Source organism: Brachypodium distachyon, chromosome 2 (assembly GCF_000005505.3).
Source record: "Brachypodium distachyon strain Bd21 chromosome 2, Brachypodium_distachyon_v3.0, whole genome shotgun sequence".
In the NCBI taxonomy this organism is placed as follows: Eukaryota; Viridiplantae; Streptophyta; class Magnoliopsida; order Poales; family Poaceae; genus Brachypodium; species Brachypodium distachyon.
Window position 1 is genome coordinate 40,831,925 of NC_016132.3, and position 68,241 is coordinate 40,900,165.

The 68,241-nt window shown below is 43.3% G+C and overlaps 7 protein-coding genes across 16 annotated transcripts; 3 read left to right on the plus strand and 4 right to left on the minus strand.

Moving 5' to 3' along the window:
* The first annotated feature begins 4,607 nt into the window (after positions 1-4,607).
* On the plus strand, positions 4,608-9,565 carry LOC100822322 (DEAD-box ATP-dependent RNA helicase 40). 3 transcript variants are annotated; one of them, XM_003566719.4, is made up of 7 exons: positions 4,608-5,243; positions 5,342-5,410; positions 6,211-6,480; positions 6,558-6,908; positions 7,112-7,389; positions 7,972-8,319; positions 8,582-9,565. In XM_003566719.4, exons 1-7 carry the CDS (start codon positions 4,797-4,799, stop codon positions 9,303-9,305), a joined length of 2,487 nt encoding a protein of 828 aa, XP_003566767.1. In that variant the 5' UTR covers positions 4,608-4,796; the 3' UTR covers positions 9,306-9,565. The 3 variants fall into 3 exon arrangements, with proteins under 3 accessions (XP_003566767.1, XP_024314202.1, XP_014754819.1); XM_024458434.1 differs by having other exon boundaries at positions 5,163-5,243; positions 5,342-5,994; XM_014899333.2 differs by lacking the exon at positions 4,608-5,243 and adding an exon at positions 5,620-5,994 and having other exon boundaries at positions 5,396-5,410.
* A 255-nt stretch (positions 9,566-9,820) lies between these two features.
* On the minus strand, positions 9,821-13,541 carry LOC100824386. Its single transcript, XM_003569132.4, has 5 exons — positions 13,114-13,541; positions 11,396-12,424; positions 11,028-11,253; positions 10,358-10,500; positions 9,821-10,276 (listed from the first exon to the last, which is right to left on the minus strand). Exons 1-5 carry the CDS (start codon positions 13,459-13,461, stop codon positions 9,971-9,973), a joined length of 2,052 nt encoding a protein of 683 aa, XP_003569180.1. The 5' UTR covers positions 13,462-13,541; the 3' UTR covers positions 9,821-9,970.
* Positions 13,542-16,465: 2,924 nt separating this feature from the next.
* On the plus strand, positions 16,466-23,024 carry LOC100824690 (DEAD-box ATP-dependent RNA helicase 15). Of its 4 annotated transcripts, none has more exons than XM_010233600.3 (12): positions 16,466-16,680; positions 16,770-16,896; positions 16,993-17,093; positions 18,020-18,314; positions 18,402-18,633; positions 18,754-18,872; positions 19,506-19,562; positions 19,660-19,844; positions 22,084-22,228; positions 22,302-22,385; positions 22,476-22,539; positions 22,659-23,024. In XM_010233600.3, the coding sequence occupies exons 4-12, from the start codon at positions 18,177-18,179 to the stop codon at positions 22,667-22,669; spliced, it is 1,035 nt and encodes a 344-aa protein (XP_010231902.1). In that variant the 5' UTR covers positions 16,466-16,680; positions 16,770-16,896; positions 16,993-17,093; positions 18,020-18,176; the 3' UTR covers positions 22,670-23,024. The 4 variants fall into 4 exon arrangements, with proteins under 4 accessions (XP_010231902.1, XP_024314392.1, XP_010231899.1 ...); XM_024458624.1 differs by having other exon boundaries at positions 18,142-18,314; XM_010233597.3 differs by having other exon boundaries at positions 16,773-16,896; positions 18,142-18,314.
* A 2,215-nt stretch (positions 23,025-25,239) lies between these two features.
* On the minus strand, positions 25,240-26,502 carry LOC100822632 (probable glutathione S-transferase GSTU6). The gene is made up of 2 exons (XM_014898934.2): positions 25,959-26,502; positions 25,240-25,818 (listed from the first exon to the last, which is right to left on the minus strand). Exons 1-2 carry the CDS (start codon positions 26,292-26,294, stop codon positions 25,432-25,434), a joined length of 723 nt encoding a protein of 240 aa, XP_014754420.1. The 5' UTR covers positions 26,295-26,502; the 3' UTR covers positions 25,240-25,431.
* A 5,953-nt stretch (positions 26,503-32,455) lies between these two features.
* Positions 32,456-37,220, minus strand: LOC100826546 (DEAD-box ATP-dependent RNA helicase 15). 2 transcript variants are annotated; one of them, XM_003569139.4, is made up of 12 exons: positions 37,060-37,220; positions 36,844-36,970; positions 36,642-36,742; positions 35,451-35,623; positions 35,132-35,363; positions 34,895-35,013; positions 34,253-34,309; positions 33,964-34,148; positions 33,191-33,335; positions 33,039-33,122; positions 32,899-32,962; positions 32,456-32,773 (listed from the first exon to the last, which is right to left on the minus strand). In XM_003569139.4, the coding sequence occupies exons 2-12, from the start codon at positions 36,957-36,959 to the stop codon at positions 32,763-32,765; spliced, it is 1,287 nt and encodes a 428-aa protein (XP_003569187.1). In that variant the 5' UTR covers positions 36,960-36,970; positions 37,060-37,220; the 3' UTR covers positions 32,456-32,762. The 2 variants fall into 2 exon arrangements, with proteins under 2 accessions (XP_003569187.1, XP_010231903.1); XM_010233601.3 differs by having other exon boundaries at positions 35,451-35,745; positions 37,060-37,158.
* Positions 37,221-41,727: 4,507 nt separating this feature from the next.
* On the plus strand, positions 41,728-46,411 carry LOC100826234 (DEAD-box ATP-dependent RNA helicase 15). Of its 3 annotated transcripts, none has more exons than XM_010233603.3 (12): positions 41,728-41,990; positions 42,081-42,207; positions 42,300-42,400; positions 43,118-43,412; positions 43,500-43,731; positions 43,840-43,958; positions 44,559-44,615; positions 44,716-44,900; positions 45,572-45,716; positions 45,789-45,872; positions 45,954-46,017; positions 46,136-46,411. In XM_010233603.3, exons 4-12 carry the CDS (start codon positions 43,176-43,178, stop codon positions 46,144-46,146), a joined length of 1,134 nt encoding a protein of 377 aa, XP_010231905.1. In that variant the 5' UTR covers positions 41,728-41,990; positions 42,081-42,207; positions 42,300-42,400; positions 43,118-43,175; the 3' UTR covers positions 46,147-46,411. The 3 variants fall into 3 exon arrangements, with proteins under 3 accessions (XP_010231905.1, XP_010231904.1, XP_003569186.1); XM_010233602.3 differs by having other exon boundaries at positions 42,087-42,207; positions 43,240-43,412; XM_003569138.4 differs by having other exon boundaries at positions 41,729-41,990; positions 43,240-43,412.
* A 7,494-nt stretch (positions 46,412-53,905) lies between these two features.
* Positions 53,906-63,687, minus strand: LOC100824993 (ubiquitin carboxyl-terminal hydrolase 6). 2 transcript variants are annotated; one of them, XM_024458626.1, is made up of 18 exons: positions 62,946-63,687; positions 59,529-59,674; positions 59,366-59,401; positions 59,116-59,223; positions 58,623-58,723; positions 58,397-58,523; positions 57,288-57,347; positions 57,140-57,204; positions 56,880-56,933; positions 55,876-55,984; positions 55,675-55,763; positions 55,529-55,598; positions 55,269-55,349; positions 55,114-55,185; positions 54,887-54,935; positions 54,529-54,648; positions 54,358-54,432; positions 53,906-54,275 (listed from the first exon to the last, which is right to left on the minus strand). In XM_024458626.1, the coding sequence occupies exons 1-18, from the start codon at positions 62,956-62,958 to the stop codon at positions 54,226-54,228; spliced, it is 1,425 nt and encodes a 474-aa protein (XP_024314394.1). In that variant the 5' UTR covers positions 62,959-63,687; the 3' UTR covers positions 53,906-54,225. The 2 variants fall into 2 exon arrangements, with proteins under 2 accessions (XP_024314394.1, XP_010231906.1); XM_010233604.3 differs by lacking the exon at positions 62,946-63,687 and adding an exon at positions 62,107-62,265.
* Positions 63,688-68,241: the final 4,554 nt, after the last annotated feature.

Genomic DNA, 68,241 nt, shown 5'->3' on the forward strand with positions numbered 1-68,241 from the left:
AAACTAGATCCATATTGGTATGTTTCGACAAAAAAAATCCGTCTTAAAAGTTACCGTCCAATGATATAAGAAGTTACCATCCCTGTTGACAACCAGTTACCACATGATAACTTCTCACAAAACAAGATGGTTACTTATGCGTTAAAGTTACCACCGAATAACATACAAAGTTACCATTCCTGTTAGTAAAAAGTTACCACATGACAACTTCATGCAGAACCAAGTGGTTACTTATGAGTTAAAGTTACGACCCAGTAACATATGAAGTTACCATCTCTGTTACTAACGAGTTACCACATGACAATTTCATACAAAATATGATGGTTACTTATGCGTTAAAGTTACCATCTAACAACATATGAAGTTGCCACCTTACTAGTAAGAAGTTGCCGCATGACAACTTCATACAAAATAGATTACGTATGCATTAAAATTACCACCCAACAATCTATGAAGTTGTCATTCTATTAGTGTCGAGTTACTACATGGTAATTTCTTTCCGAGTATGACGGTAACTTATGCATTATTGCTTGCTAACAAGAAAATGTTTATCAAAATATGTCGAAATTTTTCCAGTGAGATCTAGTTTTGAACCTCTCGTTGATACAAAGCTAATGATGAAAACGGATTGTTAATCGGACAAACGGTTTGAACTATAAAATATTTTAAGTCTCAAGATTAGTTAATACAAAAATGCATACATGCAGCCATACATCCAAGCTAAAATCTCAGCAATTGTTAAGTATAAAATGCATGCATGCAACCATGCCTAATTACTATCCCACGTGGTTCTGCGGACAGCCAAGCATCCAAGCGCAGTGCGATGGGCACCGTTCGCGCGGGACCACAAACGCGTGTCGTGTGCAACATTAACTCCACGCTGGAAGTTGCTTGACCAATAAAAAACATCAGCTCTTTATGAATTAGTTACATATATTCCTCCATCCAACAAAAGATGTCTTAAGTTTATCAAAATTTAGATGTATGTAGACATGACTTAGTGTATAGATGCATCCAAATTTGATCAAAGTTGAGACATCCTTTGTTGGACGGAGGGAGTACGTTGCACTAAGAGGCGAGAATATAATTACGCGTGACTCATGTTCTTACGTGGGGTTCTAGTGTTTACCACACGTAGCACTTTCTTGTGCAGAAATGGGCATATTACATGTATTTAGACGTTTTTTAAACATAGATGCATTCATATTTTGATAAATTTGAGAAAAATAATATGGGTCGGAGGGAGTACCAAGTTTCTATTCTCACTCTCATTTTGTTTGTCATCGTCGTCAATATTTCATTATCCTCAATTTTTTTTTGCTCATTTGGACTTCACGACAACGTGTATTCTGTTGCAACGCACGGACACCTTGCTAGTTGTAGTGTACTAGTACTGTTTGTTAATGAAACCTCATTGTAAAGCTGGAATTTGCATTTGGACATACACTGAGATCGAAGTTGTTCCAGTAATGAACTTTTGTTATGTGATATACTGATCAATGAGCTCTGTAATGCCATTTGCAGGATTGTTTTTCTCGATCACCGGTGTCTTCGCTTGCACATGTAGATCTCGGTGATATATCATGTAGCCTTGCATAATCCTGTGCATATGGCAACACTGGAGTAAAATATTAGCATCGAGTACTAAATACTAAGTATTTATAATGTTTATCTAAGAGATTACAGAGCATTCTCTTGGCGAGCATGGTAAGGAAAAGAGCATGGAGATGGGAAGGGGGGTTGTCAATCTAGTGATAACAAGTTTTTTAGTTCTTTTACCGCGGATACGCAAGTTACTTCTGAAATTATTGGAATGCTTGTAGAAATATCAAGTACATCAAAAATTGGTAACTATTATCCTTGCTTCTCCATGAGTTGACATAGATAAGATTCAAAGATTCAAAAAGGTCACATAAAAGCAACGTTAATTGTTAGTGTTAGGCTGTTAGCTAACTACCACACTAGAGAGAAGCAGTGTCATTCAATGTCTTTAGAGAAGAGAAGAGGAAATAACAGTGAAAACTGTTGGGGAACTCTTCCCATATCAGTAGCCTAATGAGCATTATGCTCGGTCTTGTGCGACACTGTAGATTTGGAACACCATGCTATAATGACCGGCGTTTTCACCTTTCTTCCCGTAAAATTATGCTAACCTGCCATTCACGAAGCCCGAGCCATGACAATCTCATGCGGGGATAAACATTAAGTTGCACGTCCTTTCTAGAGGTGAAGGTGACTCCCAACTCCATCAAGCCTGTCACGCGGGAAAGACCCCTACCACCAATCATCCTATCCTAACCTTCCGACCAAGCCCTTTCGATCTCGCGCAGCTGCTGGGTATATAATCTCGGTCCACCCCTTTCCACCCCTAGTTTTCAGCGATGGACCATCCACGATGATGGCTCCCATCACAACAAGCAGTAGCAGTGGCTTAATTTGAGTTTATGCGGCCTGGACTGCATACTCCATGTGTCCTCCCATCTCCTCCTCCAACCTCGGAATGATCATTGAGGCCAGCGTTTAGGTCCACAAGCGATGGCTTTTGATCTTCGTCAACAAAATAGCATCATGTTATTGTTTCGTATCATCCATGTTTTCTTGATTTCTCATGTGTGATTCAAGTATTTTTTTTATAAGACCATAAGTTATTTTCCTATGGGTAATTTTATTCTTGTATTTCATGATCTTATGCCTAATGGGTGATATTCACATCCGTGTTTCCATTAGATTTTCATATCAATGGTATTACTTTTTTCTCCCACACTTCAATGATGAGCTTTTGTTAGATGCTTATAACAATCAGATAGTGATATATATGGAAACCTCCTTTTTTTAATTCATTTGGTGTAAGGTATTAAGAAAACCAAAGCTTTACCCACTGGTGGCCGCGATAGAGATGAATGCGAGCGTGTTGCAAGACAATATAGAGGGCTCGAAGTCGGAAGAACATGTGTGTGGCCTATCTCCGTAGGCGATTGTCCCACGCCTTTAGGACCAGGTCGTTCTGAAAATGGAATGACTAGCATGACATGATAACAATTGCATGTAATAATACATTGTTGATGGGCCTCCATTTCTTTAACATAGTTGACTCAATCTAGCAATGCCATCGGCTGACATTTAGGTGGAGGAAATGTTGGCAAGCTGAGAAAGGAAACCTCGCGAGAGCCATTAGGCTCATGATGTGTAGATTCGGCGATTACATAACCAAAAGAAGAGATCCCACTTGAGCGCGTGAAGGTACTTTTACTTTGGCAATATGGAACAATGTATAAACTTGAATCCTGCTTTTCTAGTTAAATTTTGTTTCATATCCTGGGAATTGACTTGGAACTTAACCCATGGAATTCGCTCGACTGAATGCATGTTGTATTGGAGATATGCCCTAGAGGCAAATGATCACGAGAGGCAAACCAAGACAAAGCCTCGTTAGAGCAGGAGAACGGGCAATTGTGTTGGCATAAAGAAGCAATGGTGAAATAATGACACAATTGAGGGGTCCGCATAGAGGGATGAAGGCATTAGGAAGCAAAAGAAAGAAACGACATTCGTCGAGATACGGATGGCGACGACATATACATTGTTATTTGGTATGCCCTAGCAAAGTCACGAGCACCTAACTATGTTATGATATTCTCGATCTTCATTTTCCTTCGTATCTGGACTTGATGACAACATGTATCTATTTTATAGGGTGTATAAATTTCCTGACAGATTTTTGAAATATAGGGCGCTAGAACCTAATTGTCAACGATGTACAGGAGCTGCCCATGTTTTCTCTCATTTCTGGCTCAACAAACCAAAATATCTCCTCTTCCTTCCATGTCTCTTCTCCCCTCGTCTCCCCTGCACGTGCCCAACCCTTCCTCCTTGCCTCCCCAGCCCGTGCCTGACGCCTACCCCCTAGCCTCCACCTCCAGCCTAACGCGTTGGCTCCGACCCGTCCAGTTCCAGGGAGCGTCGGTGTGGCCCCGTTCAAATCACATGCACCGCGGCTGGGATCCGGCAAGATTCGGGGTGCTTTGTTGGCCCCGATGATGGGATGAGGCAATAGGGTAGGCCCGACCTGATTTTAGTGAGCGATGACGATACCGACTGCTCAAGATCCAGCGGAGCGCTAGAATGCCTAGTGTCGACGTTGTGCTCCTCCTCCTCCTCCTCCTCCTCTTCCTCCTCCTTCCCTTCCTCCCGTGCATCCTCCTAGTCGACACACGCATTCGCCGGTCTCCAAGGACGGTGGTGCGGGGTAATTTCCAGCACCGATGTTAAGCAAGGGCAAAGACATGGTATAAATTACCAACCCTACCTTTTTCATCTTAGCGCCAAAAGTTATTTGCCCTATATATTGAAACGGATGTTCTAACCTAACACACTCGGCTCCTCCGCCTCCGAGCGCGCTTCCAAATAACCTAGCACGTGACCTGGTCACATGTGGCGCTATGGATCCGACGCTGAATCATCTCGCACATTTTCAGGGTGATGAAACTCAGCTAGCAAAGCTGCCTGCCCTAAAAGGGAAGCTGCAAGAGCAAAGCAGGCAAGCAGCTGCAGCAGCCAGGTTAGGTTGGGCCTCTATCTGGGCTGAAGCTCGTTTCAAACTCGACCATCGGCAAGACTCACCATAAAACGCGAGCGACCCGAGAAATTAGGTCAGAGAAGAGGAGAAGCGAAACCCTGCGCCTCCTCTTTCATCCCCTCGTCGCCGCCGCCGTCCGCCACACCTCTTCCCCTGTGCTGGCAAATCCGGCGCATATCCTAGCCGGAGACAAGGTATCGGACCAGATCTGCCGGCAGCAATGGCAGGAACCGCCGCCCCACGGTACGCGCCGGATGACCCGACGCTGCCGAAGCCGTGGCGCGGGCTGGTCGACGGCACCACCGGCTACCTCTACTACTGGAACCCGGACACCAACATCACCCAGTACGAGAAGCCCCTGCTCCCCGAAGATCAGCTGCCGCCGCCGCCGCCGCTTCCTCCTCCGCCTCCGCGCTCCCGCGGCCGCCGGGACCGTTCCCGCTCTCGTTCCCGCGACCGCCGGGACCGTTCCCGATCCCGATCCCGCTCCCGCACCCCGCCTCGCCGCGACCACAGGGACCGCGACCGCGACCGCCGGCGCCACGACGAACACAACTCCTCCAAGCAGGCGTCCTCCTACCACCAACTTCCTCCGGTCGTCCCTACCGCCGCACCCGACGATCCGTCCGCCGAGGCATACCGCCGTCGCCACGAGATCACCGTCATCGTAAGGATCTCCTACCTATCCTCCCGTTACCTCTTGCCCGTGCCCGTAGCATGTTCACTTACCTTGCACCTACTTTTTGGTTGGTCTGCTTGTTGCAGGGGGATAACGTGCCTGCTCCAATAACTGCGTTTGATTCTGGTGTCATCCCGTCCGATATACTCAAGGAGGTATGCATAAGCTTGGTGATGAATCATCACCCCCGGTCTAACACTAACCCAAACGGAGTTGAATGCAAAGGATTGAGGTGTCCCAGCTCGTCAAGCATGCTGGATCATGGAGATGCGCTCCAGCTGCACGCTTCTTTATCTTTATCTGTCTGATTGTGCTAAATCAGGGCCGCCTGCGAGGCAATTACTCATCTACATCTCTGTGGCAGATGCGATATTTGCTCCAAGGTGGAGCTAATGTCGCACCCTGCTTCGTGCGCCCTCTGCCAATCTATTATTTTGGCGGGCTGAGGGCCGGTATCGTTCATGGAGCTGCCAAGGGTGGGTGAACACCTGAGGCCGCTTGCTCCCTTCCAGGGGGGCTGCCCATGGTCTAAATGGCCACTCACGTCGGCTGATGCTGATTCATTGCTCTGCGTCCAATTCTTGGGAAAGGCTCCTCGCTTGGATCGCGGGCCTCTTCTGGGGCCTTCGGAGGTCTCACCCAGGCTGCCAGTGTCCAGATATAGGACCACTTGGCAGCTGCTGGAAGGGGCCCGAGGATGAACGATCCATGGCTGAGCGAGCCTATCTCCAGGGATTCTGTTAGAGCCTTTCTTACTTCACCTTGTGTCCAACACGTCTACGCTCTGTGGATGCATTTCATTTCGTACGACCTTAAATTGACTTCACGCATTTATTGTTTCTTTGTTTTTTACTAGTTAAAGAGGGAAATTTTAGCAGATGTAGGCAGAGCACATTTAACCATATTGCGTGCTTATTTGGTTTACCTTTGCCTTTTGTCTTCCCCTCGTTACCAGATACAACGTGCTGGATTCCCAAGTCCGACACCAATCCAAGCCCAGTCATGGCCAATTGCCCTGCAGAATCAAGATGTTGTAGCTATTGCAAAGACAGGATCTGGAAAAACTCTTGGTTATTTGCTTCCTGGATTTATGCATATTAAGCGTCTGCAGAACAGCACAAGGTCCGGCCCTACAGTGTTAGTTTTGGCGCCTACCAGAGAGCTTGCGACACAGATTTTGGAAGAAGCTGTGAAATTTGGCAGATCATCCAGAATTTCTAGCACGGTATATTTTCTATGCCTTGCTTCTTTCTGTATTATATATGTTTAGTGTCTGATAATTTATTCTTTGTATCCTTTTAGTGCCTTTACGGTGGCGCCCCTAAAGGTCCCCAGTTAAGAGATTTAGAAAGAGGGGTTGATGTTGTTGTTGCAACACCTGGAAGGCTGAACGACATTCTGGAAATGCGGAAGATAAGCCTAAAGCAGGTTTCATACCTTGTTCTAGATGAGGCTGACCGCATGTTGGACATGGGGTTTGAACCACAAATAAGAAAGATAGTGAAAGACATACCTTCTAGTCGGCAAACTCTTATGTACACTGCTACTTGGCCTAAGGAAGTCCGTAGAATAGCGGATGAGCTTCTTGTTCACCCTGTCCAAGTGACCATTGGAAGTGTTGATGAGCTTGTTGCTAATAAAGCTATTACTCAGGTACGTGACCTGCCTTCTACACTGCATTGATGATACTTGAAAGGATCCTTTTTGCCTTTCATGCAGTACACTGTCATTAAGCGGGAATGTTGTTCCGCTAAAACAAGTGTGAATGTTGTTCTGTTTTGTGCTTCTGTACAAATTTCCTAAATAAGGTTATGTCATAGAAGCTGTTCCTATTTTCTTACCCTCTTGTTTGCCAGCATGTGGAGGTGATCACTCCCTCAGAGAAGCTTCGACGTTTGGAGCAAATACTGCGATCCCATGATTCAGGTTCAAAGATACTAATATTCTGTACAACCAAGAGAATGTGTGACCAACTCTCAAGGACACTCAATAGGCATTTTGGAGCTGCTGCCATTCATGGTGACAAGTCCCAAAATGAAAGAGAGAAGGTTCTGAGTCAATTTCGATCTGGACGGTCTCCTATTTTGGTGGCAACAGACGTTGCGGCACGAGGGTTAGACATCAAAGATATCAGGTTATAGTTAATACTGTTTTTCATTCTATGTTGAGTTCTGTTTACTATGTCAGATTTTATGAAGATCTTTTTTTGGAAAGTACACGGCGGTGCTTCATATAATTATTGTACAAACACTCGTCCTAATTCTACCTATGGAGCAATTTGAATTGATCTCACATGGACACACTAAACTAGTTTCTCTCCAAAACCTACCCTTTTCTTCTGAGAGGGGCGTGCCAAATTTTGTCATGACCAAAAGTTTGGTCCTTGTTTGGATAGTTGCCAAACTATTTGTTGGCACGTCCATGCACCTTTGCCACTCTTGTTCATTTTTCTTGACAACTCTTTTGATGGAATAGGCTTGAGTTTAGATCATACATATCCTAAATATGGAAGTACAGTCTATAGTGCCTTGGCTGCTAAATATGTGGAGTGAAATCGTTCTATGTAATGTGCAGAGGCATATAAATGTACACACAACATTGAGAGAGCTGCCATTTGTTCTTTGAAGCTTCAGCATCTTTTTTATGGAAACTATTGACTCTCACAGCTTCAGATATCACATGTAATCTCACAATATCCTCATGTTTCTTGACGCAGGGTTGTGATCAACTATGACTTCCCCACTGGTGTTGAAGATTATGTTCACAGGATTGGCAGGACAGGCAGGGCTGGTGCCACTGGTTTGGCCTATACATTTTTATGTGATCAAGATGCAAAATATGCTGCTGATCTTATTAAAATTCTGGAAGGGGCAGATCAAGATGTTCCTCGTGAACTAATGGACATGGTTTCTCGGGGTGGGCGTGGTAGGAAGCGCAACAAATGGGCAACTCGCTCCGAAAGGGGTGGTGGTTCACGCTCTGAACTGGATTCATCAAGGTATAGTGGGAGATTAGAGAGCAGTCGCAGTGGCCGTGGAAAGGATGATTACAGTGGCCGTGGCAGGTATGTAATATGTTCCTTTCTTTCTGTGCCATATGTGTTATCATTTGCTCAATAACCTATGTTAATTAGCCATTTTCCTGGTTAGGCCTTTTGAAGGTTAAACAATCACAAGTTTTCTGCAATTGCTCGAAAAACCCAGGCCGAGTCTTGTTAGTTTTAAAAGAAGTGATTTAGATTAGGAGTAGTATTTATATCTGATCCATGTTTATTTTTGTTTCTGAGCCAAGTATTTGTCCTTACTGTGTGTCTCTGGTACTTACAGGCATGATTATGGTGGATCGGATGGACGATCGCGCAGGTCTGGTAGAGGTCGCAGCAGAAGCCGTAGCAGGAGTGATAGTGATAGACGCAGCCCAAGTCCTAAGAGGCGCCGCCATGACGGGCTGAAGAGTCGTAGCAGGACTAGAAGTAGGAGCCGAAGCAGGAGCAGAAGCAGAAGCAGGAGTTACACTAGGAACCGCCGTGCTAGCCGCAGCAGGAGTCGTAGCCCTGCTGCTAGACATCGGACTGAAAGAAGAGATGGTTCTGCAACTGCACGTCCTGACTCTGGGCACCGTGTGGAGCACAAAACCTCACCCAGAGTTCATCCCTCAAATGACCATACAAAGCACTCTGGCTCACCCAAAGTTCACCCTTCAAATGACCATACAAACCATTCTGACCAGAAAGATGACTATCACCTGGAGGATGGGAAGATGGGGAAGGTTGATCTTGATCGCTCCCCCAGTCCACAGGATGACAAGTCTGCTCCATATAGTCCTGTGTATAGCAAAGGCAAGGACTCAATGAGCCCTATTGGTCAGCCAGTGGTGGAAGCCAAAGCTGTTGAGGTCTCTCAGAAGCCTGATCCCGCATCACCACCTCATCGCAGCAAGAACAGAGATGATGAAGAGGAAGGCATTATAGATGAAGAGGGAGAGGAAGGTATGATAGCTGATGATGATCCTCGGGCAAGTGCAGCTGTGCAAAACGGTGGTGAGAAGTGATTGTGTTGTCAACTGGATAATCTGTAGCAGCTGGCATCTGCAGTGATGCTTGATGAAGTGCCCTCCCTATGTAGGTGTTGGAATTTGCAATCTACAAACAATCTGGTTTTAAGACTTTTTGTGATTGAATTGTTGTTTTGTTATAATATTGATCATGTCACATTTCAAGGTTGTATGCTGATAGCCATGCCATTTGTAAACCAGGGCCATTTATAAGCAAGGAGTTTCGGATGCAAGTCATGCAATGTTTACATGTCGAAGTAGATCCATGACTGTTTTCATCTAGTTCCTCTGTTGGATGCAGGATATTCATTCTGGCTCTGTGCTTTGTTGTCTTGTGCAGTCTTGTGTTGCTTTTGTGTTTTTATTGCAAAACAATTTGAGCTTCAATCATAAGGTTGAGAAGTCGGCACGGCCTAGTATTTTTTTTTAAATATAATAATCCTCCAGGTCCACACTGATGAATCTCCGAGTATTTCAGGTATTTGCTCCAACAGTTATGTGAGTCTCAAGCATACCAAAACACAAACGAGAATTGCATTTTATTGTAAAATACAGAAAACAATTGTGAGGATCCTCTTCATGGTAGATACAATGTTGTAACAAAGGAATGAAATTGTGGGGGCAAAATTGCGACATCGGTTGTACACAGACAGGAGCTGAGCTCACACAGACGTATCAGGCAATGAGCCCATCAGAATTACAGGATTGCTGTTTCTTGGTTTCCAAATTTTATCCGGCCTTGCTCTTGAAAGAATATCAGAAAAAAATCCTGAAGATGAAGAAAAAGACGGAGGCTGGATCAACTCAGTAGATGGCCTGTTTGAGCTGTCGTGCATAGCTTGTTCTAGTGCCACGATTTTCTTGCCTGTGCTGGTGGCACTCTTACCACAAGGGCAAGCACTAATCTTCCTGAAGCATTGCTTATGGAAGATTGACCCACACGAACCACATCTTGTAGCTTCGTCCTCCTAAAATTATCATAAACTAATTTCCTTAGTAATGAAGATGAAGCTGCTCAGAAATCAGAAATAAAAAACTTGGTAGCACACCTGAAAGGGAAATATAAGGGCTAGGGGGTCATCACAAGCTTGTCGAGCAGCACATGGAACACCAGTATCGTAGCACAGCAGGCATTGCTCGGTGATGTGCACAAGTATCCTATTTGATATGGTCTGCACCTTAACTGGAAGTACTGTTTCAAGCAAATAGATTTTGTATCAGTTAGCCAATGCAAGAAGCGGTTTGAGAGCATGGTTTCGAGTATCATCTACTGGCTTGGGACTAGTCCAATTTTCTAGTCATAAAAAGTCAGTCACAAATGAACAATAGCCACAGGGCCAGCATTCAAACCATATCTATAAGATGTTGTTAACATAAAAAGATATTCACAAATGAACAATAGCAGGTTTATAGAAGCCGAGGCTCCTTAAAACAGGGATTTCAGGATCCTAACTTTGGTAGTTCTAAACAAATTGCAATTTCTACTTTTAGTGGTGCAGTACTTCACTGATTAGTGATTGACAGACAACAAGTATCAAGAGCTGGGAAAGAAATATTAATACGGGACATATATACCATGCTCTTTCTTTCTTAATAGGCATTCTTTCAATGCAAAACAAAATTTAACCTCGATAGAGACAACTTACACACACATATTTTACAGTACCATAGATAAAGGCCTTCGGAATATAAGCATATAAATTTATGAACGGAACATACCTGCAAAAGCTCCCTTCGAGAGGTCCACAAGGTCACGGAGCGCAAAGAAGTCATTCCCATCAAGAAGGTACCTTCGAACTCCTAGCCCTCTAAATATGGAATTCCGGAAAGGACAATGGATACAAGGAATCATGGCTGCTATTTTCTTCCGGATACTCATGATATTAAGCAGAGCTGGCACTTTAGAAAATAGGAAAGGGTTGACAGCACTTACACAGAGCATAGGCTGAAAAATGATATAACCATTTAATAAGGCTGTTGTAAAGTATGCAAGTAAAAACATTATGTACTATGATAAGTTGCAGGTATTGTATGACATAAACAAGAACTAACAACCTGAAGAGAAGCTAGAGTTAAAGTATTACTACCTGGTCATAAATGGAGTCCAAATATGCTTTTGCTAACTGGGAGATTGGATATAAGGAAAAATCCCACTGGTGCAGAACTCTTGCCGGAAGAACTGCAGTATCATTGGTGTGACAAGAAGCACAAAATAACTGGCCAGTGTAAGCACAGAACCGCGGCTTGTTCCATCCAATAGTTTGTACAAGTTCTTGCAGTAATGTTCGTCCAGCATCCAAATGCCTATGGCATCCCGCACAATTGTAGTGCTGTAATTCCAACAACTGTCTAGTTGACTTCTGAGGCCTATTCTCCACAACAAGTGATATTGTCTTGCCCAGCGAGGTAGAATCTTTGTGCAAAGCTTGATTGCAGTCTGAATCTTTGGAATGTAAATCGCTGCTCAGCCTTTGCAAAGATCGCGGAATAAGCGTCTTTACGAAGCTATGTTCATAAGGGAGAGTCCCTGGTGACAAAAAGCTAACCAGAGGGGTGGGTGTTCCAAATGGATAATTAGAGATGAGCAAAGAACATAAGCAGTCTTGAATGAGACTACTTCTTTCATTGACAACATCCGGGGATGCATTCCCAAATATTTTACTGGCCTCTTTTTCAACATTTATCCATGTGGGTGGAAGACTCAATCCTTTCTCAGAAAAAAAGGCCTTAAGTTGTTGGTAAAGTGCATAAAATTCACGGTATCGACGCTCAATTTCCCATTCATTTTCGCCACTCCTCACTTTTAACAAATACACAGTGTACTCTTTGACCCCTACCATCCGCTCGCCAAACGAAACATCCCCTGTTTTTTGCTTCGCCCCCACAACCTCCACTGAATCAAAATTTGAAGGATAGTGAGGGTATGCAAAGGCATCATCTGTACCAGAAGTAGAGGCAGTGGTGCTGCCATCTCTGAAATGCTGATTCTGGTGAACGTTATTGACTCTGTTATCCATAAAAGACCCACTTTCATGGGGTTCCCCTGAATTGAGCAGAATCTGTTCCATCTCTTGAACCATATCATCAAATAAATCACTTCCATCAAGGTTATCCACCTATAGTTAGAATGAGAAATGTCACTCCAAGAATATAGCGAACATGTAGGTGCATGCAACAGTTTGATCAAGCAAGGCAAGAGCTTCTTTTTCATGTACAAGACCACTAAGAGACGATGATCTAGACCTGATACAAACAGTAGATTATCAACTATGAAATGGTGCATGGCTTATTAAGCATCTCCACCACTGTTAGTACTACTAGAGAGTCATCTACTTGTACAAAGTACAAACAAAGGCACACATTTTGGTCAGCTTATTTCAATGTATTACTTTTCAATTAAAGTGTGGTGTCATCCAGTCGAGAAATGGATGAAAATACTCCCGGCCACTGAGAAGACCAAGAACAGTTATCAAAATGGTCCTGGTCGATATATTCTTCATTTCCCTAGAAATAACTGCGTCCACCGGCAAGTGCAATGTTGCAGGAGAGGATAAGCAATACCAGGGATGCAACGCATTCAGTGCGTTCATACTCCCATGATCCCATCTACACAAGCACTTAACTTAGCTAACGCTAGCAAGCTACTCCGTCCTATATATCCCTAGTTCCATAATCCATACTAATCAAGCATGGCTGCATTCGAGAGATTGAAATTTGACCACCGTATAGTTCATATTCACATCCTTCTCAGCTAACTACCCACTCAAGAAAACACTTATTGGATGTCATATGCGAGGGAACCGACCTGGACGGGATCAGTGCGCGGCTGAAGAGACGGCGTACCAGAACCCAACTCCGGCCGCGCGAGAGCGGCGGCGGGAGGATCCAGTCGTAGCAGAGAAGGTGCCTGCGCTTGGTGGAGGCGGTTCAACTGGTGGATCTTGGGGAAGCTGGCGACGGGGTCGTCGAGGAGGAGGAGGTCCATGTGATAGTCCTGATCCCAGAAGTCGGAGGAGGGGCGGAGGGTTGCGAGGGAGCTGGGCGTCCCGAGCGCAGAGCTTGCGCTGCAGTATCTGTCATCCTCGGCGTCCGATCCGGCCGCCGAGGAGCCGCCCGACGAGGCGCCGCCGGTGGATCCCCGGGATGGCTCCATGCTGGATCCCACCGTAGTTGTCCTACTTAGGGATTGGTGGCGATTTTGTGGCGTCGTTCTCGGTGGAAGACAAGTAAGATTTGCACTAGGGTCCCTATGGTCGTGTCTATTTTCTTAATTAAATCAGCCTGACAGGTCGGGTTTTTTTTACAGCAGCCTACGACTGCAAATTATTCCGTAGATCGCAGTGTCCCCTTTGCACTACTGGAAGTCTGGAATAGAGGATAAATTCAACCGGCTGTTCGAGTGCAAGCTTGCTCAGGAGGTCTGGGACCGGCTTGATATGTCTGCATAGATTGCCGATGCTTGTGCAGTTGATCGGTCAGGTTCTCAAGTTCTGGAATTCCTTATGTGCTCCGTCTAGCGCCAGAATCAGTATGTCCAGAGCTTCACTAACTTGCAGTTACTGCGCGGTTCTTGTGATCGGAGCATCCAAGGATCACTAGTACTAATGAGGTTGTACAGAGTCCGGAGAGAGCTCCCAAACAAGTGCAACCGTGCAAAGACATTTTCTAACTGAGGCCGGAATAAGCTCAGGAAGCTAGTTGCGGCAACTTCTGGTTGGTCGGAAGTTGTTTGATGGTCAAAAAACTGAAAAGAAGGTTGGTGAAACAATAAAAGTTACACTTGTGATCCAGATGTTTTTCGGCGCGTACAATCTTCTCGTTGGCTTGGACCGCTAGATCAATCTTTTGGTGGGAGAAACATCAGTCGTCGATCAGCTTTTAAAGAAGAAAACGATACCAACGGCCAGCTTCTGACCAGCGCTATCTTTTTCGGCGAGAGGGAGTGTTATCTTGATTTCGTTGGCAGCTGAGCTGGATCCGGTTTGATTCAAAAACGATATAGTTTGAAGGACTATGGATTAATAATCCGAGGAAATTTCCTCAATGTGTGTTGTTTGATTTGTATTTAAGAGTAGTCAATTTCTTAGTCGTCGTAGAAATGCACACTTCAAAATTGTGTGCAAATTAATCATCTATATTTACATCTGCAATAATATTTAAAGCACGAGTTGCGTAAAATTCAAATGATCTCCACCCTCCAACCATTTGTATCTAATGTCCCAGGTAGCCGTCGTTGTTTGTTGCATCGGACCTAGAGGTGAGCGGGTCAATGTGGCGGAAGCGAGGGATCCGGTCTGCGCCGCCGTTCCCCAACTTTGCGCCGCCACCGCAGCACTCCTCCCGAACAGGAAAAGCAAAGCACATCCCACCTGAAAAGGCATTTCGATCCCTAATGAGTTTTGGTGTTAATGACAACATAATATGTGGAACCGTATACTAAGTGTTTTCAGAAATTATATAGAATCAAGTAAAGCGGTTCGTTGCCCTCAAAAAGGAAAGAAGCGTATAAAGATTTACGGCTTTTTATTTATATTGAGTCGTAGGAAAATCCGTACTATAAAGAGGGAGTCCATTTGGGAAGTCTTGGGTGAATCAATTTCACGTACACACAAACTCCAGATTGCACCCACCAAATAGCCTACAAACCCATCGGTGAAAATATTAGCTAAAACCCATTCTTCAGCCTAAGGGATTTGCCTGTGTTCTGTCCAGGGCGGCAGTACCGGCCTGCCCAGGCCGGTAGTACCGGCCTGCCCAGGCCGGTTGTACCGCCCGGTATCGCACCAGTGCTATGGGTTAGCAAAACGCTACTGTCATATAGCGGTACTGGCACGATACCGGTGCAGTACTACCGCCAGCGGTAGTACCGCCTGGTCAGGCGGTAGTATCGCTCTGTGTTGAAATTGCACGTAACGGGCAGATTTCGGGGACTCCTATAAAATGGGGTCTTCGTCCGCAACGGTTCTAAGCCCGACATTTCCTAGTGTTCTTCACCTCCATAAGCTTCAAATCTCGATATCTCTCTGCCTAGTGCATCCCCCAAGCCAATACTTTAAGGAAGGGTTGACAAGAGCTCGATCTAGGGTTTCACCAGATCAAAAGTTGATTTCCCTCGTTTTCCCTGGTGGATTTTGTTACTCTTAGGATTTTGGGATCTCTAGCCGGAAGGTGTTTCTTCAAGGCCTCCAATCTTGTGAGGAGGTGCTTGAGGATTCGGGAAGAAGTTTTCAATTAAGTTGTGAATTTGTGCCCTTCTTCTTGTTTGTAAAGGTTCGGCGTTCGCCTTCAAGGAAGCCATTAGTGGAGCTCACCTCGCCTTTGTGATGTTGTGAGAGGAGAATATAGTGAGTTTTTGTGGCGCCTCTACCTTTGTGGTAGAGCGCTCCTACAAATGGAGATGTACACCTCTCCAAAAGGTGAAACTCTGGAGTAAATCTTCGTCTCCCGTGTGGTATCATTCTTGCCCCTTTACTTACTTGTTTTACTTCATTGTCTATTCTTTGCTTCGGCTAGTGCTTCGGCTATTGCACTTCATATTAGGGGTGCATTACCTTTAGAAAATCTAATAAACCTTAGGATTAAGTGTTTGTATCTTTCAAAAAATAAAATAAAATAAAATTTGTTAGTCGCCTATTCATCCTCCTCTAGCCGACCATACCGATCTTTCACCACCTGTAATTGGCAGGTACGGAACCACCTCGTGTACGACAAAACTTTTACGATTTGCGTAAGACGACGTGATGAATCAACGATGATGAAATGTGCAAAACAGGATCAGCATAAAGTACAAATATTGTCGTACATCCAGCACTGCTCTTGGCAGGCAAACGCATGACACGTTATTTTCCTCTACTTGTTATTTCAGGATTACATGGTAGAGAAAAATAACATGAAAGCAGCTCTAAAATGGCTAGTTATTTCAAGTGTTTAATGAATTTAATGAGCTAGCTCATAAGTTACACGAGTCGGACAAAATTTGATTTTCAACTTATTAACATAATCAAGCTTTTTTAATTATTAACATAATCAAGCTAGTTATTTTAAGAGTTATAAATCGAGTTGAGCCGGCTCGGGCTGTCAAAAAGAGAGGGAGAGAGGAGTTGAGCCGGCTCGGCCGCTCGGCTCGTTACCCAGACTCACCGCAACTACAAATCCCCGCCCCCCTCGGCTTGGCCTCGTATCCGTCCCAAATATCTCTCAAGAACCCTAGGTCTCGAATCCAAGCCTCCCTCCCTACTCCCGCCGCCCGACTTCAATCCCTCTCTTTGCAGCCCTAAACTCTGCCATCCGCTCCTAATTTCTCTCTTTGCAGCCGCCTCAGCACGAAATCATCCGGTTCATTCCTCCTCCCTCTCTGAGATCTTGACTTCAGGTGAGTTTTTGTGGTTGCTATTACGATGTTTACTTGGTCAGATTTGCGGGTCTACTGTTGCTTAATAGGCGCGCTTGCCATGATGCCAGTAGCAGACAGGATGGGAGAGGCCAAGGACAACGAGGTGTATGAGGATGACCTCGTCGACTACGAGGAGGAGGTGGAGAACGTCGTCGACGCCGCAGCAGCCAATCCCTCTGTCGACGTTGTCAAGAAGTGCGTGCTGTCGACGCTTCTAGCTGTTACGTTTCTTGCTAAGGTTCGTGGTTGAGGGATCTGTACTGACCTGTACGGGTTGTGGTGTTTGGACAGGGGGTACGTGGGGATCCACAGCTCGGGGTTCAGAGACTTCCTGCTCAAGCCAGAGCTCCTCAGGGCAATCCAGGACTGCGGGTTTGAGCATCCTTCCGAAGGCAAGCTCTCATTCTTGTTTGTTATCCATACTAGCTAAATACCTGTACGTTAGCGTTACTATGGATATGTGAATTAGATTACCCTAATGTGTCTACTTGTTTCGTGCCATGTATTTGAGAATTTTGCTCACATTTCCACATTTAAGAAATAGAAAAAAGATGGCCGACGGACCACTGCCACCAGTTCAAATCTTTAGCAGAGTAAATTCAAGTCCAAAGAATTGTATTTACATTAATAGTATGTCGTGGATTGCAAATTACAATTATTTGGTTGTTGAACATATATAGACACATTGTTTGAATAGCTCGAATGGTAACTACAATGGAGACATCAATCCAATTATTTTAATACGGATTCAGAGGTTAAGATAATTCCACGAATGTTTATTGAGGTTTAGTCAAAACTGCAGTTTCTCTTAAAGGGAGGGAGGGAGATAGAGGCTTGTTTCATATCATTTTTTTTGCTCTTATTTATTTCATCATTCCATGGAACACTTGTCACCCTAACATCTTGGATTTGCTCACTGAAACTTTGCCATATAAGATTTTGAACTGGTATGGTGACCAAGAAGGGCTTGATTGGTATGGCCAGCTGAATCGGTAGTTTCGACCAACGGGACTTGCTATGTCCCACAGCAATTGAAAGACATGAATCTCCTGTTTTCATTTGTTTATGTTTCCACATGAGTTGTTACTTTGTTATTCTGTTAGCTGGGGTGTCCATAAGCCATATATCTGAATGCATTCCTAGGCATCAAAGCACATATGCACTCAGTTATATTGGATTTTCTTTTTAGTGAGACCTAGAATGAACCAAACGTGCTATAGTCTGAAGATTGAGAAAAAGTGGAATTTCATTATTCGGAAATCCATCTTTGAACAAATTATGTTAGCAAATTGTAATTTTTTTATGTGCTGATGTGCAGGTATAATTTCTTCTGGCATTTTCTGTTGGGGGAGACGATATGGTAAACTTCCCATTAATGGTCCAGAAGATTAAAAATTTCTCACTGGGGTGCTGCTCCAATTTTCTTTGGTTCCACATCAGTCCAACATGAGTGCATCCCTCAAGCCATTCTCGGAATGGACGTCATCTGTCAAGCAAAATCTGGGATGGGCAAGACGGCTGTCTTTGTCCTCTCAACTCTCCAGCAAATTGATCCTGTTGCTGGTCAAGTAGCGGCACTTGTGTTATGCCATACAAGAGAGTTGGCGTACCAGGTTTGTATACAGTTTCCTCATTTGTGTTCTGTCAGTGTCAGATATGGCTGCTGATGCAAATTGTCTTTTTTACTTAATGTATTGTAGATTTGCCATGAATTCGAGAGGTTTAGCAAGTACCTGTCGGAAACAAAAGTTGCGGTCTTCTATGGTGGTGTTAACATAAAAAATCACAAGGATTTGTTGAAGAATGAATGCCCTCATATTGTGGTCGGCACACCTGGAAGGATTCTAGCTCTAGCTAGAGACAAGGACCTTTCCCTGAAGAATGTGAGGCACTTCATTCTTGATGAATGTGACAAGATGCTTGATTCACTTGGTAGGCTGCTGTTTCATATAACAGTTCAATTTAGCCCCTGTTCCTCTGATCTGCGCCTTCTGTTGTACTCCCTCCGTCCAGTTGATACCTCTCATATTAACCTGCTATTATATTCTTCAGACATGCGTAGAGACGTCCAGGAGATCTTCAAAATGACGCCCCATGACAAGCAAGTGATGATGTTTTCAGCAACATTAAGCAAGGAGATCCGCCCTGTTTGCAAGAAATTCATGCAAGATGTAATGTCATGTGGCCTATCTATTTTCAGCAGTCCCTCTTTCTATTTTCCCTTATTCCTTCTGGTGGTTTTGCACGTACATAGATAGGTGTGGTACCAGTTTTTTTTGTCGCTAGTGCCGGTTGCTTTCTTATAAGATTCATCATTTCGGAGGATTGGATCTTTGGCCACTCATGTCTTGCCTAGTCTTCGTCGATCAGTATCGCATTCCAATGGGCTGTGGTGAAGTGAAGTCTTCTGTTCTATAAATGTGAAGCGTGGACCACTTATTGAGAACATGGGAATTGGGTTGGTAGACCACTGATGTCATAAGTTTTTTAAGGCCAGTTAGGTTTTTCTCCAGCTGTCACCAACTGCACACTTTTGGATTCGTCTGCATCAGAGTAAACTGCTTATCTTTTTACTGCCCTCAGCAATGTCAGTGCACACAAATATGCTTTCTCTTGTCTGAAACTCCTGTAGCAAGCACTGTTGCAAAACTTGTTCGACAGGTTTTTTGGCAATTGCAATTTCGATTTTGCATAACTGAAGCTCCTGGAGGATGCTGAAATTTCTGACAAGAGAAGAATTGATATGCCATTTTTTGGAGCTGCCCATATTCTAATATCTTTGTCTACCATTTATCACCTTACAGCCCATGGAAATTTATGTCGATGACGAGGCTAAACTGACCCTGCATGGTCTAGTTCAGGTAACATGAACCATCCATTTGCCGTTTGTAAGTTTCTGTATTCATCTTGTGTCAACCTCTTTAATTCATGGTGTTGACACTTTTATCCTGGTTCCAGCACTACATAAAACTAAGTGAGGCAGAGAAGAACCGGAAATTGAACGATCTCTTGGATGCGCTCGACTTCAACCAAATTGTGATATTTGTGAAAAGTGTTGGTAGAGCTTCAGAACTTAACAGGCTGCTCTGTGAATGCAATTTTCCTGCGATCTGCATTCATTCTGGAATGACACAGGAGGAGAGGTTTGTGATTTCTAATTCCGTCTTGGCCTGGCCCTTGCTCTTGTTATTATTATTATATCATGTTCTGATTATTGTGGGCTTATCTTCCAGGCTTTTATATTATGTAAGAATGGCCTTTTTATTCACAAAACAGCGATCTGTCCTTTTGATGATTCTAGATTTGAGATAGAGTGAAATGCACTGGAAGTCCTAAAGTATTCATGGGATGCTAAGTTAGCCCTAGTACTATGAAATGCAGAATTTGAGTCCTAGAAGTACATTAAGGCCCCCTTCTTTTGGGCTTCTAGGACAGCTTCTAGGTTCCAGGCAGCTGAAGCCCAAAAGAATGGAAAATTTCTCAGGAGCTGCTGGAAGAAGCCCAGCCCAAATCATGTGTCCGGACCAGTTTCTCGGGCTTCTCCACAGCATTTTCGGACTTGCCCTCACGGCGAACCGTTTTTACGGCGAAAATGCCACCGCCAAGTTTTCTATGAACCGTTTTTTCCCAGATCAGACACCCTCTCGCCCCCGAGTCCCGTCCTCAGCCCCGATCCCCTCCCTCCCTTTCTCTTCCGCTCGCTCCCAGGCCCCAGCGCTGCCGCCCCTCCTCCCCTATCTCTCCGGTGGCCGCCGCCACCTCCTTTCCATCCTTCTGCGGCCACCAGCATCCCCCTCCCTTCCTTCCGTCCCGCCCCATCCTCCCCTGAACCGGAGCGCCGCCCTCCCCGTCTCCCATGGATCTGACGCCGCCCCTGCATCCATCCGGCCATCGCCGCCCCTACATCCATCCGGGCGTCGCCGCCCCTCCCTTCCCCATCTGGCCGGAGCCCTCTTCCCCATCTCTGCAGCCCCGAACCCGACCCTGACCACCTCGTCCCTCCGTCGAAGCAAATCGACTCGGATCCGCCATCGCCGTCTCTCGGCGGAGCAGCCCACCCCGGATCCGTCGAAGCCGCCTCCCACCTGCAAGTTTGCTAGAGTGGAGAAGGTGAGGCTAGCAAGCTCTGTCGCCGCCTCCCTTTCCGACAGTGGCCGCTGGCTTGTCTACCCTGTCGCCCCCTTTGGATTTGCTTCATTGAGAAAAAAATCTGAAGATTCTCCCCTTTCCAATTTGATTTTTCTTTGATTTATGTTTGGTTGCTCGTCATCTTTACTCCGTCTGTGTTTAACGAAGTTCTGAAGATTGCATTGCATGTGTATACACTATACGGTGTGGTCATTTCTGAACTTTTGATGTGTATCAAATATCATAATAAGCTTCATTTTTAGAAGCTGAAAAGAATGGGATGAAACAGCTTCTCAAGGCTTCCTCCCACAGCAACTTCCAGGAGAAATTAAGCTGAAGCCGACTTCTGGACAAGCTGAAGCTCAAAAGAAGGGGGCCTAAGTGGTTCACTGGAGATCCTCCTGCTCCACACCAGCTCTGACCTGCATGTGTGGCCGGTGGACCATCACCACATAAAGCAATTGTTTGCAAAATACCCCTTGAGAAATCATCTCTTATGATTCTATGTCCCCTGAAAATGATTGGTTATTCGCCTGGCCTCAAAGGGGGAACCTTGTTGTCGTCTTCTTTGTCCAGAAACTCGGCCTAGCTCCACTCTGTTGGTCAGGTCCATTTAATTGATACATTGTTGTCTTTCTAGTATCGAGAATTAGGTGTAGAATAAAATTTAGTACCATGTCTTCCACAAGCACATCATACTAAAAATCTGGTTTAGACAAGAACATGCCCAGATCATTTCAATACTCTTATCCTTCTCGATCCTCAGCATTGACGGTCTGGTGATGTTTCCAAAGTAATGTAACTATTGGTAGTAGTTGATTGTTAGTGGGATTGATGACGATGAGCTTTTTGTTGCCATGAATTTCCGTGATTATGAGTCGCTCAACTAGTCACGGCTAACATTTGGCTAAGGTGCCACAGCAGCCCAATTCGACTTGTACGAGGCTAGTTATTCTCTTTAGTCTGTTGGTACCCCCAGCAACTCTTATTTTACAACCTGTAAATATTGGGAGTACTATAGAGGTGCAACATGGTGACCCTCAGGGTACCCTTTGACCCTCCTTAGTTCAAACAAATGAACTAGATTTTCAAAAAGTTGTGTCATTTTGAAATTTTAGTTCATTTCGTTGAACCAAGGAGGGTCAAATGGTACCTATTGGGAGTACTTCAGTACTATACGCGTTTGCAATTTCCTTTATTTTTCAATTGCCAGTCATTCTTCCTACCAAATATCTAATAGTGGGGCTTGCATAGGTTGACCCGGTATAAGAACTTCAAGGAAGGACACAAGAGAATTCTTGTGGCTACAGATTTAGTTGGCAGGGGGATTGATATCGAGCGTGTCAACATTGTCATAAACTATGACATGCCTGATTCTGCTGATACATACTTGCACAGGGTAATGTAACTTTTCTCTACTGCTGCTTATGGGTTGGGTGTCCTTACCTCTTTTAACACATTCACCTCCATAGGTTGGGAGAGCTGGGCGTTTCGGTACCAAGGGTCTCGCTATAACATTTGTTTCTTCTGCCTCAGACTCAGATGTTCTCAACCAGGTTTGTATAACTGATTTATTTAGTTTTGTGACTTATCTAGTATGACGAGCACAGCCTAATTGGATGTTCACGTATCTCATATTTTTAAAGGTGCAAGAAAGGTTCGAGGTTGACATAAAGGAACTGCCTGAGCAGATCGACACTTCAACCTATAGTAAGTATATCTCTCTTATCCTACATATGGTGGCAAATTGGCACATTTTGCTACCCACGTAGTGTTGTTTCTTGATTTGTTTTGAGAACTGATTTTGTGATATGAACTACCATTGCTAGTGCCGTCTTGAAGATCCGAGTGTGCAAACCCTTGAAAAGAAACGGATCCAAGTGGGCTTCTCTACATGTGTTTGAGCTGGAAAATCGAAGTGTGTGCTTTTCGGATAGAGCACCTTGACATTTCTATTGGATTAGCACACTTCTATGTAAGAGATGCTCTGTCTGTATCAGCACTTAAGTTCACTGTATCTGGAATGCTGAATGTTTTGTTTACAGTGGCTGAGTTCTTTGTGGTCAGGAATCTGTCGGGAATGCTTTTGTTCATCATGCTAGTAAGGATCTTATTAGGATGCTAGATTGCTACAGCTAGCTTCTTTTTAAGTACATGTATGATTCATATTAGGCAAGGAAAAGTGTTAAAATGCAGCCAGCGAGCTTGGAGCTTGGGTTTTCACCCAGTGATATCCCCAGGAAAGTTGCGCATCGTGCCTTTACTTGACAAGAGCAAGTGCGTGGTGCCGTGTGCCTGCCTCTTCTAGTCTATTGTGCTCTTGCGCCGCCCGGGGTATGGAGCGACGGGGGGGTCCTTAGGGTTCGGGGCTAACGACTGCATATAAGCCAATTTACTATTATTACTGGAGTAGGATTCGGGGCTAACAAATCGATGAATGCATATCAACAAGTTTACTATTGTTACCTGAGCAACAGCCCACTGATGTTTGTCGTGAGGTTTGCGTTCTTTTGAGTGTGTTTGATTGGAAGAATTAATTGAATGGCCAGCTAAAAAGCAATAGTAAATTACGCAAAATCACTGCATTTTAGACAGTTGTATCAGAACCACATCACCGTTTTTGCTAACTTTATCAGAACACCACTGGCATTCGGGCTGTTTGGCACGTATAAACTTGTTTCTGAGATTGGGCCTCCTAGCAGAGCTGAGTAGTCGGTGCTCATCCTTGCGCCTCCGCCGCTCATCCCACGCCACCGCCTGCGGCTCAGCACAAGATGGCCGACGTACACGTTCTCCGCTACGAGGCAGAGCTTAACCACAATAAGGTCACATAGAGAAGGATAGCACACTAAGCTGCATCCTTCTCGCAATTAAGACGCTGCTTTGGCCACGGAAATAGTAGTGATCGGCAAAACGGCAGCAAATAGTCAAAACAAGACTAGATAATTACAACAGGTCTAGAAAATTACTGAGTATCCCAAAACCAATTCAGTGTAGTATTGTAAAGGGCATCTCCAACAACAAGTACTAAGCAAATACTAATTCTACGTCAAGAAAAATAGATTAAAAAAAATAGTGCTAGTTACTTGCATAAATAACACCTTGTGCACGGGTACTAAGATTGAAAAGAGAATTACATATGATCCATTATGAAAGAGAATAAAATAAAATAAAAAAAGAAGAGAGAGATAAAGATTAGTAACAAACTTCCTATTGAAGACGCCCTAATATTTACACGTCTTGGATCCTTCCTTCCTATGATCAGACTCACAGAGACCTGCTTCGTCTTCTTCTTCTCCGATTCTTCTCCACTATGGATGTAGAGCTGAACCCGAATCCACCTCGTCTTCCACCTCCACAACGACGAGTCAGGCATTTGCGGCGAGCAGAGCAGAGCTTAATCATCAACTAGGCCGGCTCGCGCGGCCGCTTCACGCAAAGCTCGCTGAGCGTGCAGAGGTGTGGTGGGAGTATTTACCGAGCGGGAGAAGCTCCCGCGCCGCCTTCCCCGGCGTCAAGATCCTGTACATGTTCTGCAGCCCTGGCTCACGAAGAAACTAACGCCAGCTCCCCCGGCCAACCCGACAGGCGGGCCCCTCTGGTCAGAAACGAGTTTATACACGCTAAACAACCAAATCATTGCTATGTGTCAAAACTTGTCTGAATGCCGGTGGTTTTGCGATAAAATTAGCAAAAACGGTGGTTTCTGATACAATTGTCACAAATGTGGTGGTTCTGCGCAATTTACTAAAAAACAAAGGGTTTTCTAAATATAAGTTGCCTCCGAGAAAGTTATGAATAAGTGATTTCAGTTTTGAGATCAGTTCCACAAGACCACTCTCATTTGCAGTTATGTTTTTTTAACAGTTGTTCATGTCTCGTATGAATGTGTGTTGAGTTTTTTGGGTTAATTAAACATCATTTTTCTTATTGTGCAATTTAATTTTTTTAATGAGTTGTAGCTTTCCTGATGTGCAATTGACTTTCTCGAGTGAGTTGCACACATCTTTTTTGACTGATGCGCAATTTAAATCCTGATTTGACCAATCGAAACAGCCCCTTGTCAAATCAAACTCGGGTTTGACCAATCTAAACGGCATGAGGATGACACTGGTTCGATATGCAAGTTGAGGAACGAATTTTGCAACAAAAAATAGTCTAGGTACAAAGTTGACACCTTGCAATAGTGTGTCTTTTAGGTTTTCTTATAAGATGGTCATCAAAAAAATTGTTGTGCATACCCGCAAAAAGAAATGCTGTGCAATTGATTTTTTTTTGGTATGAATTGGACGTCACTGATATCTAAGGTTCTTTCGGTTTTGCTATATCACAACGTTTTATTTTTGGTTAGACATAAGTTGATTCCTCGACAATTGATATGACTGTGCTTTAAACTTTTGAACGAATGATAAAAAGAGAAAAGTAAAATGACGTATAGATATATTAATCCAACAGTTTTCATAGGTCAACCGAGATTTAAACCTTTTCCTTAAAAATCAGTCAACCGAGACACCATTTTTTTTCCCATTTAGACACACCCAAAGCAAATTCGAGGCATTTCCTGCAACGGGCAGAACCCGACTGCCCAAAGTACAGTACATCTCACTTGTCAGCTTTGCCATGCAAATGCTGGAGCAGCGGCAGGAGATCGTGCCTGGCGAAATCGGCGATCCGGTCGACGTCCGGGACAGCCGCCTTGGCAGCGTCGAGGGCGGCGAAGCGCTCTGCCCACGCCGCTAGCAACGGGGTCCGGGCGTCGTCCAGGAGGTTGACGCCAGCCACCTGATGGTACCCCCGGATCCACGCGACGAATCCCCCCAACGCGATGTCCACATACCCGGGGTTGTCACCCCCGAAGAAAGCCTTGCCTTTGGAGCACTCCTCCAACGCGTCCTCCATCTTCTGCAGCGCCACGGCCGCACCTTCGTTCGCCGCTGCCTTCTCCTCCTCCGTCGTCCCCACGAACGCCTTGATCCATGTGGAAAAGAACTGCATATATATGCACGCTATATTATTAGTTGCTACAGTTAATTAATTAAGCTGTCGTGTGTGAGTGATACTTCCTTTGTTTCATATTTTGTACTAAATCTGCACCAATTAATATAGGGAGTATATGGCCCGACACATACGTGGTCGTCGGCGTAGGCGGCCCAGAAGCGGGCGGCGGCGCGGGCGTGGGGGTCAGCAGGGAGGAAGGAGGCACCGGCGGCGGGGAAGGCCTCGTCGAGGTACTGCACGATGAGCATGGACTCGAAGACGGGCTTGCCGGCGTGGAGGAGCACGGGGACCTTCCTGTGAACGGGGTTGGAAGCCAGGAGGAGGTCGCTCTTCTCCCTGAGGTCCTCCTCCACGTACTCGCAGCTGGTGAGCCCCTTGAGTTGCAGCGCGACCTGCGCCCGGTGCACGAACGGGCTCGCCCAGAATCCCAGCAGCTTCAGCTCCTCGTTGTCGCCTCCGGCTGCCATTGGATCGCTTGTTCCTCTCGGCGTGGCTTTGGTCTTAATTTGTCCTGCGCGCTGAGATAGAACTAGCAGACCTACTAGCTGGCCTAGCAGCTTGTGCGTTTGCAATTTGCAAAAACGTGATCTATATAGATAAGACGATGCCTGTGATTGTGGCTCCAAATCAATGTTCCGGTTTCGTGTGTACCAAATTTACTAGACGGTACGTATCCAGTATCCTCCTCCACCGGCGGCATGGACGGCGGCTAAGAAGAGGGCAGCAGCCGATGTGAACGGTTTTAATAGGCGGTACGTACCCTCCTCCAGTAGTGACTGGACGGCGGCTAAGCGGCGGCGGCCGGCGGGAGCCGATGAATTAATGTTCCTGCAGACCGCTAAGGACTTCATTGCCTTCTAAAACTTTGACTACGATGTTAATTATATGGCACACAAGTATTTTGCAAGACAAATACAATGATGTATTGATGTTAATTAATTTCATGGGTGATCGTAATACTGCGTTTTTCCACCGCAAGGTCACTTGGCGAAAGAAGAAGAACAACATTGCAACGCTCCATCGATCTGATGGCTCCCTGACAGATGATAGAAGACATCTCGACGGCCTTTTTTCTGATCGGACAAGTTTACGCGTCAGACACGAGATAATTCTATTATACCTCCGGCTGTTACGGACAAGTTTACGCGTCTGACTACTTATCAAATCAGCAACGATCTGTGTAAGGATTTCTCGGACGAAGAAATTAGCACGGCCTTATTTCAGATCGGCCCATGGAAGGCTCCTGGACCAAACGGCATGCCGGCCCGCTATTTCTAGCACCAATGGTCGACGGTAAAACTTGATATTTGCAATGCAGTTAGGGAATTCTTCAGAACAGGAGCCATGCCTGAATGGGTGAACGAGATGACAATTGTTTTAATTCCGAAGAAGAAGGACCCGACGAATATTAAGGACTTTAGTCCTATTGACTTGTGCTTGTGCAACATGGTTTATAAGATTGTCTCCAAGTGTATGATCAATCGGTTGAGACCACTTCTTCAGGATATCATCTCCCCGACACAAAGTGATTTTATCCTCGGGCGAATGATTTCGGCTAATGCACTTATTGCTTTCGAGGGACATGGATCCCCTAACTTAAAGTCAGTGACTTTACAGTCACTGACAGGTGGGGCCGGGTCCACATGTCAGTGGCTGTAAAGTCACTGACTTTAAGTCAGGGGATCCCTCAGCGCTTTCGAGTGCATCAACTGTATTCAGAAAAGCAACGATGACAAAGGCAAATTTTGTGCGTATAAACTTGATTTGGTAAAAGCATATGATAGGGCCGATTGGAACTACTTGGAACAAGCAATGCTGAAACTTAGTTTTGATGAGAGGAGATGGAGTAACTAGGTCATGAGTTGCATCACTACTGTGAAATATAGAGTTCATTTTAATGGAAAGCGTCTGCAGAGTTTCGCCCCTAGTCGTGGCCTTAGACAAGCAAGGAGACCCGTTGTCCCCGTACTCATTTCTCTTAGTCTTTGATGGTTTATCTCTTCTACTACAGCATGAGATTTAAGCGCGCAACATCCAAGGCCTGAAGATTTGTTGCCAAAGCCCAGGCCTTTCCCACTTGCTATTTGCGGATGACAGGCAAATGCGGTTCAAGCTCAAAGGATCAAACAGACTCTTGTTACTTATGAAGCGACCATTGGATAGTTGTTGAGCCCAGAGAAATGCAAAATTTTGATGGAGAAGAAATGGAGCCTCCATAACACTAATGTTGTGATGAACACTCTTGGGATTCAGAACCCTGGCTTTCAAGAGAAATACTTGTGACTTTCAATTCCGAAAGGAAGAATGAAGGATGGCAAGTTCTAATCGATCAAGGGCAAGATCCTCAAATGTTGTAACGATTGGTCTGGGAAATATCTTTCGAGTGGTGGGAAAGAAGTGCTTGTGAAATCTGTTTTATAGGCCATGCTCACTTATGCTATCAGTATATTCAAGTCCTCAGCAACGTAATGCGAAGCCTTATCACACATGATCCGTAACTTTTGGTGGGGAGATGAAACAAACAAGAAGAAGGTTCATTGGATGAGTTGGGAACGAATGATTAAACCCAAAAGTCATGGAGGCATTGGTTTTCGAGATCTTCAGATATTTAACCAGGCGTTGCTAGCCCGGCAAGCTTGGCGCCTCCTAACCGTTCCTGAATCGCTTTGTGCTAGGGTTCTGAAGGGCAAATATTTTCCGTTAGGGGATCTCTGGGACACAGCCTTTGTCAGGAATCCTTCACCTTGCTGGCAAGGCATCATGCATGGCTTGGAACTTCTGGAACAAGGCATGATTTGGCGTATTGGAGATAGCTCCAAGATTCAGATTTGGAGGGACAATTGGATACCCCAGGAAATCTTCAGGTTTCACGAAGCAACATGATGGCCAGAGTCAGGAGAGTCTCTGAACGTATTCTAAAGGATGACATGGAGTGGAATGAGCCCTTAATTCGTCAGGTGTTCCATCCGTTTGATGCTGATGAAATCATTAAGCTAAGAATCCCGCATGCGCTTTGTGATGACGTTATTTTCTGTGCACGGCGCTTACTGACTTGGTTTGAATCTCAAGTTCAATCTCACTGAAACTGGAAGTAGTCTGAATCCGACTGGGCAACAATCCTTGTGGAACTTGATCTGATCTGCAGCAGTTCGGCCGAAAGTGATGGTTTTTATGTGGCGGCTGGCGACCAATTCTCTGGCAGTTCAAGTTAATAGACACCACCGTTTTAAGACAATCTCTCCTCTTTGCTCGATCTGCGCCACCGAGCATCAAGGCGGTTTCCATGCAATCCTAAATTGCACCAAAGCACGGGTGCTACGCGAAGCTGTGCGTGAGAAGTGGGCTCTGCCACATGAGAGGGAGCTTCAACGATCCGGGCTAGACTGGGTTCTACTGTCCTTGAGCAAAGTGAAGGAAGATTGTAGAGCAAAGCTGATGTTTCTATGGTGGAGGTCCTGGCACTTAAGGAATGATATTATCTTCAGCAAAGGTGATGCCTCTGTGACTGCTTCTGCTCTCTTCATATTAAGCTATGTTGATGCTATGCTATCTCTTAAAGATAGAACTCTTACGCCTGACCGTAAGGGAAAGCGCCGTTCCTGGTGACTAGCACTGCCCCTATAATGCCTATTGCGCTTGTAGGTATTGCTTCTGTGAATACCTTCCTTTTGTTGAGCGAGACTATTTTAGCTTGAATTGCATCCTTCCATTTAGGCTGGTCGGAGCGTTTTTCAGACTCAGCTATGGTCTTTGGATCATGATCATTTTGAAGGTTGTTTGCAAGTAGAGAAATGACTGTCGACAAACATAGTCTTTTTATTGTATGATTCTCCAGTATCTAAGTAATTTGTGAAAATTTTGTTTACCTTTAGTGACTGTTCACGATTTCCCGTTGCGGTTAAGTCTGGGTTTTTTGATGTCCCAACATCAGTAATTGAGTGCAGTATTGAGCTAGGTTGTGAATGTTGTTTATCCACTACGTGTGTATTACCCAACTGATCTCAGCCAATATTATGTTGACTCACATTTGTTGTTGTAGAAGGAGGTTGAGAAGGTTTATTCTTCTGTTTTATTTGTCGCGGTTCCTTCGATTGGTCCTTTTGTTGCCTTCTAGAAGCGTTCCTTTTTAGTTGTCCTGCTTCTCCCCCTCTTCCTTTGAATAGTAGGTGCAGGAGGTTGAGTAGTTTTTGTAGGTACCTTTACTCTTTTGGGCACGTTCTTTGCATTGTAATCAACAAATGCGTCTCGTATATTGTTTGCAATATATTGCAAAATTATGATTTTCTGAACTTGTTGTTCATTTTCTTGAGTATGTGGATCTGAGGCGAAAATGGCTTGGACATTCCGATTGATTTCCAGCCATTCTTGTTTTTGGTACCTGAATTCTTCCCCTAATGGCGGGAAATGGCCCTCATTGAAAATACAATCAGCATACCGGATAGTGAATAGACGGTGATTTGTACCCCACATGTACTTGATAATTAACGGTGATTTGTACCGCACATAGATCCCCAGTTTTCTATTAGGTCCCATTGATGAACGTTGTGGTGGTGAGATCGGTACGTATGTAGCACAACCGAATTTTCGCAGATGGGAAATACTTGGCAGATTTCCACGTACTAGTTGAAGTGGAGAGGAGTTATGGCATGCAGTTGATCACAATTGAATTGAGTCAGCGGCGTGTATAACCGCATGACCCCAACAAGTGGTAAATTACAATTATGTAATAAAGGTCTTGCAATAAACTTAATTCTCTTAATTAAAGATTCAGCCAAACCATTTTGTGTGTGTGGCCGTATGGGAGTGAGTGATGAACTTCGATTCCTAAGGCCATACAATAATCGTTGAAGGCGTGTGAGGATAATTCACCTGCATTGTCCATTCGAATTGTTTTAATTCGATGTTCTGGATAATGAGCTTTTAATTTAATTACTTGGCTCATTATTTTTGCGAATGCATGTTTACGTGCGGAAAAAAGACACACATTGAACCATCTCGTAGATGCATCAATTAAAACCATGAAATACCTAAATGGTCCAGACAATGGTTGGATAGGACCACAAAAATCTCATTGAATTTGTTCAAAAAATTAGAGTAGTTCCACTTTTATTTTAAAATGTGAAGACCTTAAAATAAGCTTGCCTTGTGCACATGATGTGCACACAAATTCCGTAGATTGTGAGAATTTTGCCTTACTGAATTATGACCAACAGGATTGTTAATAATTTTTTGTCTCGTCCCGATACCAGGATGACCAAGGCGATAATGCCAAGTCTAGAGTGTTTACATTCTAAAAAATTGTTTTATACGCAACATGAGCTTAGGTTTGTTGTATGTAGAAGGAATTGTTTCAATAATTTGTTTGTCTTATCCGTTACTTTTTGTAAAAAGAAGAAATTCCTCATCGTTGTCATCGTGGGTTTCTATATGAATCTCATTTCGATGGATAAAATACGAGTAGAATCGGGATACAACAAAGCGTCCTCGATTGTTACTTGTGTACTCATATAATGTATCGCGTCCAACGATTGTCAAAATATTTCCTTGGGTTCTAGTGAGGGTTTGGAAATATTTTGTTTCCCTAAGTATGCACTGTCCACAAAGCAAAATTCTTCGACCATTTTAGATTGACTCACGCAGAAAATTTTCTTCTTCTCTGTTGTTCTTGCTATGGTGTTTAGACTCTACGTGCGTGATAATGTGTTGAGAATGAAATGATTGCCAATGAAATCTGTGTGTTGTTTCAATAATTGGAGTATATACAAAATATGCCTCAACATGCACATGCTTCTCAAGTTGGGGCACGGGCGCCCGTGCGGGAGAAACGGAGAAAAACATGCGGAAAGGAAAGAGGCATCGGTTGCTAATCAACCGTCATTAGTCTTAATTAAAAACATGGTTAATCCTCATTGATCACATGCTAATTTATTCTGGACAGACGCTATCAAAAGGGGGAGTGAGCATTGGATGAAGCAGCAAAGAATGCAGAACTGAAACGTTCGCTCGGTTGAATCCACACGAAAAAATTATTCGATGCGGGTGAAGACCAAGTCACTATCAAGAGAAACTCATACGACATACAAACAAACAACTTCGTTAGTAAATATTAGAAAAGATTAGTACCATAACACATTTTGGGAACTTTTGAAGTACAAGGTACCTACGCGGTTACGCCTATTGTTGGTGTATTCGATATCATTTACAGTGCGATAAAATAAAGCGACGTGCATATTTTTCTTTGCTAAAGGGGTATTTCCATGGGTTTGCCTTGGTACCATGTTCATACTGTCGTATTGAATGATCCGGGTCGATTGCTTGCGGTGCATATAATGCACACAGCTCTAGATTCTGGTTGGGCTGGCTCGATGGCTCTATACGAATTAGCAGTTTTTGATTCTATACGAATTAGCAGTTTTTGATTCCTATGATCCTGTTCTGGATCCAACCATAAGAGTGCAATCTGCATACAACTAGCTAAGACCATTAATTGCCCTAAAAAAAAGCTAAGACCATTAATTGTGGTAAAAAAATAGCCAAGCCCATTAACTTTAGGTTGTTTACTGAAGCCCATTAACTTTATGTTATTTGCTCATTTGTCAAGTTAGTGCCTAAGCCATGCAATTCGAGATCATAGAGTGCTACATGCCTCATGACAACCAACAGAAATTCGATCAAATGTTAGTACAAAACAAATGCCAAGCTAAGCCCTCCAAAATCCAACGGTAGTCAACGACAATCAAGCTACGAACATGCTAATAAGATCCCACAAGTATTGGTGTTACACAATAATACTGTAAACTAAACCGCTGAATAAGTACAGGCCGAGCATCTATTACACAAAAGTTACATAGTAACCAAATCAAGGTGCTTGTATCTGAGAAGCGAACCGTCCAGATTCCCGTTCAAATGCAATATAGAGCTGCCCACCTGAATCTTCAAGACGGCACTGGCAATTACAATTCAAAATACCAAATTAGTTCTCAAGAACACAGCAGAAACAACATTATGTTGGTATCAAATATGCCAATCTACCACCTGATCTAGGATGACAAAGGTAACAAATATGCTTACTATATGTCGACGTGTCAATCTGCTCAGGCAGCTCCTTTATGTCAACCTCGAACCTTTCTTGAACCTTTACATACATATTCTACAGTTAGGATGCACTCACCATACTAGATGTAGTAACTAATTTAAATAGTTTTACAAACCTGATTGAGAACATCAGAGTCTGAGGCTGAAGAAACAAAGGTTATTGCAAGCCCCTTGGTACCAAAACGTCCAGCCCTTCCAACCTGTGGAGGTGAAAGTGTTAGCGAGAGGTAAAAACACCCAACCACAAGTAGGGCGAAGTTACAATTACCCTGTGCAAGTATGTATCAGCAGAATCAGGCATGTCATAGTTTATGACAATGTTGACACGTTCGATATCAATACCCCGGCCAACTAAATCTGTAGCCACAAGAATCCTCTTGTGTCCTTCCTTGAAGTTCTTGTACCGGGTCAACCTATGTAAGCCCCAATGTTAGATAAAAGATATGAACAATAAAGCAAATTGACAAATACAGCAAATTTCAAATGTATAATAAAGTCAAGTCGAGTTGCCAGGGACTACGGTACCTAGTCAAATGATTGACTAGTTGAGTGACTCATGATCATTAAACTTCATGACAACAAAAGCTCATTATCATTAACTCCAACGACAATAAACTACTACCAATAATTACAGAACTCTGGAAATATCACCGCAACTGTCAATGCTGAGTGTGAAGGATCGAGTATTGCGGCGATCACCTTGTATATGGTGCTTGTACAGGAAAATGGGTGCCATAAATTTTATAGATAATTTGGAAATCATCAACACTACAACCTAACACTGCATAGTAGATAAGATAAGATAAGAATTGAACCTGATCCATGATTAACCACATCCCAATCAATCACAAGGATTATGATTTATCACTGAACACATTCAGTGCCACTAGTGTAATTATACAAAATATATGTGAACTATTGCTGCGATGTAAAATCTCAACTCATCTAAAAGCATGCATATACAAAAGCCTCAAGAGATAATCAGAACATAATGGGGTAACAAGGACAAGGGTCAGCAAGTAAGAATTTAAGAGTACAAACCTCTCCTCCTGTGTCATTCCAGAATGAATGCAGATCGCAGGAAAATTGCATTCACAGAGCAGCCTGTTAAGTTCTGAAGCTCTACCAACACTTTTGACAAATATCACAATTTGGTTGAAGTCGAGTGCATCCAAAAGATCGTTTAATTTCCGATTCTTCTCTGCCTCACTTAGTTTTATATAGTGCTGGAATCAAGAAAAAAAATATAGAGCCAGTTGAATGAGTTTGAAAAAAGACGAATACAAAATCATTCAAGTGGCTAATGGATAATATGGATAGTTCATCTTACCTGAACTAGACCATGAAGGGTAAGTTTAGCCTCATCATCAACATAAATTTCCATGGGCTGTAAAATGACAAATGACAGACAAAGATGTTAGAATTCTCATGTCAAAACTTTCAGCCTCCTCCAGGAGCTTCAGTTATGCACGGCACTGCAGTTTGCCAACCAGTTTTGCAATGCTATAAGAGTTCCGGTCAAGAAAAATCTGCTTTGTCGACACTGACCATGACAAGGGTAGGAGAACCAGAAGCACTTTACTCTGATCCAGCGGAATCCAAAGTGTGCATACTGCAGACAACTGGAGAAAACCCCTACTGGCCTTAAAAAATCTATGACATCTGTACCCTACCAACCCCAATTCCGACATTTTCAACAGATGGTTCACAATTCACATTGAGAAAAGAAGACTTCAACTCATCGCAGCCCATTGGGAAGTGCAGGGATACCAATTGACAAGACTATGCTGACACAGGTAGACCAAAATCTCAATCCACTGGAAATGATAAATATGATCAGCAAGCAACCAGCAACTCCTACCAAGAACAAAGCTGCCACCTCCCACTTCTACTGTCTATGTAGGTGCATAATCACCATGAGGACTAAATAGGAAGAAGCATTACTGAAATGAGATAGGCCGCATGACATTACATCTTGCATGAATTTTTTGCAGATCGGGCGAATTTCCTTGCTGAGTGTTGCTGAAAACATCATCACTTGCTTATCATGAGGTGTCATTTTGAAGATTTCCTGGACATCTCTACGCATGTCTGAAAAACATAATAACAGGTTAACATGGGAGCCATGGACTAAATCTAAAATCAAAGAAACCGGGCCTAAAATTAACGACTATAAACATACAAAAACGGCTAGGAAACAGCAGCCTACCAAGTGAATCAAGCATCTTGTCACATTCATCAAGAATGAAATGCCTCACATTCTTCAAGGAAAGGTCCTTGTCTCTAGCTAGAGCTAGAATCCTTCCAGGTGTGCCGACCACAATATGAGGGCATTCATTCTTCAATAAATCCTTGTGTTTTTTTATGTGAACACCACCATAGAAGACAGCAACTCTTGTTTCTGACAGGTACTTACTAAACCTTTCAAATTCATTGCAAATCTAAAATACATTAAGCAAAAAAGATTATTAGCACCAGCAGACATATCTGGAACTGACAGAATACAAATGAGAAAATTGTCTACGAACCTGGTATGCCAACTCCCTTGTATGGCATAACACAAGTGCAGCTACTTGACCGGCAACGGGGTCAATCTGTTGGAGAGTTGAGAGGACAAACACAGCAGTCTTGCCCATCCCAGATTTTGCTTGACAGATAACATCCATTCCAAGAATGGCTTGAGGGATGCACTCATGTTGGACTGGTGTGGAACCAAAGAAAATTGGAGCAGCACCCCAGTGAGAAAAGTTTAACCTTCTGGACCATTAATGGAAAGTTTACCATATCCTCTTCCCCAACAGAAAATGGCAGAAGAAATTATACCTGTACATCAGCAAAAAACGAATCTTACAATGTGCTAACATATAACAGGTCCAAAGATGGTGTTCAGGTTCACTTAATTCTATTCTGTATTAAACAGATCGGTCATGGGCAGAACTTCCATGTAAATGGCAAGTTAAGTGATTTGCTGTTTCTGGTAGGAAATCTACCCATAAACTGAAAATCCAACATAACAACTGAGTGTATGCCTAGGACATGCATTCAAATATATGGCATATGAGCACCTCAGCAAACAGAATACGCAAAGGTAAACAAATGATACAAGTCATTCTTGTTTGTTTTGTCTTTAGCCTTGTGGGTCAAAACGTTACCAATTCAACTGGTCATACCAATGTAATTAAGCCTTTTTTATTCACAATGTCAGATCAAAAATATGATATTCCTTCCAGTTGAAAATAATAGGCACATTTCGTTTCTTTAGACCAAGGCTTTGATCACCAATTGGCCCATTAGCATATAATTTATGTGATATAAAGTTGATATCCTTTTATTCGCAACCAAAAGTACTTATGATTATGATTTATATATCACATAATTCACATGTTCATGAAATAATTCTTGGTCAAAGGAAGCAAATAAGCCTTATATTTTCGAATTGGAGGGAGTATGAAACAAGTATAGGGGTTGTTAATGTACTCTCTTTGCGCTCTCTTAAAAAGAACTGCAGGTTTAACTGACACTCAGTAACCATTCTTGAAATTATGCTAACCAGTATATGTATCTTAGCTCCCAAACCACAGTAATACAACTGAACTAATATCTCCAGTGTAATTATCATTCCAGCTAGAAAACAATATGTCTATACCTGTCCAGAAACCAACTAACAGCAATTCAAGAATCCACGACAATTTGAATACCAAACAAGAACAAGTGCTTGCCTTCGGAAGGATGCTCAAACCCGCAGTCCTGGATGGCGCGGAGCAGCTCTGGCTTGAGCAAGAAGTCTCTGAATCCCGAGCTGTGAATCCCCACGTACCCCCTGTCCAAACACCACAAACCGTACCAGGTCAGACAAGATCCATCAACCACGAACCCTAGCAAGAAAAGTAGCAGCTAGATAGAAGCGTCTAAAGCACGCACTTCTTGACGACTTCGACGGAGGCGTTGGCGGCAGTGCCGTCGACGGCGTTCTCGACCTCCTCCTCGTAGTCGACGAGATCCTCCTCATACACCTCGTTGTCCTTGGCCTCTCCCATCGTGCCTGCGACTGGCAACATGGCAAGCGCGCCTATTGAGTACCAGCAGACACGAACCCAACCAAGATAAGCATAGCGAGAGCAACCACAAATCACTCACCTGAAGATCTGAGAGCCGGAGGAGGGAAGACCCGGAGGATTTCGTGCGGAGGCGGCTGCAAAGAGAGAGAGAGAGAGAGCGCAGATGGCAGAGTTTAGGTCTGCAAAGAGAGGGGTCAAACACCGGCGGCGGGAGTAAATAGGGGGGAGCGGGGGTCTTGGATTCGAGACCTAGGGTTCTTGAGAGGGCTGGGTATTTGGGCCGGATACGATGACAAAACATCCACCGTACACCCAACGGAGGCCCGGATGTCTGTATTTTCCCCAGAATTCTTATGTGTGTGATTGCACTTTTTATTGCTTCCCACGTTTGCCACGTGGTCAGATTCATGAACACAGATGTTAAATTCTTAAGACTGAGTTTAATTTAATTTCCAGAAATTCTTACCATTAGGTTCAACCACATGTGAATTTCGTAAGCAATAAAATATGCAGGACATTACAATCCTCTACTTTCTTATTATTGTTATTTCAAAATCATGTAAATTGAATAATCCTTGCAAGTGTAAGTTAGGGGTCAAGATAAATTATGGTTTTGACCTAAGTATAGAACTTGGATGATCGTTTTTGTCCAGAGTTCCCAATTCTTCTCAGACATCACACCGATGGTGCCGGGGTTGAGCTGACACGACACTACCCGACTCCTCCGAGGATCATGCGACGCAGGAGCTCGTCGGTTTGGCCACAATCCTTCTTGTTTCTACGATCTAACAACAACAGTAGACTCCAACCAGAGTTTGAAGACGCATGTCCTCCTACGTCTCATGGTCGTTCGCTAGAGCTGGATGCAACATAGTGCTTCGCTTGGGGCATGGGAGGCCTTTGATATCGATTTATGGTGGGGCTCATCGAGCTATATATATGCCGGAGTTATGGTCATCAAAGTGTTCTGGAGTTCTGCATGATCGCCTCATGCATGAGCTTCGACAAGACGAGAGCGTCGGAGGCAACACCCTCCTCATTGGGTAGTAACGTGAGGTGAGAAGCTCGTAAAATTGGATGCGTTCATGAATGAAATGCTGCAATGTGAGAAGATTTCATGAATTGCTCAGAATTTATTATAGCTCTAAGATGCCTTGTTTTATAGTTTTGATGCGAGTAAAATGCACTCACAGTCACTGAACTTGGTTGCGGTTCTCAATTTAGTCACTATAGTTTGGAAATTGAATGTTACGGTTCACGATCTTGACGAAATATCCCATATACGGTCACCGGTACCGTATTTTGTACTATGAGTCCGTATCCTGCGCATGCACAACTTGGATTTTTGCATTTTGCCCCTTGAAAAATAATTCATGAGGACCTGAGTGCTTTTTTGCCATTTTTCAGGGCGCAAAATGCAAAAAAATTGAGCTGGGCTGGCACATAATATGGACCTATACGTACCAAATACGGTACAGGTGACCGATGTGGGATATTTCGTCAAGTTCACGGACCATAACTTTCCCATTTTCAAAATACAGTGACTAAATTAAGAATCAAAAACAAGTTTCAGTGGCCATGAGTGCATTTTACTCTTTTGATGCATTGGGAAGGAACGCATGTGTTGCATATCACAATGAGTGCCTTGTTATCATCTTATTTTCTTCCCAAAACACCAATTACAAGTGTGTTATGTTTCACTAGTATTTTTGTGCATTGCAAAATACACCCTCAAACTATTTACAAGTGAGAAAAAAATGCAAAGCTATCAAGCAGGGCCTTAATGAAAAAAAATCCACATGGCAAATAGGTCTTGTCTCTTTCCGAGATTGCTCCAACCCTCCGCCCTGCTTTGTTCCCGAGGTTGCTCCAGGCCACCGCCCCGCTTTGATAACTACAAGTAAAATTGAACCAGGTCCCACATAGAACAAATTTTCGTGGGTCTGCTCACCTATGTAGCGAACAAAGTTCTTAGCAGGGATATAAACCCCATGATTTCAAAGACATCTCAGCGATCAGGATCTATGGCCGTTCATGCAACGAACAAAGTTCTTACGATCAGTGAGATATAAATACCATGATTTCAAAGACACCATATCGACCATATCTATGGCCGTAAACCACAACTACAGAACTAAAAGAAACAAGCTACAAATGTCCAACCCTCTCAAACACAGACCGTTAGCTTGCAAGACGGCCGTGCAAAATTATGAACGACTCAAGCAAAATCAAGGTGTTAAAAGTGAAACACGAGGATTGCGGCATGCCACGACACAAAGCCTAATAGTCTATCAATATCTATACTTCTATACTTTATACCACTATTAATAACACGGATTATGACCGATTCGAAACATCCAACTAGCTAAAATCCAATGTCCTATATATTGTTTTTTTTAGGAAAGTCCTATGTATTGTTCATCAGTATGTGCACAACACTTTTAATTAACTATCAATTATAGAGACCTAGTTAATTAAATCGATTCATTAGTTTTATGTCATGATGACTAATGTTTCAGTAAATTAAGAAAACCTACGGTTAATTCAAAACAAGTCACATCTATTTAAGATCATCATAGTCATCCTGCTGACATTTGCATAGTCATGGTCTAAGCAGCGTGCGAGGACGAGCGAATATAATCATAAAAAGTCCGGTCTCTTGAGAGACCATGTGCATCATATGATATATGGCTAGATTAGCGTTCAAAGTAATTTCAAAGTGTAAGGAGTGAAAAAACATAACCATTATAACGATATAATGAATTTCCTGTGTGTCGTAATTTGCAAAGTTAGGATTATTTTCCGAGGGGGAGGGCGTCCGTGGCAAGGCGTACAGTGAGGACTGAGAACACATTCGGTTTGAAGAAAAGTGAAAAACATAGGATTGTCATATGGTGACACTTGACATCCTAAGAACATCTCCACTCGGCTGCCCTAAAGGGCCCCCAAACCAGTTTTGGGGGCGACGGCGCCAAGAAACGGACTTAACCAGCCTCCCCAAATGAAAATTTGCACCGGCGCGCCCAGGCCGAGCCCAACCCACGAGGAAGCGAGCGGGGGCGCCGGCGTCATGCGTTTGTGGTGAGCCCGGCCTGTCCGCGACCATTAATCGCCCCCACCAGCTTCTCCTCGGCTACCGAGGCGAGTAATGGCGGTTTGCCGGGTAAATGCCCGCCGTTACCACGCGATCGCGTCCCCGCGCATTCCCAACGCAATACCGCCGTGTTCACATCGCCTCGCCAGTCCGCATTCCTCAGCCATAAAAGCAGCGCCTTCCCCGGTGGTGCTCGCCATTCCTCTCGCCCCATCCTCGCCCCCCAAACTCTCTCTCTCCCGTGGGCGCAGGGCCGCGTCGCCGCCGCATGGCCACCTCCGCCTTGTCTGGCCAAAGACGTAGCCGGAGTGGGCGCCGGAGCCGGAATACGAGCGCCAGACGCTCGAGTTTTGCCGCATCGACGACTCGGAGGAGTTCCCGGGCTTGCGCACGACGGAGCGTGCCAGCCAGGCCTCACCATGACGGAGGCTGAGATCCTCGCCTGGAGCGAGTGCAATGCCAAGAAGGAGGCGGTCGAGAAGAAGGCGGCAGCGATGAAGAAGGAGCCGGGCGTCATCTTCCTCGATAGCCACGACGAGGAAGACGACTTTGACGCCTACCTGAACGACAACTAGGGCTAGTGTTTTTTTATTTTTGCATTATGTAATAAATTCCCCGGTGTTTAGTTAAATTTGGCCGAGTTTAGTTAAATTTTGCTATGTTCTGTTAATTTTCGCCGAGTATAATCAAATTTTGCCAAGTTTTTATTTTTTGGGGATTTGATATTGGGGCGGCGGTTGGGTGCCGACGGATCCCCAAATATTTTTTTGCGCCTGTGCCCCCCAAACGTCCTAAAAGTCGACCGCGCGGGACGCTGAATGGAGGGCAGGAGTGGAGATGCTGTTTTGCCTCATTGCTATGAAAAAAAAAGATCGGACCTAATGTTCATTTTCCTCCAAAAGCATAAGTAACCAATAGTATTCCGAAGGAATCATTTTGCTAATTTCCTACAAAATGAATGCATTTTTAAAATAAGAAGACATCCTTTGATTGAAAGGATTTTCATAGGAATTTTGTAGGGTTGAAATCCTTATGAACTTTTCCTACATTTGTCATTTGATTTGTAGGATCGAATGCTATAGGAATTTTTCCAAAGAATTCATTTGTACTAAATTCAATAAGAAATTTTCCATCCACTCCAACCTCTTCGTACACATTCTATGGTGCAATCAAAAAAACTTTAGGGAAAACAAAATCTTACTCCCTCCGTTCTAAAATAAGTGACGTGAATTTGTATAGACTCACGTCACTTATTTTGTAACGAAGGGAGTACATGAGACGTTGCAATCCTCCATTTGGCTTATTCCTGTGTTTTTTCGCGTGAATAAAAGAGGCCTAAGGGCATCTCCAAGGGTGAGCCCATTTGTCCATTTGAGGGGTCTTTGGACAAATGAGGGTGAACAAAATATCAAGTTGTCCAATGATAACCTCTCATTTATCTTTCGTGGGTCTTTGACACGTGGGCCAAGAAGACAAGTGGGTAAGATTTGGATGAGTTTTGCACAAACGGGACTTCCCATACTCTCACCAAATTTGAGAATGAAATGAGGGTATGGATCATTTTTGGACAAATGAGGTTTTCATTGGGTCGTGTATTTTGGTCGTGAACCCCGTTTATGGACAGATTTGTCAAGTATTTGGGTTCGACGATGCCCTGACCATAGTTATCTTGCCGTCGTGTCTGTCTTCCATCCCAAGCCGCCGCCTCATCCACAGGCCACAAGCCTCAAATCCCCAGCCCGACCTCCACCCCTTGAAAACCCTAGTTCTCAAATCCAAGACCCCATAGTCGCGCCGACCGTGTTTGATCTCTCTATTTTCAGCCCTAAACTCTGCCGTCTGCACTTAATCTCTCTCTTTGCAGCCGACTCCGCACCAAATCCCACGGTTTTTCCCTCCGTCTCTGAGATCTCGAGGTGAGTGATTTGTGCTTGCTCTTGCGATGTTAACTTGGTTGGATTCGCGTGTGTTCTCGTGCTTAATTGCCGCGCTTGCCATGTTGCTAGTCGCAGGCATGATGGGAGAGGCCAAGGACAACGAGGTGTACGAGGAGGATCTCGTCGACTATGAGGAGGAGGTCGAGAACGCCGTCGACGGCGCAGCAGCCAACGCCTCTGTCGACGTCGTCAAGAAGTGCGTCTTGTTGATGCTTCTAGCTGTTAATTTTCTTGCTAGGGTTCGTGGTTGAGGGATCTGATCTGGTACGGTCTCTGGTGTTTGGACAGGGGGTACGTGGGGATCCACAGTTCGGGGTTCAGAGACTTCCTGCTCAAACCAGAGCTGCTCCGCGCCATCCAGGACTGCGGGTTTGAGCATCCTTCCGAAGGCAAGTTCTTCTTTTCGTTTGTTATCCATATTGAAAGCCTCATAATTGAATCGACACGAATAATAGAATTATTGAATTGTCATTATTTGGTTGTTGAACAGATATTGACTTTGTTTGATCGTTGCAATCGTAATTGAACTACAGTAGGCAATCAAAGTGTATTACTATGTATTCAGAACTGAGATCAATATACTGGTTGAGATCATTACAAGAATGGCTATTACGTTCTAGTCAAAGCTGCAGGAAAAAAACTGAGAAGAGGCAGATAGTGTGCATGAGCAAACCCCTTGTTTCATATCTCGTTTCTTGTTACGCTTGTCACTGACTCACTGTCATCTTGGAGCTATATAAGATTTTGAACTGATATGGTGAATGGTAGTTTGACCAGCCAAATTGGTACTGTTCAACCATGTAGACTAGTGTTACATCCCATACTGAATCAAAGATGTGAAAGACAAAAAATCACTTTAATATTTCCCCTGCGGTGCAATTTCTGTGTTATTCTGCAGAGCTCTTAGGAACTCAGTTGTTCAATTGATTTAGCAGGATAGTTAACCTGCAAAGAACCAAACATGCTAGTGTGAAGGAGATGGAAAATCAATTAACTGGGCATGTTCAAGAAATTGTTGCCGATGACCTAATCTTTTTAATACAAAATGGAATTCCTGTTAGCATGTCCCAATGTGTTTTTAAAATTCCTGTTTTGCTGATGTGCAGGTATAATTTCTTCTGGCATTTTCTCTTGGAGGAGAAGATCTGGTAAAACTTTCCATTAATGGTCCAGAAGGTTAAATTTTCTCACTGGGGTGCTGCTCCAATTTTCTTTGCTTCCACATCAGTCCAACATGAATGCATCCCTCAAGCCATTCTTGGAATGGATGTCATCTGTCAAGCTAAATCTGGAATGGGTAAGACTGCTGTCTTTGTCCTCTCAACTCTCCAGCAGATTGATCCTGTTGCTGGCCAAGTAGCTGCACTTGTGCTATGCCATACAAGGGAGTTGGCGTACCAGGTTTGTATACCGTTTTTCTTTTCTGTATTCTGTGAATGTCAGATCTGCCTGCTGATGCTAATCTTCTTTTGCTTTGATATATTGTAGATTTGCAATGAATTTGAGAGGTTTAGCAAGTACCTGTCGGAAACAAAAGTTGCCGTCTTCTATGGTGGTGTTCACATAAAAAAACACAAGGATTTATTGAAGAATGAATGTCCTCATATTGTGGTTGGCACGCCTGGAAGGATTCTAGCACTAGCTAGAGACAAGGATCTTTCCTTGAAGAATGTGAGACATTTCATTCTTGATGAATGTGACAAGATGCTTGATTCACTTGGTACGCTGTTGTTTCCTAGCCATTTTAATACCGTTCTATTCACTTCAGCGCATGTGTCATTTGTTGTAGTCCGTAGCTCTTGCATTAAACTATAATTGTATTTTTCAGACATGCGTAGAGATGTCCAGGAGATCTTCAAAATGACACCCCATGATAAGCAAGTGATGATGTTTTCAGCAACACTCAGCAAGGAGATTCGCCCGATTTGCAAGAAATTCATGCAAGATGTAATGTCATGTGGCCTATCTCATTTCAGTAGCGCTTCTTCCTATTTAAGTACCCCCTTCTGGTGGTTATGCACATACATAGATAGGAGAGACAGCAGTTTTGTTGTCTGTAGAGATCTTTGGCTACTTATGTCTTAGCCTAGTCCTGTCAATTGGTGTGCATTCCAATGCGAGATGATGTGGAGTCTTCTGTTCTCAATATGAATGGTGAACCATTTGTGTAGAACATGGGAATTGGGGTTGTTAGGGCACCAATGCCATAGATTTTCTAAGGTCTGTTGGGGTTTTCTTCAGTTGTCTGATATCTGCACACATTGGATTAAGCTGCGTCAGAGTACTGCTTCTGGTTCTCCTACCGTTGTCATGGTCAGTGCAGACAAAGCAGATTTCTCTTGACCAGAACTTGTATAGCAAGCAGTGTTCAAAACGTGTTGGCTATGGTTCAAGAAACTGCAGTGCTGATTATGCATAACTGAAGCTCCTGGAGGATGCTGAAAAATTCTGACATGAGAAGAACTGATATGCCATTCTTTTGGAGTGGCTTGGGTTACATTGCTGCCGGAATTCTAATATCTTTATCTATCATTTGTCACCTTACAGCCCATGGAAATTTATGTCGATGATGAGGCTAAATTGACCCTTCATGGCCTAGTTCAGGTAACATGAACTCCACCAACCATTTTTCTGATTCTGTATTCATCTCATGCAACCTCAGTTTTTAATCAATTGTCTCCCTGCATTTTTGTTTTGATTCCAGCACTACATAAAACTAAGTGAGGCCGAGAAGAATCGGAAATTGAACGATCTTTTGGATGCGCTTGACTTCAACCAAATTGTGATATTTGTTAAAAGTGTTGGTAGAGCTTCAGAACTTAACAAGCTGCTCTGTGAATGCAATTTTCCTGCGATCTGCATTCATTCTGGAATGACACAGGAGGAGAGGTTTGTGCTTCATATCATCCTTGTTGATTATCACAGGGATATTTTCAGGTTTTTATTTATCTTACGTATGATTAGGCCCTTTTTTGTTTACAGCGCAATGGTCTGTGCTGTAGATGGTCTCCTCTTATTTAGTGATATGTTTCCATGCTCATTATACTTGCATACGCTTTAGATAATTTGATATTTTACTTTATGCTGCTTGTTCACATTTGTTTTGTTGAGGTTGTACAACATAACAGTAATTGCTTCGGTCGATGACAAAGCATGCATTTTATCATGTTTAGGTGTGCTTTTATTCATGCATTTTATCATACCATACTAAAAAATCTGTCTGAAAGCATAGCATACGAAGGTGGTCTCCTCAATATTTGATCCTTTACATTCTCAGCATGTATGGTCCTGGACTCTGGTGATATTTCTAAAGTTATGTAGTCACTGGTAGTACTTGATTGTCTGTAGCTTTTGTGCCCTGAAGTTCAATGATTGTGAGTCGCTCGACTAGTTGCACCCTTGCAACCCGACTCGATTAGTATGCAGCAAGTTGTTAACTAAACTTTGAGTTGGTACCCAGCAACTCGACTTGACTTGACTATTTGTAAACATTTCCAGTTTGCTTTATTTTTCAATTTCCAGTCACTGTCTATCTTTTACCTAACAGTGGGCTTGCATAGGTTGACCCGGTATAAGAACTTCAAGGAAGGACACAAGAGGATACTTGTGGCTACAGATTTAGTTGGCAGGGGGATTGATATCGAGCGTGTCAACATTGTCATAAACTATGACATGCCTGATTCTGCTGATACATACTTGCACAGGGTAATTGTAACTTGGCTCTACTGCTTGCGGTTGGGTCTTTTGTATGTCTTGCTAACTCATTCATCTCCACAGGTTGGAAGGGCTGGACGTTTTGGTACCAAGGGGCTTGCAATAACATTTGTTTCTTCTGCCTCAGATTCTGATGTTCTCAATCAGGTGTGTGACTATTTGGTTTAGTTACTTATATCTCTAGTATGGTGGGTGCAGCCTAACTGGAATTTTGGATTATGTATGAAGGTGCAAGAAAGGTTCGAGGTTGACATAAAGGAGCTGCCTGAGCAGATTGACACTTCGACATATAGTAAGCATATATTACCTTTACCTTGCCATCCTAGATCAACTGGTAAATTGGCATATCTGTCGTGTTTCTCTGTTTTGTTTGAAGATCTGATTTTGTGTTATGAACTATAATTTGCTAGTGCCATCTTGAAGATCCAAGTGAGCTCTACATTGCATTTGAACTGGAAACTCGGAGGGTTTGCTTCTGGATACAGCACCATGATTTGATTAGCATGTAACTTTTGTATAAGAGATGCTCGGTCTGTACTTATTCAGCAGTTTAGTTTACTGTATCTGAATGCTTAATGTTCTGTTAAATTGAGGTTTTGTGGGTGAGGAGCATGTTGGAAATATTTGTGTTTGCCATACCTGTGGGGATGCTGTTACTTATGATATTCTTAGCTTGTATTCGTTGACTAGCGTTGGAGCGTTTTTTTTTTGGGAATGCAAATTGCATTAACTAGTAGACGAAGCAATGTCGGTTGCCACTAAATGAGTTGCCTCTACAAGCAGAGAAGTTACCAAATGCAAAGATCTGCCCAGATTGGCTAAGCTATGAGCAACGGAGTTACAAGTTCTGTCACACGTGCAAACACTAACAACAGTGAAGTGCCTTCGCAGGAGCAGTTTTGTTTCTTCAATTATCATTGCAGCAGAAGATGGATTTGCAGACTGGGACAACAACGTACTGGTCAAAAAAAAAAAAAGACCGGGACAACAACTCGAGGAATCGGTCTCCAATTTCTGCATCCCTTCTGAAATAGCCATCTTAACTCCCCAGCTTGCCGCCACTGCCTCTGCCTGGAACGGATTCAGCAGGCTCGGGAGATTGCCTGTACACGCCAAAGCATAGCCATGCCGATCCCTGAGCACAGCACCCCAGCCACCTCCCTGTCAGCTCCAAAAAAGAACCATCGCTATTGACTTTCACCTAGTCGCCATCAGGTTTTTGCCACTTAGTTTTTTGCTTGCAGATTCTCACGCCTGGAGTTGCCGCAACCTCGAGAAAGATGTTTGTCTGGTTCTTTGTCTGGTTCTTTATAATAAAAATGAGCTCATCAGCTGACCGACATACGCCTCCCTCATGTACAATGTTTCTTTCAAGCCACCAATTCCACATAATGTTTGCCACAAGGGCCTGCTCTTTCACCCCTAACCCCAAAATGACAGCAAAGACATCCATCACAAGGCTTTTATCAGCTAGAGTAAGCCGCAACTCCTCGAGGTCCAGCCCCTGTTTGGCATGCATTTTGATTGGTTGTGATGTGGCCCTTGGTATCCTCATCTGGGCTAAAAGCTTTTTGGAGTATAAATTTGAGTCACTTAATATGTGATGTAGGGATTACTTGATTGGATTATGAGCCAGTAGTTGCCACTAATTTGAAAAACAACGATTTGGCAGATACTGCCACCAATTAACTCGCCAAAACATTAAAGTGCAGCAACCCAAAACTGACGGATCATATCTAAACTTCAGCATGATGCGTTGGCAGCACACACCTAAGCACACAATGTGTTGTTGACAATTTCATAATATTACAAACAATTTAGCCGAATTTCTACAACATCAAAGTCTTAGAAGCAATTTAGTTGCATTGTAGACAAATCTAGAGAGTTTGACAAACTTGTAGTCTTAGTTTGAACAATAAGATAAAGGAAAAATATTCGGTGAAAACCACCACTACGGTGCAAACTGTGAAAACTCCATCAAAAAAAGTTCAGAAAATTCTCAAAAAAATTACACGTGTTAGAGAAGTGATGTCTTATGTATGTTTAAAATTTCAAGTCCAAACTTGCGTTTGGTAGCAGCGAAAAAAACAAAATCAGCATGAATAGTGGGCCTTCAGTTTTGACACTATGACACTATTCATTTGCATATTTCTCTTTTTAATTTCTTCCAAATGCATTTGATTTTCAACTTGAAAATTTGCACGTTTGTAGAGCACCACACCACCAACCTATGATATTTTTATAGGATTTTTTTTTAAAACTTTTATACTCCCTCCGATCCATATTAATTGTCTCAAATTTGTCCAAATAAGGATGTATCTATGGCTAAAAAGCGTCTAGATACATGTAATATGTTGTAGTAAAATAAAATCCTTATATGGGCCAGGCCGTAAATCGTACGTGGCGACGACAAAGTCAACATTTCTCAAGCATGAGTCAAGACGCCCACGTGACGCAATCAATCCTACGTGGCAAAGAAAGACAACTCAACAAGTCAAGCCTCTCATGCCATGGTCAAAGGGTCAAATGAGCTAGAACAGGGGGCAAGAAAGGTGTAGGGATTAGGCTTTTGGTCCATGGTGGACCATGGACCAACCCTCGCTTCCCTCTCATGGTGCACACAAAAGTTATGAACCAAGGAGCTACTTTTACCATTTTGCTCCTACTTTTCTCTCTCCCTCAAGGCTAGCCATGGTCTTTTGTCATGTACCCCTAAGCTATAAATACCCCCCCCCCATAAGGGGCATGTACCACTCACTCTCACTTGAATAAACTCAAGGGGGAAGGGCTAGAGTGCTCCCTCTAAGGTTCGCTCTCGTGCGCCGCTCTCGACTGAAAGTCGATCGGCCTCGAGGAGGCCTTCTAGGGGAATATAGTTTCGAGGCTTCGAGCTAACCTTGGTTGGCATGGGCTCGAAGGAGAAGGGGTTGGGTTAGAGTTCCGAGAATATCCTAACCTCGACATTTGGAAAGACGATTTCAGTCCAAGTATGAGGCGGCCCTGACGAATCTCTCGCTAAAAGGTGTCTTGGAAAGATCCGCTCGGCCCAAGCCCTTGGCTAACAACTCCCTCGAAGTCTTTCCTAATATAGGATTAAGTCGCACCCGCAGGGTCGGCCGAACCTATTTAAAAAATATCGACGTGTTAACTTGTCCAAGTGTACGGCGACCTTCGCTATAAGGCCGGCGTACACACCCTACTCTTATACCCGCACTTGTGCCATTGAGCATTGGCACCCTTTACTCTAATTGTTGTCGAGAACAACAACATAATATTTCGACATCGGAGGGAGTACATAATTTTTATGGAGTTTGCACAGTTTGCACCGAATGGAGGTTTTCACCGGATACGCCCAACAGTACCTAATTTGCCCACTAGTGTCCAAATTTCCACAACGTAGTTTGTCTAGTTATCTATATGAGTACTTATAAATTTTCATATATTTACTCATAATTTGTGCACTGGTACCTAGAATTTTAGTAGAGGCGGTAGACAAATTAGCAGAATATTATAGACAAATTTGTTAGGGAAAATGATGTAGACAGCCGACAACCGTGGTAGGCAAATTTATAGGTACCAATGCATAAAATATGGTGCACAAATTATGAGTAAATATATGAAAATTTATAAGTACTCGTATAGATAACTAGACAAACTACATTGTGGAAACTTGGACACTGGTGGGCAAATTAGGTACTGTTGGGCATGCTTATATATATGAGTACACATAAAATTTCTAGGCTGTTTAAGCTGTTTGTTAGACAAATTTGCTACATGAACTAGTTGTTGTTGCAAGTAAAGTTGAAAACGTGACGGAATCTTTCCATCCATCCCACCGAAAAACAGGAACAACCGTGAAATATGGAAACATAATGTCGTTTTCTAGCGGAAATTGAATACTCGGTATTCAAACTTATATTAGTTTCTATGTAGCCTAGTCTAGCAGGTACAAACTTTGATAGGCCCCCATCAGGTTAGTTTTCATTCCCCTCCATCGATTTCTCCTTCAGATCTTTGTTTTGCTCCGGCTCGTTCTTCTTTGTTTACGTGATTCTCAGATAGATTTTCTTTTTGCTGGTCATCGATGTCTTGGGGAAGAAGGGTAATTTTATTGGGCTGGGCTGTGGGGAGTTTGCTCCTTTGCCCCTGCCTAACTATGGAATTGTGAAAACTGGCCTCCATCCGAACCATGGAAGTGGTCCGTGCCTCCTTCCGCCAATTGAATCGACGAAACACGTTAACCGCCAATTCAAATGGCATAAGGACCGTACCGCCAACTCAACTAGCCGAATGGCGTTGTGCGCCGGCGGAAAGCTCAGTGGGACATTGAAAGGGAATTTCGATCCCTAAGTGTTTTGGTGTTAATGAAAACACGATAACTAATCGTGTGCTTGAGTGTTTCAGAGTTGAGATCAATTGAAACAAGACGATTCGTTGCCCTCAAAAAGGAAAGAAGCGTAGAAGAATTTACGGCTTTTTATTTATATTGAGTCATAGGAAATCTGTTCTATTTAGAAGGAGTCCACATGGGAAGGCAATGGGTGAATTAACAGAACGCACACAAATCTACCATATTTGCACACACATAAAGCCTACCCGTGCGAGGGAGAGCCACCCAAAGTCTAGGTATGTTGCCAGGTCTGTTCCAGGCCCAGAACTTCCAGCCTACCTCTGCTAGGACAGAACTTCCACCCAATGTCCGGCCTACCTCCGTGATGCTTCTGTTACTTCCTGTGAAATTGGCGGAAGTTGGACCGGAACAAGGGTGAAACTTCCGTTGCACCGGAACTTCCTCCAAATCGGCGGAACTTCCACCCGTGACAGACTCAGTGCATAACAGTTAGATTTAGGGACCCCAATAAATAGTCCTCCCCTACCTCGGGATGAACTCAACCGAAGCCAAACTCTCTCCACACCATTACCGTCGGAGCCCAAAATTCAGACACCGGGGATGTCGGGTACCCCCTTTTTGTTTCGGTGGTGGGCGAAGGGGATTCCTCCGGCGAACGTCGATGTGTCAACAAACAGGAAGCTTAAGACACAAGATTTTAGCGAGGTTCGGGCCGCTCGGAAGCGTAAAATCCTACGTTCTGCTTGCTTGTATTGCTTTGAGTGTTCGAGTTCTTTTACAGGTTGCTAGGGACTCTCTCTATGTTCCCAGGCTTGCTTGTACATCTAGTGAGCTGATTACCCAAGAGTCCAACCTTTTCTAACAGTGGCCTTGATCCTCCTTTTATAGCCGAAGGGGATACCACAGTGGCTGGGTTGACACACGGGCTAGGTACGTGTCGGGGTAGAAAATGAGGTGGCTTGGCTACACCTCGTTGTAGTTCATGCAGACCTCCAAACTACTGTTCGATCGGACTGGACGAGGGCATAGCCTTGCCGCTCTAGCCCTGCAATGCATTTAATGCCACCGCTTTGACCTGGTGTCCTGGTAGTCTGCGGTTGCCTCCGAGGTGGGTTGCCGAGCGTAGATGTTCCCGCGACTGAGCCGTTCCTGTGGGCAGGGCATTGCCGCGAGCGAAGGGTTGCCGGGGGCGGGCCTTTGCCGGATCAACACATCAAGAGTGTTGCGGGGAGAGACCCGACCTGCTCCCACAACGCTCCAGTCGTGTCCATGCGGGAACTGATTGGCACGACGCACGCATCTAGCATCACTGGGACCCCAGGGGCCACTGGTGCAACAATTACTAAAGCCTCACAGTACTAGATCTCCCTCCGTAGAGCTCCAATCTTGTTGATTCTTTGAGGATTGGAGGAGAAGACCTAGATCTAGGGTTTCACCGAAGAAAAAAGTTGATTCCTTTTGTTTCCTTTGTGGATGTTGTTACTCTTGAGATTTTGGGATCCCTAACGGGATAGAGTCTCCTCAAGGCCACTAGCTTGGTGTGGTGGTGCTTGTGGATTTAGGAAGGAGCCTCCAATTAAGTTGTGGAGACATGTCCTTCTCCTTGGATTGGGAGTTTCCAATTAAGTTGTGGAGTGAACCCTGGTCAAGTTTGTAAGGGTTGAGCGTTCGCCCTCAAGGAAGCCACTTAGTGGAGCTCACCTCGTCTTTAATTTGTGGTGTTGTGAGAGAATAGAGTGAGCCTTTGTTCCTCTATCTTTGTGGTAGAACACTCCTCCAAACGGAGACCTACACCTCCCAGAAAGGTGGAACTCCGAATAAATCTTTGTCTCCCGTGTGGTATCATTTTTGCCCTTTTACTTACTTGCTAAGCTTACTTCTTTATCTTGTACTTCGGTTATTGCTTCGGCTATTGCATCATACTAGGGGTGTTTCATTTAGACGTTTTAGTGAACCCATGTATTGATATTTGTATCCTTAAAAGTGAAAAAGAAAAAGATAAAATTGTTAGTTGCCTATTCACCCCCTCTAGTCGACCATACCGACCGTGTCCGATAAAAAAATGACATCTTTGCGCGGGAATCAAAATCCTTTTTGTATGCGACAGGACACATCTCACTTTATGTTCAATGCAGCGGGTAGAGCATGCACTTGAGTTTGCGGTAACTTTGTTTCGCCGCTTCAGCTCGTGGAATGAGCCATGTGTCACTTTGCTGGTTTTCCATCAGGGTACATTTGCCAACAGTTTAGATGGGATCATTTTTGCCAATTCAGTTTGGCTGGGGGCTAAAAGAGCAACAAATTCATGGGGAGAGAGGGATACAACCTTTTTTGTCATCGTTTGGGTTTTTATTTTATGTTAGTGGCATAGAGATTTGCCGGACTCAGTTGGAGAGAAAAAACAAATCCGGAAACCCATCACCAAGTTTGGGCTAGCAGGCTGCCAGCTTATTAGCTGTTTTTTGTTTCATGTTTTTACGTATCACTGGTGTCAAAATATGACTGGTCCAAAAGGACGATCTTATTGAAAACTGAAATCATCTAGGCGTTCATTATGGCGTGTACTATGTGGTGACGTCAGCCTTGTTTGAAGACGTTCACGTAGGATAGTTGGTGATGTGGAAGAGAGAGAGGTGAAGAAAGGCATGAGACTTTTTTTAGCTAAGAGATAATCTCTTCACAAGGATAAGGTAAAGAAAAAGCAAATTACCCATTGTACCAGATTTCAATTTTTTTAACATTTATTTGATTAATTTTATTCATCTAAGCATTAATTGTAAGATATGGCACTAAGAAATGATTTATTGTACAACATGTTTTATTGTCTTACCTAAATGACGTGAAACACATAAGAAAATGGAGTCTTATCAAAAATTATACATGCCCTTGGACACTTGCAAAAAACATGGAAGCAAATATGATAGCACTTAGTTTGGTTTGTTTTCGGATCTAGTTACAAGTACTTACATATGTGTTGGGTCCATTTTTTGGCTCCTGGAGATCCACCCACCTTGCACACAACTAATGACCTTATCTCGCTTTGAAACAATGCATTTTGCTGAGCGGCACGGACCATTAAACTTAGGGTTTGATATCTGGTAAGCTAGAGGCTACTAACCGCTTAATACTCCCTCTGTCTCATATCAAATCAAGTGACTTAAATTTGTCTAAATATGAATGTATCTATATACTAAAATACGTCTAAATACATGTAATAGAAAGTCACTTAATATGAGACGGAGGGAGTATTAATTTAGTTTGGATTCTTTGCTTCACATAGTAGACTTAGTTGTACATTTTGTCAATTGATTCAACATATGCACAAAAGCTTTTACAAAACTAAGCACAAATCAACAAGAAAATAATATATGAGAACAAATTGTTGCCTACGTTATAGGCTCAAGCCGATTTTTATCGTGCTCACATTTTTCTCTTTACCTTGCGCCGTCCAAATGCAGAAGTCGGTTTCTTTTCCGTGGTTTCAAATCTTTCGGCAGCATTTTTCGAAGAACCTACAAATTTGTAGTTACTTCCTCCGTCCAACAAAGGATGTCTCAAGTTTGACCAAATTTGAATGCATTTATACACTAAGTATTTTGACAAATTTGAGACATTTTTTGTTGGACGGCAGAAGTACTTTTTTTAATCCAACAAAATTGCAATGACATATATAAATTAACCCATCGAATATAGCAGCTTATCATGCCTTGAGGCCACCACCTAAATGCCGCCCTAAGAATTGCTCCCAGAAGAACGGTGCGGTGTCTTGCTTTGTGTTCATAAGCCAGGCTGTTGCCTCTATGTATTGATTGAACATGAGAACAACATCTTATCCAGCGCCAATTGGTTCCAATCAAAAAGTTCAACCAAGAATCCAAGTACACAACACTAAATACCGGCTGATCAGAACGCAATATTCCAGGAAATCAATAGGATTTTTAAGTGTAAAAACAATGTTTCGCCCAGATTCTTCGTTCTATATTTTTGTTGACTGCTGGTAAATATATTCTAGTGAACGTAAAAGTACACGGTGGTCCATCACTTCTCTGGTTTGAACTCTCAAGCTAAATGTGGCACAAAAACAAGCAAGGTATGCGCAACTTGAGAAATGTGGAGCGGATTCTGCCCATAAGCTTCTCAACTCCAAATTCAGATAGTACGAGCTTTGTACAGGCAGATGTAAGCCATGTGCCAGTCGCCTGTTAAGAGAAACAATAGCCTGTTAAAGAAACGATCATGACATATTCAAGCCTATACTCTTTTAACTAAATAGCTGCTCACCTCCACCAGATAGTTTCAAAATCTCTTCCTCCTTACGTATGCTTGGGTTGTCATCATCAAACTCAATCCATTTTCCTGAATGGTAAGATGGAATCATCAGTATCTTTACGGTGCTGTGAAGCATTTGATTCTAAATTTCTAACAACTGAATTTTAAGACTGCTGGTCCCACCGTCATCTTGCTTAACCCAGCCAACGTAGTGGCCAGAATCTGCACTTCTTCCCTTGTGTGTCAAGACAGCAATTAAATCATAGATGCCAGTTAACTGTTTCTTTGGTAGAGAAGAATCAGCTGCAAAAAACCAACAAGAACACCTCTTAGTTTAGAGCTCGTAAGGAAAGATTTGGAGGCAGTTCAATCTCTTTGGTGGTGATATTCAGAGTTCACTGATGTTCACGCACATTTAAATCATTCAAAACTTAGCAATACTTAAGTTGGATAATTAGAGAACAAAATACCATTATTGCTACACATAAAAGTAGAAATGTGTGAGTAACTTTGCTAATAAGAACATAAAACAATTACTTGCCTTTGTCAATGTCCATGCTGGAAGATTCCCCGGCACTACTTGATGAGCCCTGAAATGAAATGTACTAATTCTATCAAAAGATAGGGCAGAGCAGAAAGACGAAGGATAAATGTGAATGCTTAACTAGCAGGTGAGAAAAAAGATTGATCTACTCATTTATCAACAGTTCTAAATGACAAATTGACCATGTGATCCAATGATAGTCCGCTTAAAAGAGAGATCGCTACCTCGTCTTTTGAGCTGCTTGTTTTCCCCTGCACTTTTAAACCAAACTTGGCATTTTCTGCATCTCTCAGCACCTTTACATAAAAATTGAATGTCCCAATCAACACCAGAGCAGAGCAAACAAAGTAAAATTTGAATACCAAAGATATAATGCTACCTGTCGAGGAGCTTGGAGTTTTTGTTTCAGCTCATCTGAGCAGAAATCATAGACATCGAGTTCCAGAGGGTAATCCACTTTCTGGAAGGAACAGACAATTTTATTATAAAATGTTTCTTGACAAAAGAGGTAGAAGGTAGAATGAAGAATCTTGGATTCCAGTGTTAACAGGTGGTCAAGCTTCCTTATAGACCCCAGTTATGATCCAAGAAGGCAATAGTAGTCTTTCAATGAAAAGAGAGCAAAAGAAGCAAACATACACGTAAAATCTTTGCCTTTTGGTTTGACTCCCTTTTCCAAAAGAAACGAACAAACTGCACGGTCAAATACCTGAAGGAAGAGTCGACATGCATGTTATTTTTAACAACGTAAAACCAAAATCATGGTGAAAACTTCGTTTTCTTGCCTAGGCAACTCATTTATTCTTGACTCTCTTGTATAAATAGCAGTACGGCCCAGTGTTGGTGAAACCTTCTCGAGTTCTGTCTTCAAACCCTGCAGAAAGAACACGTGAATAATTAACATAAACTCTGGAGGGCATATAACAAACTACTTGAATACTTGACGCACAAAAGAAGAGTTGGATCATAAATGGAACGATACTTGCATGCTTGAGTCCTTCATGAAGGTGGTTTACTTCGTGAGATATATGACACTTCAGAGAATAAACTGACTCTGCCTCTGAACTCACCTCACCACTTTCTGCACAGTGCACCCTGCAAATAGAAGTCTTCACTGAGAAATAGCGGAGTATTCACATCATATGAACAACACATGATCCTTTGTACATGAAATACTCAAAAGATCAAAATAAGCTTCAAGTCTACTTGTGAGATGCTGTATCATCAAATTTTACAGGGGACTACAGCTCTAAGCCTCTAATGCTCTATTGGGTGTGTTTGGTTTGAGCCCAAGACAACCCCATCAATATTTTGGCTAAGGTTTTGGTTGCCCATGTTTGGCCAATCTTGGCAAGATATGTGAATTAGAGTTGGCTAGAGATTACAGCCATGTCCTTTTTCTTTTGAGAAAAGCCATATCAAAATTTTGGCAATCATGCAGGCAAGAGACAAAACTTCGGCCATAACCAGAAAAACAATGTATGGTTGGTTTTGGTCACCATCCAAACATACCTACTTCCTCCGTCCAACAAAGGATGTCTCAACTTTGACTAAATTTGAATGCATCTATACACTAAGTCATGTCTAGATACATCCAAATTTTGACAAACTTGAGACATCTTTTGTTGGAAGGAGGGAGTATATCATTTGACGTTCTACAAATGCAGGAGAAATCCTAGTTGTTTTAGAGGTATATAAAACTAGGGTTATCATCAAGGTTTATTGCAAAAGAAAGCATAGTTGCAAGCTGTAGCCAAACTACCCATCCACGCATTGTACAAAACCAGTGCAAATGCAGTACATTAACAATTTGTACAACAACAGAGAACATACTGAGGCATAAAAAACAACTGGTGTTTGTGAAGACTATGTAATGGCTTTACTTTTGCTTCTGGTCAAGCGTACTGTGACTGAGTGGTATTTTTAATAAAATGGAGCCGGGGAGGAGTCACGGTTCATCTAAGAGAGAGAGAGAGAGAGAGAGTCAAACCTGCTCACAAGATCAATCCCAAAAAGCTCCTTCATCTGAGTGGCACTAGGCTCACTGTAAAAGAATGCAAATATTATTACATGGAGTTGAAAATCATGCACACCACGAGCAAATGCTAAGGTGCGGCACAAAGAGAAAATAACAAGTGCTCCACAACTGCACAATGCGTAGCCAAACAAATGTAAACAAAGCTATGATAGCATAACAAGTGTTAGAACTGAACAGAAGGGACATGAGTTAGACAAAACTTCAGAAGTTACCTTGCTTCTGATGCAAGAGTTTGAGAAAGTGTATAGATCAACTGTGTCCAGCATTCTTCTGCATCCTGCAAGTAAACAACATTTTTCATTAGCACATAAATTGAACAGCTGATAAGCTATATCTTAATCATACGCAAAAAGAAGGAACCTGTTGCATGTAAACATTATTTTGTTGCTGGGCAAATTGGGGGTATTTTTTCCGCAGCATCTGCAAAAAGTTAGACCAAATGAAAATTAGACCCTGAAATTCTATACTTTTTAGAGTACAATTAAACCATTGTTAATGAACTCATCAATATATTACGATCTGCATTACAGTTTGTTAAATATATGGAAGGCTATTTCCTAGTAGGTAATCAGCAGCAGTAGTTCCATCCACATTGGATCGCTGGGCAGTAAAGTGCAAATAATTCTGTTCTACAACAGTAATCCAACAAACAGTAAGGAGAAAAAAAAACAGCATAAAGCCCTACTAGTCATTGCCAAACAAGATTTGCCAGGGAGAACATAAAAGTTTTGTCAAGACAATTTTGCTTGAATGTGTGCCACATGCTTTTCTACTTCTGCCAGGCTAGAACTCTCTGTGCTGATATCATTGAGGTTCAAATAGAACTGCAAGCACTGCTTGGATCCAAATTCAAGTACCTACTGCCCTCATATCATGAACACTTAAATTCTACTGTACATGGCATATTTCTTAAAATAAGAAAATAGCGGCAAATTTTGTATCGAAAATGGAAATTGTTTATTACCACGAGGCCGTTTCCATAACAGCTCGTTTGGCATCCATCCTTTCATTTCATTTGGTTGAATTGAAATGAAATCCAATTTTTGATAGAATTTCATTTGGTTGAATTTGAATTCCAGGTTCAAAAATCATGTTTGTCTACCACATGGATTTGTAGAGGGAGAGACAATTCCAGAGAAATGATTGCTTTTAGAGAGGTATTGGGGTTAGTTATAATCTGATTCCCGTGCCAACCAAACAAGTTGGCTTCAGTTCATAGATGGATGCCAAACAGGGCTATAAAAGTTCTTCAGTTCATAGATGTACATATATAATATAACAATGGTTCAAGTTTCAAATGTTTTGACCTAGAACTTATGTAACATCAGAATAATAAAACTGAGTAGTATTTATACCTTCATCCAAATTATAAAATGACATAGACCAAACAGTAACAGAAGAAACCCTTCTACCCACAGGAATCTAGTTGGGATATATTTCACTAGCATCAGATGCAACAGGCTGCTGACCTGTAAGAAGTGTAGAGGTGCAACTGGTCGAACACTTTGATCAAGCTCTCCAAAAGTATTACGAGTTGCAACTGTTAAACTATGGGAGGCTTGATCAACCCCATTGCCCCTCACATTATCTGAATAACTGCATTACCAAAAGAGAATAAGATCAACAAGAACAAAATTGTATTTCCGCCAAATCAGTGTTGGGGAAGAGGGGGGGAGTGGGGGGGGGGGTAGGAACCTCAATAGTGCTGACTTCAGCTCCGGAACAGAATGCAGGCACTGCAAAGTGGAATTCATGTAACATGTATTCCCCAGGTTATAGAGACCAGCACTGTGCCCCTGCAAAACAAAAGAAGAACCTTACTTGTACCATAGAAAAAGATTACAGAATACCCAAAATAAAATCACCACGCCGAAGCTAAGTCCATTGCGTCATGTGTGACCATAGAGCTGACAGTGTATGCGCCCATCCAATGTCACCTCCACAACTAGCAAGACTACTTACCAGTATTTACCAAACTCAGTAATTTTACCTATTTTCAAGACATGAAGGAGCAAGTTCAGAGTGTAGATACATGCTGTTAGGACCACATTTGTTATGATTTTTATGGTAAAACTAGGTTCTCAAAATCAATAATTTTATTTCGTAAGGCTGTTGTTATTGCTAACTTGAGCAGTTAAGAACAAGAAAAACATTGTGTATATATACAGAATGAGAAGGCCAAACGAACCAGAGCAGCAGCTTGCTCTTCCTCTGGTAGATCCTCAACAAACACTGGACCTTTCTCAGGAGCTTTCACAATCTCATCAGCAGTACCTATCATCATCAATTTTTGACCCTGCAAAGTGCATTACCGATCTGTCAAGATTATTATATGGAAATCAAGACAAAGAGAGCATTCAGTCAAATAAAGTAGAATAGTACAGTTCAGTAATATAAAAATTGTACATGGAAGATGGAACATGAGTTCAGTTTCTCACATCTTTCACTCCCAAGGTAGACCAATCTGCGTCATCCTACATTATACAGAGAACATGTGTTCAGTGATTACACAGCCACGTTAAATAAACTATGCGCAAAGAAATAAAAATAAACTATGCACAGTGAACATCAATTCGGTTTAAAATTCTCAGAATATGCTACCTTCAATATTCCACCCTTCACCATAATTTTTTGACGTTCAGGTGGTACACCAGTCAGCGTGTACAACTGGGTCTTGAAAACGACAGGCGGCTGATTGGTGTCGATCTCTATGCCTGGAAAGACCTCCTTCTGCCATTTCACACTTACTAGAAAGCACTTAACAAGAATTAGTGATGGTAAGAAAGAAAGTTTGCTTCAGTAGTGCGTGCACTTCTGTTTTGACACTAGCACTAACAACAAAGAGGTAGACACTACGATTAGTACCAGCCTATGCTTAACACATGATTGTAAAAACAAAACTTGTGAAGTGTAAGTACCAACAGTAAATTCACAACAGAAAAAGGCAATCAATATATCCGTTGTCACATACAGATTAAAGGTTGAAGAGACAGCAGCTGGACTGATTTGACGAGGGAACGAATTTGGGCTGGACAAAAAGCTAGCGTCTGGCCATATGATCTTAAGAAGTGTTTGAGATTGTCACTTAGCCAAGCAAGAAAAGTGCACTACATCTTGCATGTCATACACAGTTCGAGACAGACCATGCCAAGAATAATTCCTTGCGTGACGTGAACCACTCAGCCCGACAACAGTACAGATCAATGGGCTAGAATTATAATAGGAACTTCATGCATAGCCTTGTATTTCTACAAAGTCATGCTTCAGGTTGTATCTTATTATACTCAAATTAGCCATACATGTGTGTCTAATTATGCCTTGCAACAACTGAAAATGCATCACATTCAAAGCAAGCAACGGTCATTATTCTTTACTTCTATTTGGATTCAAATTAAATCGGTGGCATCAGTCCATCCCCCATATTTTCCATTTGCTTACATGTGGAACCATCTCTCTTTTTTTGTAAAACTTTCCAAGACATGGCACAAAGCGTGAAAAAAATAGCTCGTCAGGTTAGAGTAATCTATTTATTTATACTTAGCAACACAAAGATATTTAGCTATCATAGTCAAATTAGCCATACATGTGTGTCTACTTATGCCTTGCAAAACTTAGAACATATCACATGTGTGTCTACTTTTACGTCATACAATTTATTTGTGTTATACTAGCTCACAGCACACACACAATGTTCCAGTATACAAGGACAAGGCACAGGGGGTACTTGGATGCTTGGTTATCTGGTTTCAAGACTAGCTCAAAGTTCATTTAACAAATTACTATAAGTAGCAAGTCCAGGACATAACATGAGTCTATACCACATGCAGCCTGAAGACATAGTATACCTCAAATAACAATGTTCCATCAGGCACCCCTACAATAACTCGACAGATAGAGTAATCTATTTAATTATACATAGCAACAACACATATATTTAGCTACTATAGTCAAATTAGCCATAGATGTGTGCCTACTTATGCCTTGCAACAACTTAAAACACATCACATGTGTGTGTCTACTTGTGTCATACAATTTATTAGCATCCTACTAGCTCACAGCACACGCAATGTGCCATTATACAAGGACAGGACAAAGGGGGTTTGGTTGTCTGGTTTAGGAGAATAGGTACAAGTTCATTTAACAATTTTTTACAAGTGGTGAGACCAGGACTTAACACAAGCCTATACCACATACAGCCTCAAGACATAGTATACCTCTCAAACAACAACGTGCCATCGGGCACCCATATAGGGGCAGATCAACAAATGGTCGAGGGTTGTACCACCCAAAGATGGCTTTTTTTTTGCATTGATACTCCCAAGCCCACATCTTGTACTGCATTTTATCCTTGTGCATATTGCTTCTTAGTGCTGACTAGTAATGTAATACTACATACAAAAGCCACATGTTGAGTCTAGAATCACAACTGCAAACTACTTTTTTGCCTACACAAACTGCTGAAATTATTTATTTATTTATTTTGCCGTCAGGGCATGTTGAATTGTTGGCAAACATAATTGTTGGTGCTCACTGCTGCCTGCCCCTTCTTGAACCTTGCCTATTGTGTTCCTTATTTTTCTATTGAACGTAAGATTTGGACACCCATTTTCCAAATCCTGGAGAAACGAATATTCTATGGTAACACTGAGTGAGGCTATTTATTCAGTACGCAGCACAAGCACATATCTGTAAGCAGGGCAGACAAAAGCAAATGCGGTCAAGAACAAAACGAAGAAGCCTAGTGCGTGCCGTAGCAAGCGCAATCTATTATGGCCTGGTTGGATTTGTTGAAGTATAAGTGGATTGCCTAGCCCTTTCCATCAGATTTGTTGTATTTTTTGTAGGAGGAGGACTCCCCCCACCCCCACACATACACACACGAAAAATACAACAAGCAGGGTCTTGTTTAAACCAAAAGGCTAGATATTCACAAGCGTAATCCCCAAGAATCCACTACGCCGGACCGAAACCGAAACCGTACTACTCCCACAACTCTCCGGCGGCACCACCGCCATGTGCTTGCCGGTTTCCCTACACCGGGAGGCAGATCTATCCGAGCAAGCCCAAGCCCACGAAGGGCTTTACAAAAGCAAACATCAACTCAAAAGTCAAATCCGAGGCGGTCGGGGGTCGGATCGACGTTCCGGTGAGGGATCGGGAAGGGCGGAGGGAAGCTCACCGGTCGGCATGGCTGGCGAATCGGCGGCGCGACGGTAGCAGGGTTTACTTGGAAGAGGAGAAAGGAACGACCGAACGAGGCAGCGTGCGGGAGAGACTGAATTTTCTTTATACACGGTGCCACACGGTACAAAGCCACGGGTCCAAGACGAACTCCGCGCTATCATCGGGCTGGCTACTACCCAGCGTGGGCTGATTTCGGCCCGCCAAAGATGTCAAAGTAACTTCAATTGAGTCAGATATGAATCCCGAAACCCCCAAAATCAGATAAATTATCTGCTTAAGTCCTTGTTTGGCATGGGTTTTTTTTCTAATGCTTGTATAGTATTATCTCCCAAATTCAAAAAAACAGAAATTCCAAATGAGCGAAACAAAATGACAATCTTCATAGATAGTGGCACCAATTGTGCTAGACCTCAAGCCTTGGCCCATGGTATCAACTAGACGATACCCCGCACGTTGCTGGGGACTGCGCGAGATCTTTATAGATATATAACATATTGAAAACATTTGCTTAAGGTAAAATAGTAAAAATGAAAATGACACCTAATTTGCACATGCTCAAGTTCAATCGAGGTTTTAGTTTTTCCATATAAATTATAGACGTGTCTTGAGGAGTTGATGAAGATGCCTCAAATTGATAGAAGTTAATAGGATACATAAAGAAATTGATACAGATGCCTCAATTTTTTTTAATATTTCCAAATAAATTCATGAAACAATAGAATCTTACAAACATAAATGCTAGATGAGAGTGTCAACTTAGTTTGCTAATATGATGTTTGGTCTCCTGTAAAGACAAAAAAAAATGAAACACATGTGCACGAAAGAAATTCTTACCTGCGGCACACATCTTCGTTGTGACAAAACCAATGTATCCTCGATGAATCTGAAAATTTATGTTCCTCGCTAGTTAAAATATATTAATGCCCAACCATTAACATCTCCTGAAGAAAGAACAACATAAATCCGACAGAGTTAGTGCATATAGATATGCCTAGTGAAAAAAATGAAAGAATAAATCTAAGGCTTTGTTTGGATGTAGACATTGGGAGGCTTGGCATTGCATTGGCTTCAATGCCAATGCCACATGATATTGATATTGAGGTTGAATATCAATATTTTTGTTTGGATGTTTAGGCATTCGAAACCCATATTTGATATTGAGGTTGAATACCAAATCTTGTTTGGATGGTCGAAAATGATGAATCGAAGTTGAGTGTATGATTATATGGAGTACTATTTTATACACGTGCCATAAGAACATATACATAACCAACAAATCGGAAGAAAAAACAGAGACAGTTTTCAATGCTGATGCTTGGGAAAGTAGTTGTGCATAGACTTCCCTCCCATTCTTCAGAGATCTTGAAACAGCGCAACCATAAGCAAGCGCACCAAGAACATCAGAACTAGAGCACAAGTTGTCATTCTTTGCATACATCGTGATGAGAGAATTCACCACTGTAATGTCATCCTCAAGACCCAAGAGCCTGCACCGGACTGAACAATCCCGAGGGGCGCTTCGAAGAGCATGCCTGATTGGCTGAATAATACTCCTACTCAGCATCGTAACATGGTTGCAACTTGGGAAAGACACCATCCTCCGTGCGCTGACCACAGCCTTGGCGAGTCCACACCGTGAACTCGTTGGCGAGGACGGTGTCATCCTCGTGGTGCGTTCTGATGATCCAGTAGCATGTGCACGAAGGCGTGAGAGGCATCCAGGGGCGTGCGGAGGTTGATGAAGGCGTGAGAGGCATCCAGAGGCGGGAGGGCGCCGCGACATGTGCCGGCCGCTGGGTCGCGACTCACGTACCTGCAGTACAGAGACATGCGCTAGACAGAGGAGGGCTCCGCTGCCTGTGCTGGCCGCCGGGTGACGTCGGCCGTCTGCAGTACGGAGAGGAGAGGGTGAGAGGGGAGGGGAGGGCGCCGCAGCTACTACAAACGGTGCGCTACCGCCGGGGGCGGTTTGAGGAGGTTGGGCGAGGTCGCCGGGAGCGAGGCAGCGCCACTGCCTCGAGTGCGCAGCGGCGGGGACAGGTGAGGCCATCGCTGCTCGGCGGGGCAGATGCGCCGCCGCTGCAGAAAGAAGAGAGATGAGAAAGGAGGGCGAGGTCACCGGAAGCGGAGCTGCGGCTAGGCAGGAGAGGACCGCCGGCGTCGGAGGAGGCGGGAGAGGACCTCCAGATGGTGCGCCGCTGTTGGGCTACCTCGTGCCGTCGTGCGGGGTGCTCAGTGGAGAGGTGAGGAGAGGAATCAGAGGAAAAAGGAAAAATATCGCTTCTATTGCACGGAGTCAGGGTCGAACGTGGGTCTCACTCGAATGGTTCCGATTTTCCGAATGCCAAGCGATGTCAAGGCTGACCCCTTGGAATTGGGCCATCATTACTTTGCGCTGCGGGACCCATCGCTAGATATCGAGCCTGAATACCTAGCGCAAATGTCTTGGCCAGCCAAACAGCCCAAATCGTGGTATTTGGGCCTTACCCAATACCAATATCCAATACTAAGCCTCAATGCATACATCCAAACACACTGTAAGTGCTAATAAAAAAATGTGCTGCTTACTACCTGTAGAGTTGCATTGTCTTGTTCCGGAGAAAGTCCAGAAGCAATCCACATGAGTCTTGCCAGTGCCGCTGCTTGCTGCCTGTAGAGTTGTGGTCTTGTCTTCTGAAAAACTGAGAACATGAGTCGTGAAAATAGCAGAGTTGCCATTTGTTGATGGCCTGATGCTGGCAACCTGCGTCGTGGCACCAGCGGTGACGAAGCAAGATGATGATGGAGCTGAACTGAGCCTTTATAAAGGAGAAGACGATGGCTTTGTTCCCTCCAGTCTGCACCATGTGAATTATGCAAGAGATGAACAGGGAGAGGAACTGGACAAGAACAGACTCTACTGCTGCTATGAAATGAAATTAGGAGAGGGTTTCAAATAGGATGGGAAGGGGCTCAAAATAACGCGATCAGAAGTTGATTTTATAGGCAACGGAGGGAGATCGAGAAGCGGATGTCGATGGCCGGCATTTGAGACGCATTAGTTGTAAATAGGGATTGAATAGGGATACGAATTATTAGTGGCCTGAATCGGTTCATGAAGCGCCGGGGATTAATTTTCCGAGTTCGGTTTCGAAAAAAGCAATTAATTTGATGAGATTTGAGGCGGCGGCGGTTCATGGCTGGCTGCAGGTGGGTGCGATGGGAAGAGGATGGAGGTCGTTGGTTGGGTTGGGGAGCGCGGACGGGAATGGGCCAGGAGGGAGGGGATGGGGATGTGCCATATCACGGTAATGGTTCGCTCGATGAGATTCAGGGCGAGCGGCGGCACTGCTCCTTCCTGCGTTTTTGGACCGCTCGAGGAGGAAGATGACCAGCTGAGAGGCAGCGCGGTCGGTATGGGCAGGGCCGTCTCCAGGATTTGGGGGCCCTGGAGCGAAATTGAAAATTTTGTTCTAAAATTGAAACTACTTCATATAACTAAAACATATTTCATTTACTTATATAACTTCACGATTATTATATGCCTTATTTCACACAACATCTAAAAATATAGCAAAAATGTAATGGCAGTATACTAGTATTGGAGCAATAAAACTGACCTCATGTTCTACTGAAAAGCATCATCCGTCTAGTGTTTTTTTCGAAATGAAATCTGCAATCATATCTTCATAACCAATCTTCTCTAAGGCTTCAGTTTCAAGTGCTATTGTCGCAATCCACTGAATCTTTCTTGCGTCATAGTAGAACGCAAATAAGATTTCAACAACTTCAATTTCAGTGCCCACGATAGTATCTACAATGTTTCCATGTCCACCATCACCTTCATCTGCATTTTCAGCGCCCATGACAGTATCTGCAACTTCATCTTCAGAAATAATTTCAGACTCTAATCAAGAGCACCCTTTTGAGACAGAGCTACTGCTTCTAGTCTTTGTTTCTTCTTACGTTTTTAAGCCCTGTTTCTATTTCTAGAACTCATAATTCTCCCTGTATACCAAACAAAAATAGTCTAAATAAATTCAAACATGAAACATCATATGAATTATAGGTTTATCAATACAATAGAATTATAGAAGAGAGGGTCAGGTCTGACCGAACGTGAAATTAGGAATTTAGGACCAAAGCAATCCTGAGGAGGGCTTGGCCGTGGGAGTCTGTAGATCAAAGATCAAAGCCAGCAGCAGGGGGCAGCAACAGGGTGATTGCCGCCGGCGCCGATCGCGTGCAGGAAGAAGCGGGAATCACGCTGGGAAGAAACGTTAATGAAGCACAGAAGAAGCAGGGTGATTGCCCGCAGGCGAGTCGAGCACGGCGATGGAGGAAAGGAGGAGCCGAGGAGTCGATCGAGTAGCCCAGGAGTCCATGACGCTTCACTTTTCTAGTGCGTAATTAGATTAGGAGTGATTTATTTTCGGTTAATAGCATAACTAACTCAGGTGGCCCCACGATTTTGGGGGCCCTGAGCGGTCGTGCACCTCGCGCACCCTCATCGACGGCCCTGGGTATGGGCCAGGGAGAGGCTCGGGGGGTAGATGAGCTGGGAGAAAAAAATGCCCATAGTGCTGAAGTCAGCTCATACGCGGGAGCAGATCGGGAGAAAAACATGCGGGAATAAGTGTTGACGTGGCTGCATTAGAAGGCAAGAAAATCAATTAGTGGGGTGGTAATTAGATGAATGATGACGTGGACAGCCTGCATGTGCAGTTTGCTAAATTAACTACAGTTAGTGGGCTTCAATTTTATAGAGTTTATAGATAACCTCATGGCTGTCAGAGTTGACAATCAACCCGTTACACCCCACCATTTGAGCAAGGAAAAGTCTGAAATATAGAGCCTAAGCTTCTGCTACATGAGCATTAGGGTAAGTTGTAAGTTTTTTACAAGTCGCGACAAAAAAATTCCATTCGAAATCCTGAGGTACCGTTCCAACCGTCCCCCGGAGTTCGTCTACGTTGAAGGACCCAACTACATTTAATTTCGAAAGACCTTTTGGAGTTTTCATCCAACCCTCCATTTCAATATTACCGTGAGGAAGATGCCTGACGATGATTGGCGACCAGAACATAGCTAATTTGTCCGGGGATTGAGTTGTTTCCCTGTTCACATCTTGTCGCTGCTCCCACACATATACCAGAGCATTGCAGCGACACATTCATGCCCTTGGTGTCAGCAAACTCCACTAGGACCCTGGTGATACCAAGAGACAGCAAGAATTCCAACATAGTTGACCTGAGCGATCTTGATCGATCTAGTTCACTCCATACCTCCTGCACACGTTGGCAGAGGAATAGAAGATGTGCGATCTCCTATGCACCCCCCGACATAGAGGGCATTGCACACGAACTTTCACATGACGGTTAGAAGGGTGTAACAACAAAGGGACGACACCATGCAACATCTTTCACATTGATAGCTTAATCTTCCTTGATCCACGCAACTACCTAGATTAGGTTTAGGTGCACCTGACCTTGATATCCATTTCTTCCTAGCTTTTGGCCATGCTGATGGTCCCACTCGGCATGGTATGCCAAGCAAACAAGAAAGAGCCCGAATTGGTCAAGTTCCAACATATGGAATATGTCATTTGATGTCGCGATAGGACTATCCCCATAGTTCGGCATGCATCAACTTCAAGGAAGGTTTTTCGGACTAGAGCTTCGTCTCACTTATTGGTTCCTATATCGATCAAATCAATAACTATTTTGGAATAGGATATTATTCCCATGACAGGAGATCACTCGACGGGAATGATAGTTTCGCGTCCAACAGTCCTCCCATAAATTGATGTTCGTTGCATCACCAACCTGCCATGCATATATGGCAGTTCTTTACCATTTGCAACCCTGCCATTATGCTCTGCCATGTGTAGGAGTACCCTTCTTCAACTTGGCATTAATCAGACCACAATGCGGAAATTATCGTGCCTTTATGAAAGTCGCACGAAGAGAGTTCGGATCATCGATCGCCAAGGCAGTCTAGCAAGGAGTGCAAGACTAAAGCAATGAATGTCTCTAAACAAAGTTCATCTTGCTTCATCGGCACACACATCTTCCACCTGCAAACTAATGAATCCTCTTGTAATGACAGTCTTAGTCTCCCCACCCGTATTGAGACATGACGTCCCTTTTCA

Bases quoted from the DNA above. Each gene is read 5' to 3' on its own strand.
- LOC100822322 (XM_003566719.4), top strand. From the start codon at position 4,797: ATGGCAGGAACCGCCGCCCCACGGTACGCGCCGGATGACCCGACGCTG. The intron at 5,411-6,210 runs GTATGCATAAGC...CCTCGTTACCAG, and splicing joins CGTCCGATATACTCAAGGAG to ATACAACGTGCTGGATTCCC. The intron at 8,320-8,581 runs GTATGTAATATG...TGGTACTTACAG, and splicing joins GATTACAGTGGCCGTGGCAG to GCATGATTATGGTGGATCGG.
- LOC100824386 (XM_003569132.4), bottom strand. From the start codon at position 13,461: ATGGAGCCATCCCGGGGATCCACCGGCGGCGCCTCGTCGGGCGGCTCC. The intron at 12,425-13,113 runs GTCGGTTCCCTC...TTCTAACTATAG, and splicing joins CGCGCACTGATCCCGTCCAG to GTGGATAACCTTGATGGAAG. The intron at 10,501-11,027 runs GTATGTTCCGTT...TGCTTGAAACAG, and splicing joins CTCGAAGGGAGCTTTTGCAG to TACTTCCAGTTAAGGTGCAG.
- LOC100824690 (XM_024458624.1), top strand. From the start codon at position 16,781: ATGGGAGAGGCCAAGGACAACGAGGTGTATGAGGATGACCTCGTCGAC. The intron at 18,873-19,505 runs GTAATGTCATGT...ATCACCTTACAG, and splicing joins GCAAGAAATTCATGCAAGAT to CCCATGGAAATTTATGTCGA. The intron at 22,386-22,475 runs GTTTGTATAACT...ATATTTTTAAAG, and splicing joins ACTCAGATGTTCTCAACCAG to GTGCAAGAAAGGTTCGAGGT.
- LOC100822632 (XM_014898934.2), bottom strand. From the start codon at position 26,294: ATGGCAGCCGGAGGCGACAACGAGGAGCTGAAGCTGCTGGGATTCTGG. The intron at 25,819-25,958 runs GTATGTGTCGGG...ATATATATGCAG, and splicing joins CCGCCTACGCCGACGACCAC to TTCTTTTCCACATGGATCAA.
- LOC100826546 (XM_003569139.4), bottom strand. From the start codon at position 36,959: ATGGGAGAGGCCAAGGACAACGAGGTGTATGAGGAGGATCTCGTCGAC. The intron at 33,336-33,963 runs GTTTGTACTCTT...GGGCTTACATAG, and splicing joins GGAATGACACAGGAGGAGAG to GTTGACCCGGTACAAGAACT. The intron at 32,963-33,038 runs GTTTGTAAAACT...ATGTATGTAAAG, and splicing joins ACTCTGATGTTCTCAATCAG to GTTCAAGAAAGGTTCGAGGT.
- LOC100826234 (XM_010233602.3), top strand. From the start codon at position 42,089: ATGATGGGAGAGGCCAAGGACAACGAGGTGTACGAGGAGGATCTCGTC. The intron at 43,959-44,558 runs GTAATGTCATGT...GTCACCTTACAG, and splicing joins GCAAGAAATTCATGCAAGAT to CCCATGGAAATTTATGTCGA. The intron at 44,901-45,571 runs GTTTGTGCTTCA...GGGCTTGCATAG, and splicing joins GGAATGACACAGGAGGAGAG to GTTGACCCGGTATAAGAACT.
- LOC100824993 (XM_024458626.1), bottom strand. The intron at 54,649-54,886 runs GCAAGTAATTGT...GGTTTTTTGCAG, and splicing joins CAGCATGGACATTGACAAAG to CTGATTCTTCTCTACCAAAG. The intron at 54,433-54,528 runs GTGGGACCAGCA...CTTACCATTCAG, and splicing joins CTGGGTTAAGCAAGATGACG to GAAAATGGATTGAGTTTGAT.